This window comes from Chanodichthys erythropterus, chromosome 3, assembly GCF_024489055.1.
Source record: "Chanodichthys erythropterus isolate Z2021 chromosome 3, ASM2448905v1, whole genome shotgun sequence".
In the NCBI taxonomy this organism is placed as follows: domain Eukaryota; kingdom Metazoa; phylum Chordata; class Actinopteri; order Cypriniformes; family Xenocyprididae; genus Chanodichthys; species Chanodichthys erythropterus.
Window position 1 is genome coordinate 30,190,678 of NC_090223.1, and position 67,040 is coordinate 30,257,717.

Sequence of the window (67,040 nt, forward strand, 5' to 3'; positions counted from 1 at the left end):
GTGCACAAAAGTACTATTTTATGACCTCAAAACACTTTGACACTAGTGTATTATTTGTAAACTAATAAATTTTAATGTTTGCATCACATAACCAGCTCGATATGTATGGCTTTTCTGATGCATTAAACTCGCTCGGTAGCTCACCTGGTACAGCACTAATGTGGAGCACTCGGGTATGTTTGGAAGTCAGTTTGAAATTGTTGTGAAATGCGCAAGAAGCAAAGTAATATCGTTTTGCAGAAATCTTAGGTTTTCCACATCACCTAAGAGCTTCCATTTGAGCTACGAAATGAAAGCTGCCTATGTAGGGAGCAGAAAGCAAGACAGCTTACTAGGTTGCAGGGTCATTTGAAATACACAGAGATTAGCACATTTTACTGCAGTTCATGGGCTACTTGTAACTGTATATAGAGCTCAGAACATCACCTCTTGGCCGCCCTGTCAAGCCTTGTTAATATATTAACAGTTCATTAACTTTCTCGCTTCGTTAATGTAGTTCATAAATGCGTGGGTTTGGTCCATGGTTGAAGGGCAGGTCTGACGTTATGTCCAGCTGGGGCTCTTTAGTTTCACAGGCCTGTGTTGTATAGGAGCAGTCCAGGGGGAACAGGGGTGGACGTGCTAAGCTCCAGTAACATGTTAGCAAAACAGCAGCTGAAAATAGATGAGACCTGTAACTCTCACAGACAGATGTGAGGATAGCAAGCCAAAGGGGAAACGTCTCACATAAGACAGACAGAGAGGGGGGGGAGAGTTAACAACAAGGGGGTTTTAAAATCAGTGGATGGAGTCGGGAAAGAAACATAATATAAAAAGATAAAATCAAAGGAAAGCAGAAGTATGGCAACCAAACATAGCAAGTTGGAAATAGCAAACATGGTAATACTGATTACTTTTCATTCCCTCCCCTCTTGCTCTTTCTCACACTTTTGTATTACTGGCTGTCAGACCCCCACCCAGACTGGCGCTGATGGATAACCTCATCAGGGAATTAATGTGACAAACTCTGTGTGAAGTTTTGAAACTTTTCCTCACTTATAGATCTGATGGACAGGTCCCATCTACTTCTTCTTTACTTTTTCCTCACTTCTGTGTCTCCTACTACCCCCACTCACTGTATGTTATCGCATAATGTTTTTCATTATCCTGCCTACTTTTAGGATTGTGTGTGTGTGTTTAATTATTGCATGTTTTCCTTATAAAAATTACAAACACAATTTTCATTCTCATGTGAAAATCTAATAAACTAATCTTAGCCAGTTTGCTTGCAAGACAACCAACTGAAATCCTAACTCAAACCCAAATTTTATTTCAGTTGTGGTGTAGTTTTTTTTAATTAATTAATTAATTTATTTATTTAATGGCAAGATTACAAGTGCATTGTGCATTAATCAAATGGGTCTTGTCCAAGATATTCTTTTCCCACCATATTCCATTTCCTACCACCTGTCTTTCTTTAGTTTTACTCTTTCTCCGAGCACTGCACATGTGGTGTGCAGGTTGTGTGTACCATCACAGAGTACACTAAGAAGAAAAAAAAAAAGATTTACAAATTTCAGTTGTATAGTAAAATTCCATCAAAGTGAATTTAATAATCCTTACATCATATTATAAATTAAGAATTTTAAATGAGTAAAAAAAGAAAAGCTTAATAAAACATTTTGTATAAATCTTAAGGAGCAAGGGAATAAGTGTTTCTTAAAATGTTTCTTGTAAAACGCTGATAAAGTCCCACCTGGAGCTTGTGCTCTTTGGTAAAGCTCACAGAACCTTTTGATCTTTCGAACCTTTGGACTTTTGACTTTTAGCATAAAGTCTGGTCAGCATTAGTGCTTATTCTGGCCAAGAACCGCCAAGGTAACAACCAACTTTATTTTTTAATTGTATGCATTTGGCAAATGGTTTTATCCAAATCAAGTTAAATTGCATTCAATGCTGTCCATATTTTCATTTGTTTGTGCATTCCCTGGAAATTTAACCCATGAGGTTGTTAGCACCATGCTCTTATTATAATCTGACTAAAAGTGATCAATCAGTTTGTTTTGTTTTCCCAGGTGAAAAAAAATTTACACTTCTATAATGTACTTAAAGTGCTCTATTTTCATGCACTAATTTTGTACTTAATATATGTATAAAATAATTGTATTAAAAAAATTATTTAGATGCCACTTATATCATTTGAACCCATAATGTACTACAAGTGGTAGCTAAATACATTTTTTTAATACACAGGTAGTATGCTAAAAGCACATTTTAGTTCATATTTCATTGTTTTGTTTTTTTTAAAATAGCACAGTTGAGTACACTTAGATGTTCTTAAGATTATTATTAAGTACTAAAGAAGAATTTTTAGTATTTTAAGTACAAAATTAGTGCACGAAAATAAGTACATTATAAAAGTGTTCTTTTTTTTCACCTGGGAGTATATGCCATTTCAGGGTGGGTTTTTCATTATTAAACCCAGTACGTTAGCACTTGGCTATTAAATGAAGTTAAATTAAGGTACTGTTAGACGCTCTATAACTGTACTTGGCTGTCTACTGTACACACACACAAAAAAAAATTAAGCCTTTTTTAAGCATTACAAATTTAAATTTTACAGTAAAAAAAATCTAGAGCTTTTGTATAAATCTTAATGGAACAAGAGAATAAACCATTTAGTTTATGTAATTCATATTCATAAATTAAAAAATACTAAAAATATGTTTAAATTTATGAATACGAATCATAAACTAAATGGTCCATTTTGTCTCATCTGTCAAATGATGTTTAGGTTGAATGCAGTCAAACTGGTTGAACTAGTGTTACTCTGACTGTTTTAAAATGTAGTTACAAAGAGTAGACTGACTTGGATTCAACTTTAAAGTTAACCTTAACTAAACTGCCTGTACATTTCTTTTATAACAACAACTTGTTAATGAGACAACATCTTGTGAAATTGCTGCTGTACAGATTGTCATTTTACGAATAATACAAGCTTGTTGTGGTTGGATTGTGATTCTCGTCTATAGGCAGACTTTTGCAGTAAACATATGTGGGTTTAATCAGCAGCAGACTGAGCGGAGCTGAGCCGATGACGGCAGGACAGGGTGGCTATTTAGAGTCTCGATGATGGCTATTAGAAAAGACTGTTGACTATGATGTTTCATTAAAGCTATAATGTTCCATTATCATAATGCATTCCAGTTCCAGTTAACACTTTATATTAAGGTTTAATCTGTTAACATTAGGCATTGCAGTAGGTATCATGAACTATAAATTAACAATAATTTTTAAACCATTTATTAATCTAGGTTAGTATTAATGTCTAATATAAATGTCTTAAACTTTGTTTTGTTTTTGTGGCGAGGGTCAGGTGGGCAATTGGTCTTTTAATTAACTAATAAAATGATTTAAGGGAATATAGAAAAAGAAATAAGAATGGTAAAATCTTTAGGTCTAATAGTGATAAAGTAATCAATTTATAATAATATTTATTTTTTTATTTTAAACATGTACACATTTACTCTTATTCATATAATTTCTTATCGCACAACATTGAGTTGTAAATCGTATAAATGATAGCATATTTTGTATAGTTTGCATCACTGGATATTACTGTCAGTCGCTGAACATTTCTATCATAAAATGGTTGTCAAATATTAAATGTTTAGCTGCTTACATCTTATCATTCACTCTTTTACTGTTAAAACTAAAGCATCACGTTGAAATTTGCTTCTTTGATTTGATTGGCCATCTCAATCTTTTTGACAGTGATGAGCGCTGTTAGACCGCTGAGGCATCCTAGACTGCATCCTAAATTGCAAATTGTCCATTTCTAATTATTGGTGGGGAATATCTTCGGTGGTTATGGCCATGGTACATATATCCGTCCCGAACTGTCACGGTTCGGCATATTCAGTCAGACGCCGAATACAGTCAGTCACAGGTGATCCACACTCCTATCCAGAAGGGGGCGTGCGTGGTAATGCAATTCTGTTTGATAACCGCCACAAGAGGAAAAGGTACAGAAGAAGAAGAACAGATGATCTATGCATAGATGTGTTTACATGTATTCTCTCAACCAGTGTTTCAACTGCGTCAATAAAAGACATCGATAAAACAGCTTGAGAATTATATATCTCACGTAGTATTACATTTACCTCAGGCAAGTCATTTAGTGACCATAGCATGTTAGTTCGCTAGAGAAATGAACTCTAGAGGGGAGCATTTCACTAAATACATGCACTGTATTAGCTTATATAATTCATTATAATTAATTTACCTGTTAATAATGTCTTAATTATTTAATATACGCTTAAGTAAATTTGTCATGAAAACAAGTTATGACAGTAAATGTGTAAATGATTACATTTCAATAATGATTAGTTAATGCAAAACCTGCCTTATGTGCAATGTACATGTTTATTGTTTTGGTTTTTATTTGAGTGTTGGTTGTTATATCTAACAAATAGCAACTGAATTTAATAGTTTGGGCTCTGTTGTTAAATGTAACCTTTACTATCATAGTAATGTGCTCCCTGTATATAGTTTACATTAACCGAGACATTTTTTTTATACTTAAGAAAATTTTAATTATATCTATTTAAAGAGAGGGACACAATTTGTTCAATAAACCACTGTTTAATAAAGAAGAAGAAAAAAGAAGCAATTTTATGTTTAGTTTTCTCCCCCCAGTGGTACCAAACCCGTACCGAACCGTGACTTCAACACATACGTACCGAACTGTCATGTTTGTGTACCCTTACACTTAATGTTACTGTTACTGGTTAATTTATACAGCTTGAAATGGTAAAAATGTATTATTGTATATATCAATTATCATTAATTTAGATTAATAAAGGCTATAAAATATTATATATTTTTCACCATTTCATAATACCTAATGCATTATCAAAAGTTAACAAATTTAACATTATTAGAAAGTGTTGCAAAAAACACCATTTTCAGGGTAGATCAGGATAGTTAACTTCAGAAATTAGCCCCTGCTGGAAGATGTTGTAGCTACACCATTATTGTGGTAGCAAAAAAAACACACAAAAAAAAACAAAAACAAAAAAACAAAAAACAAGAAAAGTCTGAGAGAACATCCGTTGGGCTTTGCTTTGTTGTTTTGTGAGAAAAAAATATCAAAGAATAGCATGTTGGAGCCATATTGTTGTGTTGGAGCCATGGACTGTGTCATATTTTCCTATTTCCCCCTTTCTCTACTGAATAATTTCCTGTCTCTTTTCACTCTCCTGTTATATAAAGCATTAAAAAGCTCATAAATAAAATATTGTGACTGGAAATGTCTGAGAAAAATAACCTAAAATACTAGCATGAAACTGTAACATACAATCATGTTTTGTTCCTGAATCTGATCCTGCTATTTACTGAAAAATTGAATGCACTTTATTCCAATAATATTCAACTGTCCTCGTGGCTCATAAGAAGTGCCACCAATTTGGGCTCAATATGCTGGCTCATAGAGATTTAAATTTGTTTAATGGTACTTGTAAATGTCACAGTTCTTGTATGAGCCCTGTATCATAGACAGTGGAGTAGATGTTTTTGTCTTCTGTGAGAGCTCAAGGACCTGAGGGAGCTCCTTTTTAACTATTCATAAAACAATACACACTGAGCCCACGGCAATTAGAAAGCACTTAATAGACTTCGATAGCACTCACAGGGTCGTGGCCTCACTCTAAAGAGGCTGAATCAGACGGGTACTTTGTGTTTATTGTTCATGTTTCATTTTTTTTCTTAAATGTCATCTATAAATAATGCGGACATTTAAATGAAGGTGCATCATTATAAGTACACCATTATTTTAATTTCAGCTGCGGCTGTGGTTGTGTTCCCTGTGCTCTCCTGCATGTGATATGAGCTTTCATCTCCAAAAACACCAGCACTCAGGAGATACTGAGAGGGATTTGTCATTGACAAAAGAGAACTCATGTCGCTTTTTGTACATAATTTCAGCCTTAGATGTGCTGTGCTCTGTATTTTCAGATTTTGTAGGCATTTTACTCAAGATTAAACCTTTAAGATGTCCTATTTACTTACATTTTTACTTTAGGCCTGTTAGGTTTCAGAATGGGTCAAGGATGATGTCATAATATCTGTTTTCCGGCTATTGTCAGCTGGATCTCTTTGTTTTCCAGGCCTTTTGGATCACTTTACCAAAAACTTGTGAGAGGCTCATTAGAAAACCGTGCTTCTACCTACAATTGTGCAATACTCCAAAAAAAGTACCTATACATACAGTTCCTGCTACAATGAACTAGTGGCAGTAAAACACCAATAACTATTATCCGTTTTCACACAAATTATGATTACGGGGCAGATTATTGATTAATAAAGACTTATTTTCACGTTGTAACTCGCACAATACACTTTTTCCATATGCATTTTGCATAACCAGTTCTGTATGTATGGCTTTTCTGATGTAACTTTGGTAGCACTTTATTTTACAACCTACCCCTAAACCTAATATTAACCCACCTTATATTATTTGGAACTTTCTTGTAAGTACACTGTAAGTTCATTGAAAGTGCACGTACTGTAAAATAAAGTGCACCTAAACTTGCTTGGTAGCTCATCTGGTACAGCATTGTATTTGCAATGCAATGTGCTCAGGTATAAGTCCTGTGAACCCAGAGTTACGATAAAAGATGTCAAAGCTTCAGATTGCTTCAGAAAATGTGTTTTTATATTATAAGTTTTTCTTTTGCTAACACTATCGGTGTAGGTTATCTTTTAGCAACACTCACCGGGCATTTCATTTCCAAACTGCCACAATACGTACAACAATATCATTGCCAGATTATGTTTGGGTAAAACTTTTTGTGGCACTCACTGGAAATTGCACTTTGAAAGTGTCATGAAACATGAAAAAATGTTGCCACAGGCATGTTTTTCCATTGAGCCAGGAGTGGTATCTGTCTATCTATTATCTATCTATTTGGTGTGTGTGTGTGTGTGTGTGTGTGTGTGTGTGTGTGTGTGTGTGTGTGTGTGTGTGTGTGTGTGTGTGTGTGTGTGTGTGTGTGTGTGTGTGTGTGTGTGTGTGTGTGTGTGTGTGTGTGTGTGTGTGTGTGTGTGTGTGTGTGTGTGTGTGTGTGTCCCTGAACGAGGCAATAATTTCAACATCTGTTGTTCCATTTCTCCAGCCAAAGCTATTCATCACAATGGGAGTGAATGGAATTCCTAAAACCTTTAAAATCTAACAAACAAACAAAGCTTAAGAATAAATGATTTGCACCCTTCCATTTTCTTTCGTTTCACTTCAGTGAGCCTCTTCCTCACGCAGCTGCAGCCAATGATAGGAACAACTGAAAGTATTATGAGATGAATAATAACTTACTATAAATTTCCATATCTCATATAAATATTTATTATGTCAGCAGGGATGATGCCTAGATTAACTCCATCTGAATAGAATGGTTTAAGCAAGGCTGGCCATACACAATGAGTGAAATGCAGAACAGGTCCGCAGAGGCCAGACATTATCAATGGGGAGATTGGAAAGAAATGCCTCTGCAGTTTTTCTCCATCTGCTGTTAGTCTCTCACACACAAACACATACAGTGCGACCAGGCTAGTGACTCACTCTCTAGCTGATGGTGTTTTGGTATTCGTGTGGCATGTAGCCAGTAGGAATACTGCAGAGTACACACGCACACATACAGTGTGTACTCATACAAATTGACCTGGTAGCTTCATGTGTGTTTGCTTAGAATAGACTGATCTGTATCTTATGATCACCAAGACTGCATTTGATCAAAAATATAATAATAAAAAAAAAAAAACTAGCAGCCATTACTCCAGTCTTCAGTGTCACATAACCCTTCAGAAATCATTCTAATATGCTGATTTGCTGCTCAGGTGAAATTTACAGTATTTTACAATCGCTAAGACACATTTCTCAATACTTAGGTTAGTTTTTCAAATCTCTTCAGCAGTTAATATCATATTCAAAATGCACTAAAACTACCAGAACACTTCATACATGTCTCAAATCAGTTCATTCTTCCATAACACTAGCATTGTTATGCCTAGCATAGATAAGAGCAAGGAGAGCAGCGATAACCCCCCTTTGGGTAAACAGAACAGAACCAACATATGGTATGCAGATATCATTAATGTTCTTAATGACAGTAATTTAATGTAGCAATATAATTCAAGAAATGAGTCTGATCCTAACAGGAAGAGAGGAGAAGCTGGGGATAGAGGAGGGTAATTAGCTCCTGAGCAATGCAATGAAGCTGCTGAAAATACTGAATGGACCATAGGCATGCGGTGATAGGCATCAGCTGACTCTCAGCTGATCCACGTCTACCTGTACTAAATGTAGGAAATAGACAGTCAGCTGATGCGAGATTGACTAATGTGTCCTGCCAGAAATAATGCACTATATGTTACATGATTCATGTTTACATTACAGTACAAAATTATTCCTAAGTTTTCCCCTTTTGAATGGATGGTAATGAAGACTAACCCCTGTGTAGGTGTTCAGTTACTTCTAATTGCTTTGATAGTATTTGATTCTTTTGTAGATTCAGAATATATTTCAATATGGTATTACTGTAAAAATCAGCCTAGTCTCATTAGAAAAATGTACCTGTGGGAACATTTTTGCAAAATTAAAATATAAGTGTAACAAAAGCAAATGTGACATAAAAAGCATTTGTAATGGTGCTGTTTTAGCTTGTTTTGATCTGTCATCTTTGAGCTCTTTTACCATGACTCATCTTTCACGGGATTCGTACCCAAGCCTTCCGCATAAGTACAACTCCATATCAGCTGAGCTACTGAGCAAACTTGTTGTGTCAGAAAAGCGGAATATGTGGAGCTGGTTAAGCGATGCAAAGTCCAAAATAGATTTGTTTACAAATCGTGCACTTTTCGTGCACACACAGTCATAACATAATATTGTGCAATGAGATGTGAAAAGTTGTCTTATTAATTTTGTTGTACTAGGTTTTGAACTTAAATTTAATAGTTTTGAAAAAAGTATGTAAACATGCAAATTGGCCTGTATAAAGATTTGGTGGTGTTTGTGTCTATAAGTCCGAAACGAATTCATTGAAAGATGTCGTCATTGAATGCATTTTGTGCCAAAGCCATAATAAATGATCCACAGTTTAGCCCACATAGACTGTTGTTGTGCTCACTGTGTGAAGAGTTTTGAAAAAGTGACCTATTGAAAAATGTGTCCTATAGTGTTTGTTAAAAAAAAAAAAAAAAAAAAAAATGTAATTTCAACGTTGAAAACAAATGTGCTGCTTAAAATGTTTATGGAATTTTTTTTTTTTCAGGATTCTTTGGTGAATAGAAAGTTTATAAACTGCATTTATTTAACAATGTTACAATCTACCGTCACCTTTGATCAATTTAATGCATATTATTTTAATAAAAAAAATAAAAATAAAAAAAAATAAAAATAAAAAATATTGTTAAACATAAATATAGGTAAAAATACTGGTTGAGCTACAAAAATCCATTTTGTATTTTCATTATAGGTGTGTTGACTGATACATCAACATACACATTCTTCAATGTCTCTATAGACAGGAAGAGAATCTGTGGGACAGTATGTGTTTGCGTGTGTTCATTATTTGCTGGGTGTTGCTTCCACAAGAACAGATGGTGGAATCATGTCATAGCAGTCACTGTTTAAAGTGTGCCAATGGAATGCTCTGATTGAGACAATGACAGAGTAATAGCCTGCTGTGTGCGTGTGTGTGTGTGTGTGTGTGTGCGCGTGTGTGTGGCCATCTTAGCGTGGGTGGGCAAAGTTACTGTGTAAGCATGCAGGGCTTCATGTCTGAATGTGAAGTTTGTGCACAAGTGTTTTACAGATAGTGGAACAGTGATGCACTTCCTACTGTATTTAAATCTTACCTTCCCTCTGTCTTTCTCTTTTTGTCACTCTCTCTCTCTCTCTCTCTGTCTGTCCCAATTCTGCCTCTTATTCCACTCTCCTTTCTTCCGCTGGTGGTCCTTCCTCATTTCTCTTGAGGGGCAGCAGGTGGTACGTGGTGTGGGGTCTACATATGTGTGAGTGATGGAGGGTATTGATTTGTAGATGTGTTAATGGTTGTGGTGAGGATGTCTTTCCTCTGTCTTAAAGAACTTTTGATATTCCAGTTGGGATAAGAGAAAAAAAAGAGAGTAAATATTGTCATGAAAACATTTAAACCTTTAGAAATCAAACCTTTCTCCTTAGGTAAAAAGACCAGGGGCTGTATTCACAAAACAATTTATCTTACCACTAAGAGATCTCCTAAATAGCAGTAAAAGTTCTTAGCTAAGAGTTTTCTCTTAAAACCTATTCACAAAGCTGCACAGACAAACTTTTACTAAGGAATAGACTGAAGTCTTAAGCTAAGAGTAAGGGCGGGGTTGACCTCTTTGCTATGGAGTAAACACACAGTGATTGGCTGATGGGGGAGGAGTCAGCATTTAATCATAGAAATATTGAAGAATGAGGTGTCATGTTTCCAAATTAAAATAAAGGTTTTAAAATACAAATGTTGACCTATTTAAATAAATATTTTTTTAATAAAAATGTTGCCATTGTCAAAATAAAATGTTGCCATATTGTTGCCATAAAGGTTTTAAAATGTAGGCTAAGTGTCACTAATTAAACTAGTATACACAGTTAATTCTCCGCCTCTTGGATGTCTTCATCTCAAGAATTCAAGTGACAAATTATGTTTTATAAACAAAGTTTAGGAGAAACAAATTTGAACAGTTTTTCTAATCAGCTTGAGAGGAGGAATATATACACAGACGAGAGCCGACTCACCTATAGTTACTTCGAAAGTTTTCTGTATCCCTCCGCCAACCCGTTCCTCACTCTCGGCTGGAGATACGGGGAGAACTCTGGGTTTGGGCTAAATTCCAAGCTCTGCACCCTCGATCCCCTTGGACAGCACACCAAATACACTTATTATATATATATATATATATATATATATATATATATATATAATATATATATATATATATATATATATTTTTTTTTTTTTTTTTTACTTTATTCAATAATTTGTAAGTGTGAACTCAAAAACCATTGCCACAGGTAATCAGACAATATTTATGTATTTGTTAAAGTTTTTTTTTGCGTCTCATCGTAGATTCAAATCTATAAATCAAAATGTATTGCATTTATGAAGAAAAGGTTCAGCACCCAAGGCCCTATCGCTATTGCCTCAATGGTGTTCAGTGTCTTTTAGTGGATTAGGACTGTTTTGTGATTTGGTCTTAGTGACATAGGGGTCTTCTTGACTACTCCTAACGTTTCACAGACTTAGGAGCTAGTTTTAGCGCTAAAATGCTTTGTGAAATACTCTTAGAGCAAAAATTTAGTACTCCTACAATTAGGACTGACACGCCCATTATTTTTAAGAGTTTTTCCTAAATCTGCAAGTTAGGAACTACTTTTAGCCTTAAGATGTTTTGTGAATACGGCCCCAGTTATTGAAAAAATATCCACTTTTCCACCATCGAGCCAGTGCGAGCCAGGGCGGGGCCACTAGCCTCAGACCTCAAGCACACAGGCCAAAATCAAGTTGCTTTTCCACTGTCGAGCCAGTAGCCCCACAGCGCTATCCTAAAACACACCCTTAACATGCCTCCATAGAACAACTTTACACAACCTCATTTCACTAGCTGAAAAAGTATTGCCGTTGCTTCATAACATTAAGGTTGAACCACTGCAGTCACGTGGACTTTTTAACAATGTCTTTAGTACCTTTCTGGACATTGAAAAGTGGTGGTTAAATTGCTATCTATGGGGGATAAAAAAAAAGCTCTCAGATTTCATCAAAAATATCTTAATTTGTGTTCTGAAGATGAACGAAGGTCTTACGGGTGTGGAACGACATGAGGGTGAGTAATTACTGACAGAATTTTCATTTTTGGGTGAACTAATCCTTTAATATTCCAGCATCGATTATTTGACCAATGTTTTACAATAGAAAATGTTACAGTGGCACTAATTTATTAATTTGTGTCAGAAGTGCACATCAATCATGCTGAATCAAACTGCTATTGACCACATAAAAAGAGAACACATACCTATTCAGTTGCACCTGCATCCATTTATGTGCGATCACAAGAATGCACAAAACAACTCCATTAAGACTAAGTCCACAGGCTTACACATTTAGAAAAATACTGATGTTTATACCACATTTCTTCTGCAAACTGAGGATGTTTGAGCAATCTCTCCTCTCTCACTATATGTTATCCTTTCAGCCAGAGCAACAGAGGGAGCTCATTAGAAAAAAAACAGGAGTTATGAGTTATACGAGTTAACTGGAGTGCATGTTTTTTATGACATATATGCGGATGCATTAGTCTGGTATCAACAAAGGTACAGGGAAGAGACAGATAAAACATGAAACCAAATAAATGCACAATTATAAATATATATGATTGATTTGACATTCTTCAAGCATTCTCTGGTATTTTCCATAAACATATGTGTATTTATTATCACAATGATTAGCATAAGTAACCTTTAGCATAAAATTTAAATATATTTCTGCCTCATACAGTGATCCCATTGGACTGCAAGGAAGTTATTTCACTCGTTGGTGTCTGAAAGTGAGTTTTGCCAATGATACAAGCTCAAAAAATGACTTGTTTTGAGAAAGTGTCAATGAAATGTAGACTTTGCAAAGAATGGATGAAGGATGGGTCAGTTTAAAATGATATTGGACTCAACAGTAACAAGACTTTATTTCACAGGTGAAGAGTTGGTTTACATAGACATCTTAAAGGCCCAGCAAAGAAAAAAAAATCCAAGCATCAGAAAGGTGGAATGGGCATCAAAAATAAAGTATGACACATATACATAATTACTAACGTTAAAAGTGGACTTCATTTCCGTGATGCCTTCAGTCTGTCACATGATCCTTCAGAAATCAGTCTAACGCCTGTTTCACACATAATCCGTCTGCAGTGCGTATGCGTTGCGTATTTTTTTACCCACCCATGTTAACGGATTAGAGCGTTCACACTGCACGCGGTTGCGGTCCGTCATTGCGTTCCAGGAGCGGTGCGTCTGCAGCAGTGCAGCGATCGTTTACGTACCGAGTCTATTTTTGCTGTGCTGCAAGTGCAAATGGCAAAATGAACATGGATTGACCTGAAATTGTAAAAAAAAAGGAAATTATGCACATTTAAACTACTTTGTACATTTAGTACATTACATAAAGAATTTTTTTTTTTTTTTTAAGATTTAACGCCATGCCAGCAATAAGCTATATTCATGCCAAAAGGAAACATTTCAATTTCACAGTTCAGTTGTATGATTTCAAAACAATTATTTTATTTAAAAAAAAATGAACAGTGTTTACTTGCATAATGCGATCAAGATATGTTTTTCCCCATCGTTGGAGGGAAACTCGCATCCCAGCAGGCAATGACGTGACAGGCGGACCTAAACCAACCTATTCAAAAACAAGGTGACATGGATGACACTCGTCTCATCGATGAGGTGGAAAAACATAAAATTCTGTATGACCCGCAGAATTTATTGTACAAAGATTTGAATGCGAAGGAAAAGGCATGGGAAGCAGTTTCGTCGGCTGTTGGTGTCGACAGTAAGTTTTCAAATCTTTGTGTCATGTTTACGTGTACCAAACTACTCCAGCAACTGTCAATATATAAACGTAATGAATATAACATTACGCACTGCAAATGTGTGCTGTGTGAAAGCACAATGGCCGCTTCCTGCTTCAGCAACACATACGCACTGCATACGGATTATGTGTGAAACAGGCGTAACATACTGATTTGCTGCTCAAGAAACAATTATTATTATTATCGATGTTGAAAACTATTGTGCTGCTTAATATTTTTGTAGAAATTGTGAAAAAATAGGATTCTTTGATGAATAAAAAGCTTTTTAACATTATAAATGTCCTTTCTGTTACTTTTGATCAATTTAATGCATGCTTGCTAAATAAAAGTTTTAATTTCTTTTTTTCCAAAAACCCCTAACTTTTTAGCAAGAGTGTAGTGTATGTCCCATTTAATGAAATTACTAATGTATTACCCGTAAAAATGGAGAATCCTCTCAAAGCTATGGTCTATGATATCATATGTTCCACAGATAGATAAAAATTGGACAGCGAATAATTCATGGAGCTATTATGGCATCACAGAGCTGGGATCTGAAAATGTAAGTTTAGCCTCTTTACCTCTTTACAATATGACAAGGAATTATTAGAAGTGTGTCGTCACAGAGCGATGACCTCATATCTGTGACTGGACTGAAAGAGAAATAAAAACTAATGCTTGACAAATCTGTGTTAAATCACCTCTCCCCATTTGTTTTACACTCCTCTGCATGTCTTTCTCTCTTTCACTTGTCAGTGATAATGGCTGTGGTTTGTCTGTGTCCTTGACTCTGGCATAAATCTTTTTTTATAGGCAGATGCAGTGACGTCATTCTTCACTTTGTACGTTTTTGCTTGTCAAAAATGAATATAATTCAGCATCAGTAATGTCCCTTTTTATGACAACTTTTAATCTTTTAATCTCAAGTTTTAGCTGACTCATGGTCCTTATTAAGTATATGAGGGTTAAGAAAAAAAATGGATGAATTATTCGATTAGTGACTACATTTTGCTGTGGTAGTTGGTTTGTCTGGCTAATCTAATTGAAAGTGAATGCAGGGACAGTGGAGCTTATCTTTTACACCCTGCTGCTCATCGCTGTCTACAAGCCTGCTGACAACCATCAGCGGGTAAAGGCTCTGATGTACAGGCTTTGTAAAGCGCTGGTTCTCGTGGACGCATTGTTCTGTCAAGCGTTTTTCACGCGCAGCGCTTCTGTGGGTGTGTAGCAGGTGCATGAGCGTGTCTAAATGCTACACTAACAGTCAGAAGATTATGACACACGTGATTGATTTCTCACAAACCTTTAAATCTAAAGGCTTATGCTACTTAAATGCTTCAAATTTGTTTGTAGACAAGAATAAATTGTGCATACTTAGTAAAGTACAAAACTGAAATTTACCTATTATACATTTTCTTCATGACTTGGACCAGTTTATTAATTTAGTTTATTAAATAATTTATTCATTTTATTAATTATTTGTATTAATTTAAGTTTATTTTTTAGCTTTTTAGTATGTTCAAATGAATTGATTAAATTACTTTAAATAATTACATTAACAATATGTTGTTAATAGTGATGGGACGGTTGATACCGGGGCACCGATGCTCCGACGAAGTTTTCAAAGCACCATTGTATCACACACTGTACCGATGCTTGTATCGAAATGACAATACCACGTGATTGATGATGTTTGAAGCTTCGAATGTCATGCAGTATCAGAAAGTCAGGACAGCCGTTTTGAAAAAATTGGTGCTTCATCTGATGCATTAAAGGAATATGCATTTAATCATGTTTTATTGCTGGGGTACTCCAAACAGAACATAAGGGTTAAACAGCTCACCCAAAATATTTTTTCAACTACTCACGTCAAATATGATCACATCATTGTATATTTTAAATTATTGATCAATATGCACATGACATGTGTTCTGGTCTCATTGTCACAAATTAATTTAGATTTTAGATAGAACTGTATTGATCCAAGACAAGAGTGATTCATTATGTCACGGACTTCCGACGCTTTGTTTGGTCACGTGCTTTTTCAAACTGTAGATAAGCTAGATATTTTACTTGGTAAAATATAATTGGTTAAATATGGATATTTTTCTTAAACTAATGCATCGCTTCACTTCAGAAGGCCTTTTTTAACCCCCCGGAGCCGTGTGGATGTATGTTTATGATGGATGGATGTGGATGGAGACACTTTCTTCAGCTCAAACTCGTTGATATCACTCACTGTCATTATAAAGCTCGGATGCGTCAGGATATTTATTAATATATCTCCATTTGTGTTCATCAGAAAGAAGAAAGTCATATACATCTAGGATGGCTTGAGGGTGAGTAAAGCTTGGGCTAATTTTCATTTGAAAGTGAACTAATCCTTTAATTACCTAAACTAAAAAAACAATATTTTTTTCAAAAATTTTAAAAATTTTATCGATTCTCATTTGCTACATAAAATATCAGATCAGATTATCATAGAATCAACTTCACATTGCTGCCCACGATCGCATGATGGATCAGCCAAATTCCCGTGTGCATCTTGAAAAGCGGATGTTTTGGAAAGTGCTCGGGAAAGTTTATGTGCAATCTAGTGGTTTAGAGAGGAAAATAAAATCAAATGCACTTTTTTCTCTGATGCACCTTTAGCCCCATTGTACACTGTATAATGTTACGATGAATAATGCATATACAAACTTTTGGTGCTTCAACATCCATAAGTGTAGATATCCATCAACACACATAACAGTTATTTTGAAATTCCTCGCTTTCTTTGGATTTCAGTGTGAATGCAAGCAGCGTTACATTTGCAGCAACTCAAAGACTGGTTCTAATGAAGCATATGGATGTGCTTTATTCTGTGGTTTGGCAATCACTTGGTCCAAACATATTTTGTGGTCTGTGCTTTTCTGCCCACTTTCAAACCTTTTTTGACAGAATTTAAAACAGTTCTCACTTCCCATAGAGATGAAGTGACATGGCAAACTTTTTTGTCAAAAGGTTTCTTTAGAAAAGTGAAAGATTAGTCAATTATTTACTGATCATACATCTGGACTTGTTTTTCCAGTTTATTTGTTGCCTTCCCACTGAAAGAACAATTCAAAAATGAACTTCAGATATGTTGCTAAAAGGCCAATAATTTTGTGCTGTGCAATTCTTCATGTCTGCATAAACTCCCAGCACAGCAAATTTTACATAGTTTTACAGAAGGAATCTGATGCTCTGTCCATGTTGTTACAGGGTTGCAGATCTTAGGGGCTTTGTTTTGGTTAATGTATATTGGAGAGGTCTGGATTTGGAGCTAATATTAGTTGTGAAGCCTCTGAGGGCCATATAGAGGTTGGAGCACTGAATAACCTCAATCATGGATCATGAGTTTGGAGTTTCCCAGGGTGTTCACATGACAAATCAAAACAGGGTCTCTAAAAGTTTAATTATGGATATTTTTTCTTTCAGAAGATGTCTGTACTCAGAACAATCTGAGTTGTAAGGTTCAGACTAGTGTGACTCCCTGGAGCCATTATCATTTAGATAACAGTGTAAGTGTTTTATAGAAGTCATTGTTGTGTGTAAAACACCTTCTCAAGCATTTTTTAAATTCTGTATTTTGAGAAAATCATGGCTAAATGATGGAAACAGACCTTGTTGTAGCAGTCAATATTTGTTTTTTATTTAATAGAATTATTTCATTTCTTGTTTACATAGGTGTACTGTCATAACTCCAGGAAATGATTTACACAATGCATTGTACAGCATGGATTAGGTACAGAGAACATTCAGGTCTATTGGAGATAGGCCGAACAGGGGAATTGACTTTCTAAAGCATCATGTGGAGGTTCTTCTTGCTAACATCCTATGTTGAGTCTCTTAAATGTGATATAGTCTCTATTTGATCTAATAGTTAATGTACAATCCCTTTTCATATCAACATATTTATGAAACACAAAATTATCAAATATTGCCATGTTTTAGGCTTACGGGTGAAGAGCTAAAAGTTCTGAAAAAATAGGTTGCGCTGAGTTGAGTGCAAAAAGTGGTCTGATGTAAATTAACAGTGACATTTATATGATACTTTCAGTGTTTTTTGAATACGTCACCTATTAGAACAATGGATAAAATTCACCTGGATGTACTGCATTTTACCTGGATAATGATGTACTGTTTTATAATTGTCATCAACATTTTCTTAGAACTAAAGAAGAAAAAAAAAAAGGCAAAAAACTATCACATACAATTAACAGAACACACAAGCAAAATAGATACACAAACATAATACATGAAATCAAGCTTCTTGAACATTGCTCAAAGACACCTGACAGAGTCCACAGGCACTTTCTGGTGATGGACACTCTTGAGTGTTTTAAGTGCTACGAAAGTAAACTGTCTCTATAAAATACTGCTCTCAAAGAATAAATCTATTTAAAATTGAAAAAAAAAAAGTTTTATAAAAAAATAAAATAAAGAATTACTGAAGTAGAAATGAGGAAAAGATGGATACGGATGGATTTTTTTAGCATGTGAATGGCAAATAGGAGTTTTGTTTTCCTCTGACGAACTTTCTGGCTGACAAATGGAGATTAATAACCATTTCAGTGGATATTCTAGTGTGGAGGTGTTTATTTATGACAACTTTGGCACATTCCAGGGAATTGAATCAAGAATCAATTCACTTGTTTACTTCAATTGTTTTAAATGCTTATTGATTGATTGACTGATGCATAGACGGCCTGTAGATGTCATCTGGGTTATATGTGAAACACATGGTAAATGGCTCTCCTTCATATGTAAATTCTCAGAACACATTAGAACAACAAATCACTTTAACAATCTATGAAAATATAGCCATATTTTCATTATAATACATCACACCACCATCCCCCTGAGAAGCATCAATCGCTCAGATCTCTTCACAACTCTCGCTATTTGATATCTGCTAACTTCTCTGCTCTATGTTAAAGGGATAGTTTACCCAAAAATGAACATTTTGTAAATGTTGGTAATCAAACAGTTGACGGTAGCCATTTACTTCCATAGTAGGAAAAAATACTATGGCTACCGTCAACTGTCTGGTTATCAGCATTCTTCAGCAATCTTCTTTTGTTTAACAGAAGAAAGAAACTCATACAGTTTTGGAACAACTTGAGGGTAAGTAAATGCCAAAATTTTTTCTCATTTTTGGGTGAACTAACCCTTTAGGAAACGTGCATGGGATAGCATGGGATAACGCTACCCATTCTGTTGTCAGCCAATTCCCAAAGACAGACTGAGAGATCTTATCTTGATCTCATCAGATTCTCTCAAGTAGGCTAATATCAGAACAAACATCGGTGAGCGTTAAACCCCTGATGTGCATTAAACACTAATATGCGAGCAACTCCAGAAGCCAATGATATCCTTCGCTGCCTGATTTAATGGAAAGCACAGCGCCAGGGGAGATGCACGCTACTGAAGCCGTATAAAAGCTGATGGAGCAGACAACCTGCCTGCCAAAAGAGCAGGAATGCATGACTTCAAGTAGGAACTGAATTAGAGTGTAATAGTTTAAACCAGTCTGTGACTAACATTGAGTACAGGAATAATGCTGGAAAATCCAGCTTAAATGGGTAGCTGGCAGACCACCAAAAAAATAACTACCAGCTAATCATTCCAATTTGAAGTGGTCAAGTTGGCTGTTGAACAATAGTGGCAGGTCAACCAGCTAATGACCAGCTTAGATCAGCTGAAATGATCCAAAATACTGCTACCTGCATAAGATGGATTTTGGGGGGATTCTTGTTGTATAAAAGGTGATTTCCTGTATCACTGATGTAATATTAGTGGAACTGAGAGCAGAAAAGTTCTCAGAGTCTCAGAATGGATAGGCAGAGCTCCAGGGAAGGGAAGCTGAGCTGAGCAGAGTCCCAGGAGAATGAACTGACTGTGGGGAAGAGAAACGGAAAGCTTCAGGGGTAATTACGACCTGCTTGACAGGAATGTCTCACTAATGCCTCTCATGTTTATTCCAGAGCCTGACGGTGAGCGCATTAGAAATGCAATGAAAGACAGTCCATTAGATACTGTGTGTGTGCGCGCTATGGAATATCTGTATTAGGTCCCTAAAATCTGTTTACAAGTGCAATATCCCATTGGATGAGTAGAAAACAGGAATCAAATGTCTATTTTTAGTAGTTCTGGGTTGAGTGTTAACTTGTTTGTTTGGTCAGACCATTCCTTTTTACTTTAAAGGTGAGATGATAATAATGTTAAAGTACTTTCTTTTTTCCCCTTAGTCATGACTGTTTCCAGCACATGACTGCTGGGATGGTTGTATCTTCATCAGCATCTATGGAATGAATCATGCATCCAAGACAGAGAGTGGGAAAGAAAGAGGGAGAAATGTAGTGACAAAGATGAGGAAAACCTAGACAGGATGACTCATCAAGAGCTACAGTCCAATGACTGTGGAATCTGAGCAAGAAAAAGACAAAGAAGAGAAACGAAAGGGCTTTTCACACTTGAAATAGTTAACCCTGGGTCATTGTAAACCCCGGGTAAACAGAATCCTGGGTTTTCTTGCTTTACATTTCACGCTGCTTGTACTTTACCCAGGTAACAATTAATCCTGGGTATTTATAAACTGACATTTCACACTGTACATTCCCAAACCCTGGGTTGATGCCCTTATTTGCATATTTGCGGTGTCAGTGTCACTGATTGGACGAAAGCAGCACGTGACCCGTTTACATAGCCTAGCATTGCGCATCCTGTTTTGCCTACTGTACTATCAAGTTTACACTGAATTGACATTTCGGACTATAAACGGGCTCTTCTTCACTAAAATTGCTGCGTTTTGCAGGGTTAACACCAGAAAAAGAGCGGCGATAACCCGGGGTTAAGTGCTGTGTGAAAAGCCCTAAAGAGAATTTATGAACTTAAAGACAATGAAGTTGAAAATGATAGGGGAATGATATTGGCTTATTTATTTAAGGCTTGTGAGACTCAAGTCAGTGTAGTTACTGACTGTTTATTCATATGACAATATGGAGTTAGTATTCAATTTAACAACTTTAAAATATATTAGCAATATAGGGTTTTAGTTTAGTATTATTGTTTAGTAAATAGTTAAGACAAATTATTGAGGGGGTGGATGAGGTTTCCTCAAAAGTACATAAAGGATCATTAATGGAAACGTTTAAGAACCTGGACTGCTGAATCTGAATCAGAACTAAATTTCCAGACATTGCTATCAAACCTGAAAAATGTTGTGGCTAAAATAATGGTAGGACATAAAGATGGTTATTTCTAAGAGTGCATGATGGCTTTAAAATAGTTCTGTAGCTCTTTTAGTTCTGGTTTCTGTTTGCCTTGTGACTCAGATTTCCAAGGAGGAAAGGCGAGAACATCTAGGCAATGAAACCCCAAATGCAGTGACTAGAGGAAGGCAGGGAATATGACACGCTATGTGTGTGTTTTATAGAGAAAATTCTGTCACAGAGAGTGTGAAAGAGAGAAAAGGAAAGGCGAGCTAAGTATAGATCTGAGTCATTACATTAGTAAAGGTCAACAAATGTCACAGTCGTGCCCATAAACGCTGACCTGCAATCAGCTGCTTTGAAACAAGACGGCGACTGGTATGCACTAACTGCAAACAACCCCCCAAAGTTTTAACACACACCTGGAAATGGCTGAATGAAAATGGATACAATTCTGATTAAATAAAGGGCCTTGATATTATAGACAAAATCTATTAATGCTTCAAAGATAAGGCAAAAACTAAATCCTTATTAGATCAGGCAGAAGGCTCCAGGTGGAGGAACCATGGTGCGGCTGCTAAATTGTGCGATATCCGTGAAGCCTGTGATGGCCATCTCTTTACGTTCTCTTGTGAAGCCAAAGACATCCAGAGTTTGTGTCACAATTTATACATCTGAGAAACCCCGTATATGTTAAACATTCATCAAAGTTTGTGGTGGGTTTCAGTATACATTAAGGTGAACTTTCTTAAGGGTAATAGGCTTGTGTTTTTACAAGTAGCTACTTTAGGCCGCTGAGTCTAATCGTTGATGTGGATCCACTGATGTGGTGCTGCTGAACCAGCTCATCAACGTATCTTCTGTGCTGGCTTCAAAGCATCAAAGATCTGGTATAGGTGTCCCTTGCTGGATGGCTGTCATGGCTTCACTCCATTGTCCTCTTTCTGCTTCCTTGTTTCCTTCTCCAGTCTCTCATCCCCTCTTTATTGTTATATTGATGACATGACTTCCTCTTCTTCACTGGTTAGGCCTGAGGTTGGGGGGAGTCAGGCTGAGCCACCCCCATCCACTCTCACCACTGGAGGAATAAAGAGAAAGACAACGTTAGTAGTTCATGGTTAAATTCTTCTATGTTGGGAGTTAACGACTATACTAATTTAACTACATTGTTCATTAGCTTAACTAATTTGTCCTATCTGGCTTTGACAAGACTGTTTCAATATAATGAGTTAGTTCATTCAAAAGATTAACTTTAATGATGTGGATAAAAGATGATTCACTGATTCATTTGTTTCTTTAAATCAACACTTGTTTCTGGTGCTGTATTTTTAGTTAAATACTGCTGATTTAATAACTTAAGCTACTGCATACCATTTCTCTCTCTCAATAGCCCCTTTCACACAGCAATCCTTGTAAATTACCATAAAATTACCACAATGACTTTACCGGTAAATATACAGATATGCTGTTCACACAAGCCACGGCGTTCTGGCTTTTTACTGGTAAGAGACCATTCACGCATCAGCACCAAAACCAGTAAATTCTGTGATCAGTCATCAGAAATTATCTTTTTTCATTGTCTTCATTCGCATTTTTCACGTCTTTGTGACAGGCATAAGGGGATGTTCAAACAGTAGTGGTTTTTGCTCTTAAAAACACAATTGTTTCCAATTGCAGAGCTGCAGTGCTAATGAATGGAAAAGATGGCAGAGTCTCGAGTGCGACACATTGAAAAAGCTGAGAGATGCGTAATGGTCAAAGATGTCCATTGTGATGGAAATATTTTATGTCAACATGAAATGTACAGAAAATGCAGACTAAGGATGCTCAGGTCAAAGACCAGTCACATGATTAGCTTAGATCATTACAAACCAATCACCAGAACAAATCACAGTGATGAAGGCATTGATTTTTACTCAACTGTAAGACTTAAATGTGCATGTATCTTTCTATTCAATGAGACTCACTCTGTTGTTTTGACAAGTGACCTCCCGGCTGTAAATAAAACTTCATTTCTACAAAGAGCAACTTGGAATTCGTGTCAGGTATATGCTGCGCAGCTAAGAGATAGAAGATCCTACGCTCAAAAGACAACAAAAGTAACAACCGACTGTGATTGAGGTGGTGATAGTAGCTTCTTGACGGGACGCCGTCACCATACTTCAGGGAAGTATTGTATTGTATTGTAAGTATTCAGGAATTCAGGGAATTACCTCGAGATACTGTAGCATTATATTAACAACCAGGAGTTGTTTAAATTGTCAGTGGTGAAGTCAGATTTGTATTGAGAATTTCCACGACACCATCTAGCTCATATTTACATAGAAAAACTATTAAAAACTATTAAAAATGCTTACTGTAAACAGCGCGGAGTAATCACTGCATCTCCATGAGAACTTTATGACTGTCCAAAAGCATACTTCTTACCTCGGCACGTTCGGACTTAGTACATTTATAACGGTAATCTTCATTATGCATTCACACACAGCATCATACCGGTAATGTTACAACTTCCCTTACTGGTAAATTGCCAGAAAATTTACCAGTAAAGACTGTATGTGTGTCTATATATACTGTTTTAGAAAAAAAAGTCTCTTATACTAATCAAGACTGCATTTATTTGCTAGAAATACCGTGAAATATTATTTCAATGTAAAATAATTAAGTTTCTATTTAAATATCAATACAGTGTCAGAGTAACTTCCCTAAAAGTGAACATTGCATTATATTACACTAGAGGCTGTCAATTATATCTACCACTATTTGATACTTATAGGCCCAGTTTCACAGACAGGGCTTAGCCTAAGCTAGGATTAGGCCTTAGTTCAATTAAGGCATTTAAGTAGCTTTTATAAACTTTCACTAGAAAAAAAAAAAACATTACTGGTGTGCATCTTGAGACAAAACAATGACACTGAAAGATTTTAAGATATGTCAGTGCAAGTTGCTTTCAGTTAAAACAGCTCAAACATGCATTTTAGTCTAAGACTAGCTTTAAGCCTTGTCTGTGAAACCGTCTGTGTTGATCACATAACTTTAGTTATGCTTACAGTTGATACAAAAAATGAATATTTGTGCACGAGTAGTACTAACTCTTGCAAAAAGTCTTATGGAAAATAAAACATTACTGGTGTGCACTAAAAAAAATCCTTTAAAGGGCAACATTATGCATTACCTCATGTCATTTGAGACCAAATAAAATGCTTAAGGAAAAGTTTCTCACTAAATAACATGCGGGTTCCATTTTTAGCCAGTTTGAGGCGAGCGGCGAGCGGTCCCCCTGAAGCTCTGAGCATCCCGTTCCCCTCTGCCTGCCCTAACCATTTAACTGCAATCACTACTACATTCAGCCTGAGACACAAATGCCTCATTTTCCCACTAACCCTTCAATCTGTTGTCAATTGTGCGATGCCATGGAAACAGTTCCGGAATGCTGCAAGTAGGCTATTAGTTCTGAGGTCCCGTTTTGTGTCTGAACCAATTCAGAGCTGCGCCATTTATGCAAAACAAAACACTTTTTTCCTGTCTTGTCTATGACATCATAGCAGTCTACGGAGACAAATGTAGCCACACCCACCCATTGGAGAAAACAAAAGTGTACTGCGTAATTAGACTATACATTTTAGGTCACAATTTGGCATATTTGCTTGTAGAGGTGGGAAGTGCAAGGACCAGTCAATAGAAAATCTAGAACTCCATCCAAATGAAGTAAACTGTGCATTCTTACACTATTTGTGTAAAAAGTGCAGAAAAACTTGGTTAAATACAACTTAACCCAAAAACAAGTTTATCAAACTGGAGATTGTTTATCACATTCTGTGCACGCTTTCTATCAAAACCTGGAAATGCTAGTCTTTTGTCCCTTGAGGGGCGTCCTACATTTTAAGTGTCCTCAACGGGGGACGCAGTATTTTGAAATCACATTCTCTCGGCCTACCGAGGGTAGTTCTGACCAAACGTTTCGCTCTAGAGCAACTCTAATAAGCTCTGAGAGAGTGTGAGAAAATGTGCATAGGCAAACATAATATTTCAATGTATCTTATTCTGTCACAGTTAAATATGGTTTAACAATAATATATACACTATATACAAAGGCACATATACAACAGACAACGGGGTGTTATTTTTTTAATGAAAAACTGCCACATACAGAAAAATATTTAGTTGTACCCAAGGTGCAATTTGTGAAAAGGAAAAAAAAAAAAACAGAGGTGGGGATGTTTTGAAAAATTATTTATTTATTTATTTATTTATTTATTTATTTATTTTTATTTGTTATAAACAGTGGAGATAAATACTATTTTTTTGCCAGCTGTTACAGAAACATTTTTACAAAAAAATCTTCTGATTTAACCTTGAGATTTGAAGTATTAGATATTTGCACCACTATTTACAATGACACTAATAATTCTTAATTTCTGATAGGAATGCAAAATCAGTGGGTAGTTATTAATAGAATAACGAGACACAACTCTCTACATTCAATCACTTTTGGTCCCATTTATTTTTGAGTCACAGTGCATACACATACAAACTTTAAGTCCAAAAGTGCGCACATTTGTAGAAATACACGTTAGCCTAGCCGGGCTGTACGCAGGGCTTCATAATTACAGAGGTCAGAAAATGTAGTCTCCTAGGGGAGTACAGGGGCATGCGCGCCGCCGCATTTGCGCGTGTAATTCTTGAGTGCGTGCCGCAAGCACAGCATAACGGCTGATTGGACGGTCATGTTAGTTTTACCGACATAGCCTGACAACATCTCATCTGACCGCAGTTCACTGTTGTTCAACTGAAGCTCACTCGTCGTCATCTACCTTTTCCACGCTTGTTTGACTTAAGCCTGGCGCTGAGACGAAGTCGAAATGCGTGTCTGAAAAGTTTCCCGTTTGTTGTGGTCATAAAGAGACAGTTCTATATAAATGCAGAGTTTTACTTGCCGATTAATTGAAAGAATATTTTTATTTTTGGTATTTTATATGCTCTGTTGGTGGTTTGTGGAGTAGCATCACCCGGGGGGGTGATTTTTTTTTCAGCAGAGGCAGGGATACATAGACCAGAAGGGGGGAAATCCCCCCCCATCCCCCCTACAAATCGCACCTTGGTTGTACCAAAGGGATAGTACAGTCAAAAATGAAGATTGTCATGATTTATTTTGTACTGTGTGACTTTCTTCTGCAAAACACAAAAGATGATTTTTTTTGCTCATACAAAGTCAGTGGGGTTTAATGTTGCTGTGAACCTTTCATTGTATCAGCAAACACATAACAGAAAGATAGCTGAGTGCCTGAAATTTGCTACAGTTTATGCCATATTGCCAGCCTTTGACCAGATGCATGGCCAGATGGGAATTGTCCTGAACCTCATGATCAGCCACTCAGACCCTCGCAGATGGCGTGACTGCTCTTCATGTAGAGCAAAGTGTGGATCCGTCAGATCACAAGTGCCAGAAGCGAAGAAGGCTGAATTCCTTTAAAAAATTAAATACCCTTTCACCTTTATGCACCTCCTCTGATATCCACTCATCCATCCGTTCATTCCCTAGAGTCAAGTGAAAGCTTGGGATTGAGAGCTGCTAGAGAGAGATGGAGAGGGAGGGAGAAAGAAATACTGGTATTCTAGCACTAACTGCTGACTGTTTGCTGGTAACTCCTCCTGAACTACCGACACAGCACATTTACACCAGCTAATCAAGCTATTTGTCACTCCTAATCGACAGCAACATACAACAGAGACTCTAACTAAGAGTAAAATGAAGAGATATGTACAGTCAGAAACTGCTGATTTTGCAGCATATTCACTCGTCTCTTGGGTGCTTTAACAAGTTATACACAAAAAATACACACATTTTTCAACACGCAGTGTGGGTTTCTGAATGTTTTAATGATTCCACAGAAGCAGCGGCAAACATTTGAAACTGATGCTTATTAGCAGCTTGTTGGTAGATAAAAAAAGCAGCCACTGACGCACCAGTAGGTCCAAAGTCAGCCTGCGATTTGTCATACAACAGCTGCTAATGAGCCAGTTTTACTGTCAGACTGTCTTCCCAGTGCATGTTTCTCTAGCCTTAAAATGACCGCCCATGTTCCATGACCATCTAAAGTGTATTGCGCATAAAACTGCAAGCACTATCTGAAAATCAGCAGTTTCAATCTGATTGGATGACTTCTATTGAATGTCCAGCAGTTTTGACCATTTTTGACAACACGTAAAAACTGCACGAATTGTAAGAGGTGGTTTTATTTGTTATTCAGACAGACCCTTTCAGTTCTTGGACAGAATAAGCTGCAGTGGGGTCTGACTATACAAGATGAAATTGACAAATGAAATAAAAATTAATAAATAAATGTTTATTACATACTTTATTAGGAGACAGTTTCTGTAATGGAAGATCGAAGCGTAAAGCATTGATCGGCATGTGTGGGCACTGAGGACTAAAGCTACAGACAGAGAGATCCTTGGCACTAATGTGTTTACAACTGGCGCCTGTGTTTTTACAGTAGCCATGTGTGAGAAATAAAGGAGGGAAGCCACTGCCAGAAAGACCTGATGAAACAATCACACCTGTTCTGGCTGACATTGTTGCATTATGTGTGCGTGTGTGTCTGTGTCTGGTGCGTGTGTGCATGTGCGTGTGCGTGTGTGTGTGTGTGTGTGTGTGTGTGCGTGCATGAGTGTTTGGACTGACAGCATCTGCCACTGTGATCCTGTGGGACTCAAGGCAGACAGAGAATTGAAGGGGTGCTTGAGGAGAGCAAGCTAATGTTGATGAGAAGATAAATTGCAGAGAAATGTAGAATAAAGAAAGAAAGACAGGGCATGTGGATGAGTCACATAAAACAAGGGTTACTATAGTAAACTAAAACCATGAAAAAAAAAAAAAAACATTTTTTGTTACTTGAAATAAAATAAACATTAACTTAAATAATAAATATATACAGTGCTGCTTGAAAGTTTGTGAACCCTTTGCAGAATCTGTGAAAAAAATAAGAGATCATACAAAATACATGTTATTTTTTATTTAGTACTGTCCTGAGTAAGATATTTTACATAAAAGATGTTTACATATAATCAAAAAAAAATAGCTGAATTTATTAAAATGACCCCGTTCATACGTTTGTGAACCACTGATTCTTCATACTGTGTGTGGTTACCTGATGATCTACAACTGTTTTTTTTTTTTGTTTTGTTTTGTGATGGTTGTTCATGAGTCCCTTGTTTGTCCTGAGCAGTTAAACGGAGTTCTGTTCTTCAGAAAAATCCCCCAGGTCTTGTAGATTCTAAAGTTTTCCAGAATTTGTTGCATATTTGAACCCTTTCCAGCAGTGACTGAATGATTTTGAGATCTGTGTTTTCATACTGAGGACAACTGAGTGAACCTTTTTTAATAGTTGTGTTTGAGTCCAACATTCACTGATGCTCCAGAAGGAAACACAATGAATTAAGAGCCGGGGTTGAAAACTTTATAATCACGAGAATCAGTGTCAGAATCAACTTTTGAACGGGGTCATTTTAATAAATTCCGCTAATTTTTTGTCTTGTGAATTATATATAAACATCTTTTATGTAAAATATCTTACTCAGGGCAGTACTAAATAAAAAACAACATGCATTTTGCATTATATCTCTTATTTTGTAAAAAGTGCAAGTGGTTCACAAACTTTCAAGCAGCACTGTATATATAAAATCATTTTATTTCAGCTCGCTACCTAGGAAAAAAATCTCATTTTAGTTTATTAGTTTAGTTGTTGTACTACTATTGTAAAGTATTACCAATAATAATAATAATAATAAAAACTATAGACATAAAAACCAAAAACAATAAAAATGCAAAAAATAACAAAATTACAAACATTTATATGATACTGTAATAACACTGCACAAAACCATAACACAAACGTGTCCAGCTCATATTTCAAACCAAAATCAAAGCAAAGAATAAATAAATGCTGTTTTACCCAAAAATTAAAACAATTCTCTCATGTATTCCCCCTGAATCATTCCAAACAGTTCTGGTTACCATTGACTCCCAATATATGGACAAAACAAAGATATTTCTGAAAATATCTTCTATCTTCCATAGAAGAAAGAAAGTTATATCAGTTTGGAAAGATATGAAGGTGAAGATGACAACAAAGTTTTCATTTTGGTGTGAAATGTCCCTTCAAGTACCCCATTTTCATTATTGTAGCATAGAAAAAACTACTTTCCCATTCCATTAAATGTCAAAAATAATATATTATTTAAATAAAGCATTCATTCATCATGCTAGTATTTGTTGTACTGCATTTAAATTGCTGATTTGAATGTACATAATTTTTTACTTTATTTTGGACTTTTTACTGCATTCAGTATATTACAGTAAACAATTACTTTAATTAGAAACACCATTAAGAATATTAATTAGTAACAGATGCATTGCAGTAATGAGAAATTGGGGAGATGTCACAATGCAAACAATTGATGATTTCAAATATAGTCTTCATTATCTCTATACAAATGTGACCTGGACATGTTTTGGTGTATCCTGGGCCTCTATGATAATGTTGTGTCAAGGGTCTGCTTCACATTCCCAACACTCTTGTTTTTGTTTTTTTGTTTCTTTGCAAAGGTTGCATCCACCACCCCACAAACCCATCACTATTCACGACCCAGCTCCCATAATGCACTGCTACACCCTCTCAAGAACGTGATAAGTCTCATCTCTAAAACCCAAGACTGTCTGTTGTTCTCCTTCATCTGAATCTCTGACCATCTCTTTCATAAAATCCTGGGCTGATTTCTTTCTTTCTCTTCTTTCTCTTTCTCTTTCTTTCTTTCTTTCAGTGTGGACTGATGTACAGAATATATATATGACAGTGAGGTTAACATAATGCCATTGGCTCATAGAACCGTTTACAATAAATGCAAATGAAAATACTGCTATTTATTTATTCATTAAGAAGGTGCTTTTATCTGGAGTGATTCACTCAGGCCAGTACTCACTCTCTCACATTCACACAAACTATGCTTGTGCCCCTGTTGTGATCTTTCATTTCCCTGTACTGTGAGATTTGAAAGCCTTAGTCACAATAATAAACTGGCAAAGAAAAGCCTGGTTTATTTTGTGTGCGTGTGTGTGTGTTTAAAGATTTTGTCTGATTAGACAACTTATCCCAAACAGTTTTAGACTATAAAGGAATTTCTTGCATTGGCGTATATTCAGTTTTCCATTTCAAAGTTGAAATGTGTAACTTCTGCACCAAATGGAATTTAAATGTTTTCGTTGTTGTTTCTTTTTATGCAATCTAACATGAGTTTGTGTTGGCACTGTAACTTTTTTCCAAACAGTGTTTGGGAAATTTCTTTATTATTTTCTGTAATTTCGTTTGGATCCACTAGGTGCGCAAAAGTTACACTGCACCTTTAAATGCATTCTCTGTGTTGAATCGATTGCATCAAGTCATATGCATATATTTAATGCTCTTTAACCAAAGACTGTTTGTCCCCAGTGAAGATGTTTGACATCCATCCCTGCACTTAGCAGTAGGTTGAATCAACATGGCCACTTTATTGTTGACTTTAATCCCTCCCTGTCTCATCCTATGGCGTCAGTCTCGTCCTGTGTGATCGTACTATCGGACTGTAATCACCTCCGTCTCGTGGTCTTTTAAATATTATTGAGCAGCACATGAGCGATTTAGAGATTTCTCTGGAATGTATGAAAGCATTCTTTGCTTTATTTTCAGGGATTATAAGTGTACATGTGCGCAGTTCTCGACTTGTGTGTCCCTTTTAAGATCTGCATGATAAACGTGTCAGTCAGCTATGTCATCCACACCCAGCCTTGCATGGAAATGCCAAGTGTATAAGGAGGGTAAATGGAAGATATGAGAGATAACAGGGAGATGGGACCGGGAGAGAGACACTAAAGATAAACACAAGAGGAGTGACAAGTATGGGAGTATATTTGTAAAGTATACAGTACATAGGGATGTTGGCTCAACCAGTGGTGCAAAATTTGAGGCAATGGCAGAAGGGGGTTTGAAATTGTTTGAAACTAACTTTAATAATTCAGAATGTGCTATTACTGCTGCAGAAATTACAACAATTCTCTCCATGTCTGTAGCTCGTGATCTTACCGATCTGCGTCTGTGTCTGTGTCTGTGTCTGCGTCTGCGCTTGCTGCTCCTGCAGACTCTGGCTGTCCACTGAGATGCCGCTGTCACTGTGCAGCTTCTCTCCCTCTGGAGATGGTGTCTGATTGGCTGTGGCTGCGCGATTATTAGCTGCCTGTTTATTCTGCTTGCAGCTGTTCCACCTGGAAGAAACAGATGCACATGTAGAGTACAAATGAAGGTGATGAGTGAGAGGAAAGCATTGGCAGCATTCAATTTCAACAACAAACAGTTATGTTTGGATAGTTGTGGAACTATTTTCGACATTTTTAAATGTCATTTTTTAAAGTTAATATGAATCATTACATGCAACATAATATATATATATATATATATATATATATATATATATATATATATATATATATATATATATATATATATATATATATATATATATATATATATATATAATTTTTAAGTCCTTAGGTTATAATAACACAATCACTGATATGCTTGAGGTCAGGATTTTAAATAAAAATGTAAACACTGATAATAATAAGAAATGTTTCTTGAAATCCTCATATTAGAATGATTTCTGAAGGATCATGTGACACTGAAGACTGAAGTAATGATGCTGAAAATTCAGCTTTGATCACAGGAATAAATAAAATTTTAATTAATTGTAAAACAGAAAACAGTTATTTAAAATTTTAATAAAATGTCACAATATTAGTAATTTACTATATTTTTGATCAAATAAATGCAGCCTTTGTGAGCATGAGAGACTTTTTACCTACTTTAAACTTAGTGTAGCGTCATCTAAAAGCAATTAAAATCTATGATATATCCAAATTGAGACAAGGCCTGAATGTTTCACCACCTCACTGTCCTCAATCATTTTCTATCTGTGTCATTCTATGTTTTAAGGATTTTTTCCCCCTCTTTTGCTCACCTCTTGAAGATGATGTAAGCCAGGAGGCCAACTACGACCGCTGCCAGGATGGAGCAGTAGATGGGAATCAGGTTCTCGTTTAGCCTTTTACTAATGAAGTGAGGAGATCTGGGTTTGGGTGTTGTGTCGTCATCTCCGGGGCTGGGGCTCCACAAATGGTTCGGATCAGTGACAAATGAACTAGAATCACTAGTGGAAGGGGTATAGGTAGGATTCAATGGATCTAGGATAGAGAGAAAGACAGTCACATATACATTAGGTACAATCTGAGAATGACTGGGAACCTACATAGACATAAACCGATGGTGAAATCCACTGCAGTCTGCTGCTGTATCTAAACAGAATTCACACTCTATTATTACTTATGTAATTTGGGATAATGCAATGCAATAATGCAAATAGGATATTGAACTGAACCTGAGGAGACTGTTAGTGGAAGCTGTGAAATTGACCAATAGCTGTCTGGATGGTGTTATATGATATATAGCCTTTTTCACCCACTAAAGGCACTATTTGTCTTTTATCTGTCTTCCTCTCTTTATTGATTAGATGCATAATTTATAGAAAGGCAACCCCCCAATAAACTCTTTCCAGGTCCCAACAGACAGAGCACAACCGTGGCTGCCCACGTTTTTAGAAGTCTTTGGGCCAGAAGTATTTTTCCCATTCATTTTCTCCATTTTCTCATTTTTTAAGAGCCATAAACCAAATAAACCAGTTTTGAGATTAATCACATTACATTACAACCTTTTGGTTTAAGTTTAAGTACTTAATAACTATTAATAATAAATTATACTCATCGAATGAGGCTTTGCAAATAATGGTGCAATATAAAGCTTTCGCACCGGAGGAACCTATTCACAGCTCCTAGAACCATTGGCTGAAGTACCCTGATTTTGCCGTGCTCGCACCGCAGGAACTAGGAACGATTTTAGTTCTAGGAACTTCTTTTGGGGGAACTAAATTAGCTCCTACTTCAGAGTAGGGTCTAAACCAGCACTATATGACCTATAGTGATTGGTCAAACGCATGTCAAACACCGGCACCCGGCATTTTTAAAAAGCTTTGTGAACATATTTACTTCATGAACATGGAAAACAGCGCTAACGGTATTCATCTGTTGTCTGCAGGGTTGTGGTCTTTTCTCTCAGCCTCAATGATATGTAACACTGAAAGTTGTCATAGGAGATTTCATCTCTTAGCCCCTCTTTTTGCTCTTTCATTCGTGTAAATTATGCGTTTACATTCCATCTCCGTTTTCACGAAACCCACGACACACAACAAACACAGCTCCTATCACGGCATACTCCATCCACCGATTGTTAGCGTTAGTAAAGACGCTGCTGTCGGCCGCTTCACAGTTCCATTTCCAGGTGCGAATGCAACCTGGAACATACCCGGGGGAGAAATTCTCGGGGAACTATCCTAGTGGCTAGTTCCTGTAACTGAGTTCCTAGAACTATTCAGTGCAAAAGCCCCTATTGACTTTAAGCCATAAATTTAGTGTTCATTTGAACTTTTAATACAAAACAAAATCAATTTCTGTATGGAAAAAAGGAAATGAATAGCATTATGGAACCCAACTGTTGCACTTCACACACACACACACACACACACACACACACACACACACAACTTCCCCTTGTTTTGTTGTCGAACTCTTCACTCTTTCTCAAGAAAAGATTTCAGAATCGAGTGGAGATTGTTATGGTTCACATCTTTCATGGCTGTAAAATTGGTGGTGACAGGGTTCGATCTGGGTCCACAGGAGGTCTTAACGTTACCATGACTCTCTAGAATATTCTCATCTGAACTATTCCAGAGCAGCCATATGCGTGACTGATTGAGCAATGCTGAAACTGAGAACCTTTTATGCAAGAACATTGGATTGATTTATAAGAAACTACAGCTAATGAAGGATCTACAGTAAAAGGTGGCATGTATTAAAAACAAGAACTCGTGATTTACACGGATGACATTTTTAGGCTTTGAAAAGTGCTGTAGATCTCAACTAAAAGCCAGCTTAAACACTTTAAATTGGTAGGACCAGTTTGTTGAATATCCCAGAAGGTTTACCAGCTTGAACCTGGTAGAATGACCTTATTAGACCGGATAGAAACCAGCTACTCTGTTCCTAAACAGAGCTAATATTTCTATTGCTTGTATTTTTAGTCTATGAAGTGTCTGTAAAATATGAGTCATGTTTGAATAGTCAAGCAGTAATGAAAGTGACTTAGTCATTAGCTGTTTAACAATTAATTAAAGAACATTGTTTTCGAGGTTGGTTTGCAGACGCGCACACACAGGCTTCTTATCTTCGGCACACCTTTCAAACTTGTGGGCATCTGAAGACTTGTGTAGGCAGCCCTCTTTGTTTTCTTTATCAGTCTCTTTCACTTGCTGTCTCTCCCTCAGTAGCTGTCAGTCTTCTCAAGACCGTCTCCTCCCTCTTTAGCAAAGGAAACATTAATTCGTTTCCAAGTATGCACTAAAAGTTAAACGATTTCTGAAAGCTCTCTTTTTCTTTCTCTGTCTCTCTGATTGAAAAAGGGGTATGTGAAATTGCGATATGTGGATGTGTTTTCAGCCTGACTGAGCTTGAAACCTGAGTGAAAACGAGTCGTCGCTTTTATTGGACTGAGGCGGTAAAACTCAGCCAAGCCAAAGGTTAACAATTTCAAATTCTTCTCTTTTTGTTTTAATGGTTTTCATTCTTAACTGGGCGTTTTCGGGACGAGGTGCCAAGTGTGAAGTGCTTGTTAACCCTCAGCTGGGCGCCGCCTTTAATGAGAGAAGTCTTTATTCTCATCCTCTCACAGTGCTGTTTTTTGGAAGGGATTTTAATGCTTATCTGGCAACCCTTTTCAAGTTTTTTATAATGGTTCTCTTTATCTAACTGAAAACACACTCGAAAGACTGTCACACACACAGCAACCCTTATTCTCTTCTTGTGTGTGTGTGTGTGTGTGTGTGTGTGTGTGTGTGTGTGTGTGTGTGTGTGTGTGTGTGTGTGTGTGTGTGTGTGTGTGTGTGTGTGTGTGTGTGTGTGTGTGTGTGTGTGTGTGTGTGTGCGTGTGCGTGTGTGAGAGATAGAGAGAGAGAGTGAGTGTGTGATAGACAGGAGGGGGAGCGATAAGAGCCTGATGGGTGTGTGTGTAGTATGTGTGTGTGAACAAATGGATGGCTAAATGAACAGAAGCTTTGCTGTTAAGTGCTCTGATTAGCTGCAGTAATTACACTAGCAGAAGGCATTAACACACACACACACACACACACACACACAGACTTAATAATCTGTCTTAAACAAGGATTTGTTATTTAAAAGGTATATAAAAAGTTCTTGAATTTGAGGCTATTTGTTTATATACATGCTTGTGTTTATATACATGTCTTTTCAGTTAGCTTAACTTTTGTTCAGTTTAAAGTTTTCAATTTATGTTTTTAATTAAAGGTTTTTAAATGTTCAAAAAAAAATAAATAAATAAATAAATCAATTAACACTGCTTTTGTCATTTTCTTACAATATGGACAAAATTGTCACCAAAAAAGTCATTCGGTTTAACCAAAATTTTTGTTTTACCGAATGAAACTTTCAGTTATACCAGATGATGATATTTTCAAACAGTGCTAACAGGCTGATATCTAGCAAGCTAGCTAAAGGACAATCAAACATTTTATATTTAGTACAAGTTTTTAAAATATTACAACATTTTCCATGTTTTATAGCGGTTGTACCGAATGATCTGATGTTTCGGGACATGCGTATGAGCACATAGCTAAGAGAGAGTTAATCACTTTGCTTCATGACCATGTGGTCCTTTGCAGGTGTCTGAATGATGTCACATCCTGTTACATGATACTGACCGTATGACTTGATCCAAAATGGTCCCTTTATATTGGTTACTCCGAATGACATCAATGAAATTAATTTTTCCGGACATTCTTTCTCATAACAAAGCAAAGATTTCTACACATGTTGTAATTTTAATACCATTTTGCACTATGTTGATATATGATGTTACGAACCCGATTCCAAAAAAGTTGGGACACTGTACAAATTGTGAATAAAAAAGGAATGCAATAATTTACAAATCTCATAAACTTATGTTATCTATATTCTATTGTGAATAAAAAAAATCAAATGTTGAATGTGAGACATTTTGAAATGTCATGCCAAATATTGGCTCATTTTGGATTTCATGAGAGCTACACATTCCAAAAAAGTTGGGACAGGTAGCAATAAGAGGCCGGAAAAGTTAAATGTACATAAGGAACAGCTGGAGGACCAATTTATTAGGTCAACTGTCAACATGATTGGGTATAAAAAGAGCCTCTCAGAGTGGCAGTGTCTCTCAAAAGTCAGAGGATCACCAATTCCCCCAATGCTGCGGCGAAAAATAGTGGAGCAATATCAGAAAGGAGTTTCTCAGAGAAAAATAGCAAAGAGTTTGAAGTTATCATCATCTACAGTGCATAATATCATCCAAAGATTCAGAGAATCTCGAACAATCTCTGTGCGTAAATGTCAAGGCCGGAAAACCATACTGGATGCCCGCGATCTTCGGGCCCTTAGACGGCACTGCATCACATACAGGAATGCTTCTGTAATGGAAATCAAAACATGGGCTCAGGAATACTTCCAGAAAACATTGTCGGTGAACACAATCCACCGTGCCATTCGCCGCTGCCGGCTAAAACTCTATAGGTCAAAAAAGAAGCCATATCTAAACATGATCCAGAAGCGCAGGCGTTTTCTCTGGGCCAAGGCTCATTTAAAATGGACTGTGGCAAAGTGGAAAACTGTTCTGTGGTCAGACGAATCAAAATTTGAAGTTCTTTTTGGAAAAATGGGACGCCATGTCATCCGGACTAAAGAGGACAAGGACAACCCAAGTTGTTATCAGCGCTCAGTTCAGAAGCCTGCATCTCTGATGGTATGGGGTTGCATGAATGCGTGTGGCATGGGCAGCTTACACATCTGGAAAGGCACCATCAATGCTGAAAGGTATATCCAAGTTCTAGAACAACATATGCTCCCATCCAGACGTCGTCTCTTTCAGGGAAGACCTTGCATTTTCCAACATGACAATGCCAGACCACATACTGCATCATTTACAACATCATGGCTGCGTAGAAGAAGGATCCGGGTACTGAAATGGCCAGCCTGCAGTCCAGATCTTTCACCCATAGAAAACATTTGGCGCATCATAAAGAGGAAGATGCGACAAAGAAGACCTAAGACAGTTGAGCAACTAGAAGCCTGTATTAGACAAGAATGGGACAACATTCCTATTCCTAAACTTGAGCAACTTGTCTCCTCAGTCCCCAGTCGTTTGCAGACTGTTATAAAAAGAAGAGGGGGTGCCATGAAATAAGTAAACTTATTTTTCCATTAAAATGATACATTTTCTCAGTTTAAACATTTGATTTGTCATCTATGTTGTATTCTGAATAAAATATTGAAATTTGAAACTTCCACATCATTGCATTCTGTTCTTATTCACAATTTGTACAGTGTCCCAACTTTTTTGGAATCGGGTTTGTATAAAATCATGCCAGAATAAAAAATATATACATTTATTACAAGATATTTATTATTACTTAAGATATTTCAATTACAAATGAAATAGCTGTGTTGGCCTTTGGATGGTTAAACAGAATAATTTTTTAACACTTCAAAATCTTACCTACAAAATACCTTTATATGTAGCAAAATATAATTAAAATCTTTTGGATTCAATAAAAGAGATCTAGTTATACTACCTTACATACTTTGATGACATATCTTTGTTTTTTATTATTATTATTAAGGCCTTTGGACAAAAAAAAAATGACCCGTCACATCATTGACCCATATATATATATATATATATATATATATATATATATATATATATATATATATATATATATATATATATAAAACGGTACATAAAAGTGTTGTTATTGTTAACTCAAAGTATAACTGTAAAAAGTTTTCAGTAATTGAAATAATGCTGAAATAAAATAAAATGTAAATATTAAATGAAAAATCTAAATGAAAATTACAAAAATAAATATATTCTGTAGAATGTATCTATAGAAATACAAAAAAATTAAGAAAAATGACAACAAATTTCTAAAACTTAAACTAAAATTAAAATAAAAACTAAAAATATAAAAATGAAAGCTAAAAGATATTGAAATACTATAATATTAATAAACACAAAATATTAATAAATACAATAATCATATTATATAAATAATACTAAAATAACACTGGTGCATATTGCATCATAGCACAAATGAACATGAATTAACGCATGTTCTTTGTCACTGCAGCTCTATCTGAGCAACTGAGTGATGATGATGGGACAAAACTAGAACGCTTGGAGTGAGAAATGAAACCTGGAGAGGAGTTGGAACAGAACAACTACAAAATGCTTTAGAACAGAGTGGAAATTTCTGTCGCTCCAATCCACTCACATTCTCCAGCATGTATCTGTATTCTGTATGTGTGTGTATCAGTGTGTGTGTGTGTGTGTAGCTGCGATAGAGGTCACAGATTGAAACCCGAGTGTAATAAAGTCCAACGGCCTTATCGATCCAACAAAGGAAAGAGCTCAGCACATCTCTCTCTCTGTCACATACACACACAGACACATGCCACTTAAGTCCGAATGAGCTGAAGGAAGTGAATCACCATACATCATGGACCACCAGCGTCGAGACAGACTGGTCATTTAGGCATGTGTGCCTTTGACTCTGACTGTGGTTATTTTCATGAAAGAGCTTGTTTTTAATACGCTACCCTCATCAAAGGGCATATAATTTGCTGACCCACCAGAGAGATAGACATGAAAGGGTCAGAGATACACAGACAGAAAGTAAGATGGATAGAGAGAGCCAGTAAAGGTCACGTAAAAGGTCATTTTAAGGAAGATAATGTGGCACTCGCAGAGGGTGGTCATCTGTACAGGCTACACAAGGACCTCTATAATTGTGTGTGTGTGTGTGTGTGTGTGTGTGTGTGTGTGTGTGTGTGTGTGTGTGTGTGTGTGTGTGTGTGTGTGTGTGTGTGTGTGTGTGTGTGTGTGTGTGTGTGTGTGATATGGCAGAACAAGGCTGCTCTGTGGTGTAACCGTACACAAAGGATGAACACATTATCGTCAGGACAGTGTTGGGGGGATATTTTGTAATTGTAGATTCCAGAGATACAAGCTAGTAATAAAGTAGTTGAATTACAGTCATGTTGAACTTTTGAAAAAGTAGCTTAGTTTTTCTACTCTGCGAGTTAATAAGAAAAAATTGTTTGCAACCTTAAATATGTATTTTTAAAGATGTTTTTGAAAGAAGTCTGAAGTTATGCTGCATTTATTTTATCAAAAATACAGTAAAAACAGCTAATATTGTGAAACATTATTACAATTAAAATAACTGTTTTCTATTATATATATATTAAAAAGTAATTTATTCCTGTGTGGGCCCAAACACTGCTAACGGAAGTACAAAACAACCCATAACATTTTTTTTTTCTTTTTCCCCTCATTTTTTTCCTCTATTTGTGTCTCTTTTCTCTTCTCCTCTCCCTCTCCTCACTGGAACGAGGCTGATGAGAGGCACATGAGAGCAGGAGCTGAGGCCAGTGAAGCTGAACAAACGTGTATGTGAATGCAACAGACAGCACTTGCAGATGCTTCATGATTTACAGGTTCCATCTGCAGATATATCTCTCATCTCCTTATGCTACACTACAGCACACACACAAAGCAGAGTGCTTCAAGTCACGCATCTGAAACACCACTTGAGCAAATGTTCACCAGGTAAATCAGCTAAAAGTGTGTCTTTTATTTTAATACTTAAATATTAATCGCAATTTGTCACATTGCTGTTTTTTGAGGTTGAGTCAGTGTTGCTGTACTAAACTGCTCAAAGTTTGAGTTTAGGACTGGTGTATCTGTTTGCCTGTGGGAGAACATTCAGGAAACCCTTTTGGAAACAATCACTTTTGTGCCAAACTAGCGTTTACACTATAAATTTCATGTGATCACATGCATTTTTCAGCTGCCTCCAAATGTGGTTTGAGTGATCCAAGCACAAAGCAGTTGTTACACCTGTCTAAAACATTGTCCATTTGTGATCAGATTACCTGAGACAGATGTTAATACCGGGTGTAACACACACACCAAAGAGCTACAGCTGACACCAAACCCCAAACGGACACATCCAGCCTAATCCTACTCAGCAGCAAAAGCCATAATGACCCTCACACACATATAGCCCCAGGCTTCAGACATCTGACAGTCCCACCGACCAAGCGCTAGCAAACTAATGCAATGACACGCCACATTACATGCCCTCTCCAACCATGGAAACTGAGCTTTCTCTGTCTGTTTGGTTAAAGAGGTAGAAAAAAGGGCCATCACTTCACTTGCTGGCCACAGCCACCGCGTTTCTTAGGGAACCATGGGTCGTGCTGGACTGTTAACTAAGTCCTAAAAGAAGCAAACATTCACCTGGGTGTTTGTTTAGTTTGTTTGTGGAATATAAAGGACTTTGGGGAGGAAAAGAAAGTATTTTGATTATATTATTTTATAATTATATTACTCCATACAGTAAACTAAATAGGTATATTCATTTGCACATCATTGTGAATTGTTAATAGCAATAGTTTACATTACATGTTATGTTTTTTAAGGTTGTTTATTTTGTAATTGAATGTAATTTTTCTAATGTTTATATCTACATAGCTATAAAGTCTACACCAAATTAAAGTATGCTTAAATTATATTATACACTTTATTTTAAGGTGATATAGGTACATTGTACTTATTCAAATAAGTATTGAGTAATATTAATTAATTACATGTACTTAATATAGCATTACAGTTAGTGTTAGATTTAGGGTAGGTTACTTGTAATTATGTATAATTTACTTATATTATATTATGTTATATTGTTAATTTTAAAGGCAAAGCCTGAAATTTCAGCATCACTTGTGGGACCACAATTACAGGTGGTTTGAACACAGTCTTTTATTTATTTATTTATTTATTTGGGAACACTGTCTTTGTATAAAATGAGCCACATGAGGATAATGTGATGTTTTCCCCTGTTAAAGAGGTTTTAAGAACATCTATTACCTGTTGTAAAATCACTGTGATGCACATGTTTGCTTTTATACGTCTTGTAACCCCCAAACTGTGTATGTGTGTGTTTGCATGTGTCACTGTTTGACCTTTTGGACTGTTGTGACCTCTATAACTACAGGGCTTTGCACAGAATATCCGCACTTTGACCTTTTCAACTGCAGGGCCACAAGCAGACACACGCGGAAATGACCCAGATTGATCCTTAAACACATGGAGGCAAGCAAACATTATGACTGAGACAGAGAAACTGGCTGTTGGAAAGAGTGTGAGAGAGATCAGGCACAATCAACTCTTATACAGCCAAACAAGACGGTTGTGGTGTTAGTGGCGTTGCCCTTAGTGACTGACCACAGGCTACAAGTACGCATTGGTTTTCTCTTTGTGTGCAACTCAAACATGCAGGAAAAAAGTCAATAAACTGGAAAAGGAAGCAGAAATAGTTTGATAAACATGGGGAAAATATATTTTTTTCCCATGTTTGTAACACAAAAAAATCATAAACTATATTTATATATATATATATTTTTTAGATATTTATGTATTTCTTTTAATTAATAATTTCATTATTTAATTTCAGTTTAGATTGTTTGCACATATAATATTCTTGAGTGTATTATTCTCTCACCATGACAATATGCATCTTCATAAGGTGTGCAGTTCCTGATGAGAATCTCTATCCCCTCTTCGCAGATGGTGCAAGGCAGGCAGGGGTCCAGCGAGCTCTCCCGATCAGAGTAGGTGTCTTCCAGACACTCCTCACAGGCCGTGTCGTGGAAGTGCTCGCAGCGAAACATCACTCCCTCACCGCGGGGACACACAGTGCATGGCTCGCACTGACCTGTCAGGTCGTTCATGAAGTAGCCGTAGTTGCACACGCACACTGCGTCGTTCGAGTCGGTGCAGGGGGTCTGCATACGCATGAGACCTGTGCACTCTCTACACGTCTGACATCTCTCTGTGTGACTGAACGTTTCAGAGAATGTCTCGCCTGGAGAGAGAAAAAGAGAAATAATCAGAATGACGAAATAATTACAGTATAATCTACCTTTCTGCTGCTAATTATGAACCCTCAGGTTAAATCATTACGTGCTTAGTGATTTAATTATAATTAATCAGTGATCATAATAATAATAATACACTACGGACAAGGAAAAACTGTGAGGAGGCGAGGCCCGTGAAAACAGACAAAGAGGAAAAAATTGGTAATCAAGGAAAGTAACAATGTGCTACATTGCGTTATAGAGATCTGTGTGTTCAGTCCTGTTCATTTCAATATGGCAATGATTTCTGCAGTCAAAACAGCATTACTATATACATAATGCATCTGAATTTAGTTTATACTACTCTCGACATAAAACAGACCCTCAAAATCTTTCAGATAACAGTAAGATCAAGGTTTGTCCGGTTTACTACATAAATATTGGCTGCGAAGAGCATCTTTTTTTTTTTCAATGAAGGCCATTCAAAGTAGCTATTTTCTGAATACATTTTTTGCAAAGAGAATATAAATGATATTATGTTTCATTAGATTATAGATGTTTTGCCGGTGACAGTCACAACTCATGATGAAGGTTTTGGGACTGTATGTTTCTCAGTTCTGTTCTGTCATTGGTTCTTTTGTCTCATTGTTCTCAGGTGTGTCTTGTTAGCTCATTAGTCTGTTAGTACACTGTAAAAAAAAAAAAAAAAAAATCCCGTAAAATTTACGGTAAAAAAACTGCAGCTGTGGTTGTAAAAAAATGTTTAAAAAATAAAAATAAAAAAATACGGTAAAAAATGTATTTCATTAACTGATATAATGTTAATTTACCAACCTATATAAGTACTAATATATGTTTTGTACTGTTGTAATACATTGACAACCACCAAACACAGTGGTTACATGATGAATCAAAGTTGATCACAAGCAGCTTTTCCACAAGCTGAGAAGGACAACACTAATATATAGAAGGTGCACACAGTGTCATTCACAAACACTAAACACCACCATGGTAAACAGATTTTAAATTTTAAAAATGCAATAAACGTTAATTTAACAACATTAGATGTAACATAAAACCCTAATGCACATAATTGATTAGAAAAAACTAAAATAAAACTAAGAAGAAACAGATTTATTTAAAAAAAAATACATCAAATGTGATGTACCATTACACCACCAGCAGCAGCCTGAACCGTTGATGAAAGGCAAGATGGATCCATGCTTTCATGTTGTATATGCCAAATTCTGACCCTGCCATCTGAATGTCACAGCTGAAATCAAGACTCATCAGACCAGGCAACGTTTTTCTAATCTTCTATTGTTAAATTTTGGTGAGCCCATGTGAAATGTAGGCTCAGTTTCCTGTTCTTAGCTTACAGGAGTGGCACCAGTGTGATCTTCTGCTGCTGTGGCCCATCTGCTTTAAGGTTTGATGTTTTGTGCATTCAGAGAGGCTCTTCTGCAGACCTCGGTTGTAACAAGTGGATATTTGAGTTACTGCTGCCTTTCTATCAGTTCAAACCAGTCTGGCCATTCTCCTCTGGCATCAACAAGGTATTTTCCCCCATAGAACTGCCACTCACTAGAGATGGTTGTGTGTGAAAATTCCAGATCACCAGTTTCTGAAATACTTTCCCAGCCCGTCTGACCGCCACCAACAACCATGCAACCATTCAAAGTGACTTAAATCACATTTCTTTCCCATTCTCAAGATCAGTTTGAACTTCAGCAGATCATCTCGAACATGTCTACATGCCTAAATGCATTGAGTTGCTGCAATGTGATTGACTGATTAGATATTTCCATTATTGAGCAGTTGAACAGGTGTACCTAATAAAGTGGCCAGTGAGTGTATTGCTGCGTCCCAATTTGCATACAATCCATCCGAATTAGTATTCGAAATCATAATTAGTGTGTCTCAAATCCTAGTATGTTGAAATGAGAATTCCAAAGATATCCGGATGGTCTACTTTTTCCAGTTAGAATCTGAAGTGCAGATCCGTGCACACGGCTAATATTGCCCACAACCCATTGCACGTTGGGGCGAGGATTCAATTTGAACTATAAACACAAATAAAAGGTGTGAAAACTACAAATAGGGTGGATGTGCGAGTCCGTAGAGGTTTAGATGACGGGGTTTGAGTGATTAATAATCATATCTAACCTGACAAAAAGATAATTATTCAATGTTATCCATATTATACTTCATCTATAACAGCATTGTGAATTTTTGGTCATTAACTTTTAAATGCATCATTGTGGAAATTGCAAACAAGGAGAGTTTTCCAAATGAAACACCCACGACTGACAGATCACCGTGTCACTACATTTCTCTCCGAAACTATAGGAAATTAAATTAAATTGAATGTGGAGGATTTTAACTGTAACAAAATGATTGACAGGCCAGTTTAAAAGGTGACATGATGCACATTACTAAGTGACAGAGCGACAGACGCAATTATGACAAAGTAGTATGTCCCAAACCTTGCCTATACTCTTCTGCTACTCACTCAAAAGTATGTACTTTTTCCTTCACAAAAACAGCAGGGCATAGTATACGTAGGTGAATTGGGATGCATCATCAGTGTCGTCTTTGCTTTTTGCTTTATCTTTTTCCATCATTCCAAGAACTTCAGGTTTTTGAGTTTCTTGACTTGCTTGACACCATTATTAGTGCCTAAATTCAGCCATGAAATAATGTGTTTACCTTTATTAAACACTATAGGAGCTTTTCTCAAGAAGAGTTTTTCCCCTATGCCATATATGAAAATAAAACACGGAAATGGAAAATTATTGCGAAAGCTGTAAATTATTCAAAGGGTTTGTGTGTGGTGAGGCTTCGAGTGAAACCGGGTAGGACAAAGAATGTGTGACAGGCATTTTAGATGACATGACCTTTGAAGGGTTTGTAATTTAAACCCAGCCAATTTAGGATTTAAATATCTTTCCCTAGATCCCGTGTCACTCTGTTAACAGGAGAGGACAGAGCAAGGAGGAGCGGACAATAAGAATGTGTTTGTTTGTTTGTTTGGTTTTGTTTTAACAGGAAAGAGAAAGCAGTTTATGCTTGATGTGCTTCTATAAACCAGGTTGTTTTAAATGCCTGGTCACTGCCATGGCAGCTCTTGCTTGTGTATATGGGGGTCTCCGGCTGTCTCTCTCCCCACACCAAAGACAACTTTCTCTCTCTTAACAGTCCTCCTTTTAAAAGAAAAATGACAAATGAGAACTCTAGATAGCAATCAAATTAAATTGAGACTTTTGTCTCTGAGCTTAGATTCGCTAATATACAGTATTGTGTAATCAAAAGTCTGAGATTTCAGCATGAACATTTCTCATTAAATTTTTCCAAAAGCAAACGATCTCCTAAGGAATTTTAGAAGAAAACATCTGAGACAAAGTTGAAAATTAAATTAAACAACTGACAAGCCTTTCTGAGCAAAACATTTTCCTCTGGGCTATCTTATGGGAAATGACTTGGGTCAAGTATTCATTCCCCATGTTACACACAGCAATACAATTTGAAACCTGTTCAGACTAATTTATGTTAGATAATCTGTCAAAACCATAAAAGGATCTGACAGATAAATCTTGACTATTATATTAGACTATCAGCTCCTCATTTATACTACAGTCAAGATCTTTCAACAGAAATCAAAGGAATGTGAACAGGATGAAAAAGCAAAAACATCATTTTTGTTTCAGTACAGCAAAAATGAAACACTTTTTTAAGTCTACATAAACATTTAAGGTGGAGTCTACAAGTTAGAACCATTAACACCAAATAAACCAGACGTATTTGTCTGAGGATGAAGATAATATTTCATAACGAAAACCTCTAACACAGCGAGCACCAGATACACATCCGCACATTTACAATAAATGTCATCACCAGCACACTAATCTGATGGTTCTCCAAAAGGCAGTTTTTTCTTCTTTAGACTGGTCCAACATGGAGTAAGGCTAAGATATTATCAAGATGAGGTATTCAAATGAATTTTAAATCGTGTGTGTTTCTCATCTGTGTGTTCCTGTTGTTTCATTCTCATGGTGCTAAATAAACAAACAAACAAACAAACAGAGATAGGCAGAAAAAACATTCAGATAGATCTCTGCTGGAAAACGTCTTGTATTCCTGGAACACAGGACAGCTTTTCATCAAACACCACAAACATGAAACAAAAACAGCCACACAGCTGTGTTCCACACTGATCCAGAGGAACACTTGCTCAGATGTTGCTCTTTCATAGCTTTGCAAAATTTTCATTAAAATTCTGTGATTTTCCTCATGTTGTTTCAAATTGTCGTTGATAATTGTGCCCTGCCATTGACTGTTAAACTCGCATCAGTGAACTTGGTCAGTAAGCAAATCTTTCTTTTCAATCAGTTCTTTTCAGAAAAATCTCAACATAAGTGTTAATAACTATTGCTTTGATTCGAACTTTTGATTTTAGTGTTAACTTTGTTTGAGATGTTTGTCCTAAGTTTCTAACAATTGTTGGAACAGTAAGAGCTCAGCTGTAATATTAATAGATAGCATAGCCCAGATAATTTGCACTTGGAAGAATTTGATGAGAGAAATCCTGCTCTCTTAGTTCATACTGAAATCCCTGAGTTGTGTTTGCAGATTGATAAGAACACACTCTCAAAAATAAAGGCACCAAAAGAGGGTTTTCACAGCATACGCCATATACAGTACGAACAATTTTTTTCCCCCCAAAGAACCCCAAGAAGTTAAAGTTTTCCACTATAAAGATCCTTTTGTGCAATGGAAATGTTCTACAGTCTTGAAAATAAAGTTCTTTATTGGCATTGACAGTTCCATAAAGAACCTTTAACATCACTGCACAAAAATGGTCCTTACTTTATATGGCATTTGCGGTGAAAACCCCCTTTTGATGCCTTTATTTTTGAGAGTGTGTACTGCAGAGTGTATCTGCAATCACAATTCAGGGATTTTAGTATGATTTCAGAAGGACCATTTCTAGTCAAATTCTTCTAAGAGTAAATTAACTAGGCTATGCTATCAAGTGATATTACAGCTGAGCTCTTACTGTACGTCAACAATTTCCTGGGGAACCAAAAAAAAAAAAAACTCTTTTGAACCTTTGAGTGCATGGATGTTAAAAGTTCTTCACTGAACCATATTTATCTTTATTTTTAAGAGTGCAGTTTGGGATATAGATAAGATCTCTTAAAGCATGTGAGATTACAGGGATCCCTTTCTTAGGAGAAGAATGTGAGCAGCCTGAGACTGAAGCAAAAACGATTTAATTTAATCTCCTTGCTGTCAATTTAAAAATATTCAGACGAGATCGAGATTACATTTTTCATTTTCTTGTTCTACGAGGGGAAAACAGTTTGCATTTGACCAACAGGATGTAAACAAGGAAGAAGAGCGGTCTCCGTCTCTGCAGACTGTTGATGCTTGTTTTACCAACAGATCAGGTCTATTTAAAGATGGGAAGATTTGATGTTGGGCAGGCAGATGTGTTTACACCTAAGTTTGGCCTGAGGGTGAGGTGTTCACCTCTCTGCCATACTTTATACGGAAGATTTCCTTCTTGTCGTGTTTGCTCTTGTTGTGCAGGTGATGTTAAGGCTAATGACTTGGTTACCTTAATCAGGGCATCTAAGACAAGCAAAAACAACTGCTCAAACATGTTGTACTGACAAATATGAGATCGCTGATGCAGTGATAACACTCTTTTTTATTTACTTAATCAGTTGTATTCATCAGATTATAGGATGATAAATTATTCCTAATCGTCGTTAATTACCTTTTGATGTTGTAGTTATAAAATGCTCCTTAACACACACACACACTATAGTTAATAATGTTCTTAAGAGCAATAAGGTCTCCAGTACTCTAAGGGAGGAGAGAGGGATGATGGGTAAACATATGGGTCATGTGATGCAGGCCATGGTGAGCTGTGAAAAAGTCAATTCAGCTGGACAAGCCTTTTAGCCCATCTGTTTGTTCTCTCGCTCTCTCTTTCGTTTCTCCTTCATTAATTATTAATGGATAGATATGACCTCGTTCTGCAGTGGAGAATTCAAAGATCAGTCCATTTGTCACTCAACTAAGGCTGGCCTAGCAAAATAGCTAAATATTCGGTCTATCTGTCTGTCTGTCTTAAAGGTAGAGTTGGCCATTTCGGAGAGGCTAGCAATAGCAAGCTAGCTTTGAAAGCATGAGATCCCACCCTGTGCTCTCTCCAAAGCCACGCCTCCTCCAAAACAATGAACTCACACAGCAGATTCTGCAAAGCGCCACAAGATGAGAGACGACGTTAAATTACCTCAGGCGTTTCTCAATACCAAGTTGCGAAGTTTGGATTTGTGTCCTTGGTAGTTCGAACTTGGCAAGTTCGACTCAAGAGAACGGACTTCCGAGGACGTGAGGACGCAAGTCCGGTGATTCTGCAAATGGTACAGCAGCATACTTGATTGCGTTACTCAGCCAGCTCTGGCTACTCCGGTTATCTCTGTATGTATATTACAATAAAATGAAATAAGTGATAAAACATCACTCTGCCTCTTTTTGTTTTCATTTAAAAAAAACTTAAACATATTAATAGCCTCACAAATGTGGTTTAGGCAATGCATTCATGATTATCTTCACTGCATGTATAGTATTTATAACAAAACGAAATATAAAACACTGCAACCCTGCCTGTTTACATTTTATAAAATATTAAACATATTAATATGTGGTTCAGGCAATATGTGCATAATCTTCACTGTAATAAAATGAAATGTAACATAAAACACAACGCTGTCTCTTTTTGTTAAATGTCAGTTTTAATGATAATAGCCATTATAAAAGTATAAGTAAAAGGTATTACGAAGCAAATAAAGCAAACAATTCAGTAAAACATACAAGTCAGCGCTTTAGTAGGTTACAACGGTAAATTTAAATAGCTTAAATATATAAAGTTATGAAACGTCACTTTGCCCTCAGCCAAAACAATTTGCCAGGGAACAAATTATAGATTCATGAGACCAAAGATCGCCCGTTAGATATACACAAGACAAATTATGTCATGTTTAACCGCTACAGAGACATCAGAGCCAGTGGCAAACATCAGAAGGACTAGCTGAGGTAAAGCTGTTCTTGGCTGGGTACATGAGCACTGAGCATCCGGCGATCACCTGGATCTCATAACTCCAAAAATGTTAGATCTTTATCAGTACACCACAGATTTGAGCTTTAAACCAGTATATTCTCGCCTGAAAAACTACACATCATGACATAAAAACAGTAATATGTTTAAATTAGGTTTTCTCCTTTACTATAACACTTGCTGGGTAGTGCACGATGAATTCTGGGATACCTGGTGTCCACACAAGTCACCTCTTGATGCATCCTCGATAAAAGGGACGGATCAAGAACACGTCCGGGGATTTTAACTGTACTTGGCTAGATGTGAACTTTGAATTGGAACAGTACTTGGACAGCGACTGATGACGTTTCACAAGTCCACAAGAACACAAGTACAGACAAGAACGCAATTCTACTGTCAATCAGCGGATCCTGAGCAGACCCATGTCGGATCCACGGACGCGGACGCGCACGTGCCTTTACTGTAACGGTTGTATCAATTTGTGGGTCCGCCTTCGTTGCGGATCCGTCACTGCGTGCAAGTGGACGCCGATACGGGTCCATTCGCGGATACGTTCCAGAAACCGCAATACCTTTTGCTGTGTGGGTATGTTTCAACCAGAATAACAAAAAGTGTTTATAAAAAAATTGCCTACCTTACCTTTAAATGACATTATTTGGGGTAAAAAAATAAAAAAAAATCATGAATTATGAGCATCTGACATGCTCAGGATAACGGTTGTCTCATGGGGACAGTTTGAGTCCAACTTGAGTTAATCCCTTTCCCATTCCCCATTTTCCATTTACTCTCTCCTACTTTCTTGTCTATAGTCCACTGAAATATATATATATTTTATATATATAAATTATATATATATATAAATTATATATATAATTTATATATAATTTATTTTTTTGTCTGTTTTGTGTTTACTGTAATATCCCTGCCCTTGAGAAAGGAATACATGACAATGCCCACATGCTGCCTGATCTCCATCTTACTTTCATTACTTCTATAGCTTGACTTTAGTGTTTACTTTTTCCTTCTTGTTTGAGTTTACGTTAAACATATCATCTTTATAGTGAGTAAAGACTATTGTGACATTCCTATGGAGTGTGCACATACAACCGTGAACAGATGAACAGAGCACCAGCTGGGTGTTTGCAGGGATACACCTGAATGCAGCCATCCCTGCACTGATTATAAACACATATCACAAAACTAACAAAAACAACAGAGCGCCCACCCACCAACACACACACACATGCTCTGCTGATGACTGTTTACATGCATAATAAATAGCTTCCTCACACACAACTGTCTCTGTCAGGAGAGCAAACGGAAAAAGACTCGAGCTGCCTCATGCGGCGTGTCTTCCTGTTACGTCATCAGCTGAAGTCTGTGCGTTTTTATCCCTTTACAATTACAGACAAATCAGCCAGGTGCATGAGATCTTTTTACGCTTTCTTTCGGAGCTGGTTTTCTGCTTGGCTGTCATTTGCTGGAGGAGAACTGTAACTAGAGATGTTTGCCAATATTTTGCTGGCACATTTTAAAAGATTTTGTAAAGTAACTTAATACTGAACGGGCTTAGAAAAAAACGTCCATTGCGTAATGCACTGTATTCTGATCTATAATCACAACCATATTGGTTTATCAGAACAAACTTGAAAGTGTTTCTCTGTCTCTTGCTCTGTTTTCACAATTCAGTTGTTCTTTATTGGTATGACTGTTTCTTTTATAATACAGTTAATGTAATAAATCAAAGCTGCGTGGAACGGTAGAACGGCTGCATAGGCCAATAAAAACAGCGATGGCTCCAGTCCTGTGTTCTGCTTAAATGTTCAGTAGCATTAACCTTTCTTTCTTTCTCTCTCTCTCTCTCTCTCTCTCTTTCAGATGATTAAGGGCTGTATTAATCTCAGTCTGAAAAAGTAAGCGCATATGATGTTGCCTGTATGTAAATGCATCATTATCTAATGCTGTTATTTTCCCAAATCCCAATCAATCATTAGTCAGCTGTCTAAATTGATACACTGACTGATTCCAGTTCAGCACTGCTCCTACAGTACCATTAACAAACAGAATATATAATAGACTCCCAATCATTCACATTTCACTTCAAACGACAAAGTGCATTTAAATTATGCATTGCAGAAAAATATGGGTAAAGGTCATGAAAACATGACCAGGTCACATTCACCTCATATTTTTCATGATAATTTAGACAATTTTTATTATTTTTTGTTTTTATTTATTATCAGTGGTAATTCACATTAGATTAGACAGTTTATTACATTACAATAAAAGTTGTATTTTTTTATTTAAAGCAGCATAAATAAGTACAAATACTATCATAACACAAATATAAATAATATTATGTATTATAAATTAAAATATAATCAAATATATTTATAATAAAATAAAAACAAAAATATAAATTCAATATATTATAATTTTAATTATATATGAGAATTAAAAATGAGAATTTTGAGAATAAGTGCTTCATTGTCATAAAAATGTAATGCAAAAAAATGTTAATTGTACTAAAATATGCTTAATTTTTAAAGCAAAATGTACATTTCTGTATAATTTTCTTGATTATGTGGTGAAATATGATGCAAACAGGATTTGTGGGATTCACCCACATTAATCAAACCAGTGACCTTGGGGGACAAGTGGAGCAATTTCATACTGAATATTTACAAAACATTAATAACTACATTAGGTATCATTTTATTACAGATTTGAGCTACAAGATCATTTTTGAGCTCTTTGGCTTTATTAATAAATCAAAGTAACCTATGGAAAGTAATATCAGTCTGCTATTAAAGGGTTAGTTCATCCAAAAAATGTCATTTATTATTCACCCTCATGTCGTTCCACGCCCGTGAGACCGTTGTTCATCTTCGGAACACAAATTAAGATATTTTTGATGAAATCCGAGGGTATCTGATCCACACAAAGGCAACAACAACGTCGCAAATTTTGAGGTCCAGAAAGATACTAAAGACATCATTAAAACTGTCAACGTGACTACACTGGTTCAACCTTAATATTATGAAGCGACGAGAATACTTTTTGTGTGCAAAAACAAAACAAAAATAACGATTTTAGCAGCATAGCAGTATGACAGGGGACAGATGAATTTGTTGAATAAAGTCGTTATTTTTTTGTTTTGTCTTTAGTACCTTTCTGGACCTCAAAAGGTGTGATGTTGTTGCTGCCTATGTGTGGATCAGATACTCTCGGATTTCATAAAAAATATCTTAATTTGTGTTCTGAAGATAAATGAAGGTCTTGTAGGTATGGAACGACATGAGGGTGAGTAATTAATGACAGAAATTTCATTTTTGGGTGAACTAACCCTTTATGTGTGTGTGTCTGAGTCAAAGATGTTGGCCTGATTTGTGATGAAATGGCGGCTATGACAGTAGCTGCGATGCTGAGAGGTTTGTGTCAATCAGTTTTTGAACACACTGCGATGTGAGGGAGGGCGAAAAGAGAAAATGGACAGCTAAATATTTCAGTAGTTGCTGATGTGTGCTTGTGTCTAGACTGAGTAGGGGATGAGGGGGCGAGGATGCATGAAAGAGGTGTGTGTGTGTTTGTGTGTCTTTGCCAACACTGGGAGAAAGGGGACAGGAGACTAACGCAAAGGTCACAAAATGTGTTTTTGTCTATCAGTAAACAGGAAGCCTGTTTTGTTACACTAAAAATTAATGCAGATGCTTTTCTAAAATAACATCCACCATCTTTATTTATATCCCACACAGATAGAAAAAAACAAAAAGCACCCAGTTGGGATATTGATGTAAAGTGTCCTGTCCTGAAACATAAGACCTCCTCTATTTCAGGCCTGTCGTCCTAAGTGCTTCTCAACGCTCACGGAGGACTGTTCATTTCTCTTATGAGAGCAGAAAGTAGGATAGAGCCTCTTTAGGAAACATTCACTACAAAAGAATTAGACATGCTGTAAAACGGGTGAAAAATGTGTCTTGTCATTTCCAAATGTGCCAGTGCCTTTTCTAAATGTTTCTGTGAATGGGAAGAACTTACACTACCATTCAAAAGTTTGGGGTCTTTTTTTAAGAACTTAATACTTTTATTCAACAAGGACACATTAAATCGATCAAAAGTGACAGTAAAGATTTATGTATCAAACAAATGCTTTTCTTCTCAACTTTCTATACATCAAAGAATTCTGAAAAGAATGTATCATGTTTCCCCCCCAAAAAACAATACACAGCACAACTGTTTTTAACAATAATAATAAGAAGAAATGATTTTTGATCATCAAATCCTCATATTAGAATGATTTCTGAAGGATCATGTGACACTGAAGACTGGAGTAATGATGCTGAAAATTCATCACATGAATGGTTTTAAAATATATTAAAATTGTTATGTTATTGTAATATTGTAACATTGTAGTTTAAAATTGTATTACTATACAATATTACTGTTTTTACTGTATTTTTATCACACAAATGCAGCCTTTGTGAGCATAAGAGACTTCTTTCAAAAACAAAAAATTAGCTACCCCCAAATATTTGAACGATATATAATACTACACAATTAAAAACCCCTTTAATGTACAATTCAAGTACCAGTTTCATGTTCAGAAAATAGTTAATCAATTGACATCCCAGATTTCTCACTTTAAGGTTTGGTTATCCTCTTTCTGGTTTTCCTCACAAACTGTAAAGCTGAACATTTGGCTTTAATTACAGCATCAAACACACGTATACAAACAGCAGCTCATATACCGTAACCAGCTAATTGCATAATTATTCTCAGCTTTCTGTCTGTTCTTTGAGTTTATATGTGCACGTTTGTGAGGGAGAGAAAGACAGAGGGAGCAAGAAAGCATAATTATGTGTTAATAAGTATACGTGTGTACGTGAGAGAGACTAATTATGTGTTAATAAATTTATGTGCGTGAAAGTAAGTGTTTGTGACGGTGTGAATGTTTGTGAAGATTATGAGTACGTGCATGTGCATGAACACTTCTGTCTTTGTCATGGCCCTCATGTGTATGAGTTCCGTATGCGTATATGAGAAGTTGTACTCACTGTCTAAGCACTGACTGCACTCGGTCTGGGTGGCCCCGCACTCCTTGACCACTCCCTCTCCTGGAGGACACTGCAAACAACACTCCCCGCTGTGTGTGTAACTCCCCGACTCACACTCCTCGTCTACGGCTCGCTCCAGCTTAGACCCAAACACCAGCCCCAGCTACAGAAAAAAAAAGAAATGACATTAATATTCCATCTCTCTAGGGATTCACAGGTTCCTTGTCTCCAATTACACATAAACCCTTGAGATATTTTAATGTTAATACTTTAATTAATGTTTTTGCAAGGCAATATAGTCATATTGATATTCCTCAAATGTTGTTTTCCGTAATCTTCTCCACAAACTCCATTCAAACATTGTTTTGTAGATAATTTCACCCTTATTGTTTGTAGCATCTACACGATCCCAGACAAGGAATAAGAGTCTTATCTAGTGAAATGATCAGTCATTTTCTAAAAAAAAAAAAAGTTTATACTTTTTAACCACAAATGCTTGTCTTGCACTTCTCCATGAACCACTACACATGACAGAAAGGTCACACATGGCGTAGGCGGAAGTACCGCGGTAGTGCGAAAAACTCCATCTAATTTTCTCCTCCAACTTCAAATTCGTCTGACATTGTTGCTATACCTTTTTTTGTAAAGGGCGTTTGACTTAGTCTTTGCATGTTCGCTTTGTAGACACTGGATCGGTACGTTCGCCTACATCACGAGTGACCTTTCCAACGTGATTACGTAACGAGGGGTGCATCCCAGAGCTAATGCAAGACTAGCATTTGTGGATAAAAATAATATTTTTTTAGAAAATAACTGATCGTTTCACTAGATAAGACCCTTATTCCTCGTCTGGGATCGTGTTGAGCCCTTTGAAGCTGCACTGAAACTGTAATTTTGACATTGCACCCGTTGAACCCCAATGAAGTCCACTATAAAGAGAATAATCCTGGAATGTATTCATCAAAAACCTTAATTTCTTTTCCACTGAAGAAAGAAAGACATGAACATCTTGGATGACATGGGGGCGAGTAAATTATCAGGAAATTTTAACTGAAGTGAATCCTTTAAGGTTTGAATCTCCCATTGATTTGGTTAGTTTATTGCATATTGCTTATTCAATTTTGACAGCTTGACAGACGACAAGATGTGTTATGAAAACAGTGATTCTGATGTGAAAAGTTTACCTAAAACTTGTATTTCTAATTTAAAGCAAAACTAATCTCTGATGTTTCCAGTTAATCCCTCTCATTGTCAGTAAACTCCTTCATATTTGCTGCGTATGTCTGGTAACAGCTGCATCACAGCATATTGTGCTGATTGCATTTCTGTGTCCAAAAGCTGGGGCGTGTTGCGCAAGATGAGACAGGCATTTGGAGTTATGCATATGTCTATTGCATGTCCAGCTGTTTCTCTCGTATTGTCACGGGTACGATTACACATACTTTACACGTAGAGGTCTCACAGATCACGGTCCGCAGACCCTCTCTACCCAAGACATCGATTAGCCCTACCCTTCCGCTTTTACAGGTCCTGATCTGTTTGTTGAGTATTGTCAATAACCCAAGGGGTCATAAACTTCTGGTCACACAGGCACTATAAGAGGTGTTTATGGGCTCATTTTGTCTCAGACGACAGATGTGTGTGTGCGATGTGTGTTAGAGGACTTTGGAGGCTCATTAGTGTGGATGCAGACTTCACTTTGAACTAATTTACTACTCCAGCGCTGCACTCTTCCTCTCTCAATAGGTTGGGTCTGGTCATGTGATCACGCTCAGTGATGATGTGTGCTGTATTTTATGTGTATAGAGTGCCACCAACAACAGCCTTGGTTCCGGAAGTGTTTTTCTTATTCATTTTCTACATAGGAATTCTTCAATTTCTTCAATAAAGTGCCCTAAGCCATGAACCAAACCAACCAGAGATTAAATCACATTACAAACCATGATTTGAATGGCAAAATTATACAAAATTTGATTAAAATACAAAAAAAAGGGTTTGCCTCAAATGAATTAATGAGGGAAAGAACTACTCAATCCATTAAGTGTTGTGAATGTACAATAGTTGAATCCTCAACAGCAGTGTGTATGTATATATTCCAATGTGCAGGTCGAATGGTTACAGTGAGACCTCAGTGAGACTATTAAATAAGGAATTTAACCATTTGTATTTTTAGTAGTGCCGTCAAATCAATTACATAAAAGTAACAAAAGTTTTAAACCCTAATGCTCAAAATACTTAATTGGTTTGAGTAGGACAAACTTTAATTTAACTGAAATTTATCTTAAGTTTAACTGAAACTGGGCTGGGATTTCTATTTCCCAGCATGCCTTGTCCATGGCACTCGAAATGGAGTGTAAATGCAAAAATTAAGTGTTATATAATGTTTTTTGTGCAAGATTAATGGTAAGGGAGATTTAGTAGTGATTAATGTTTCAGTAATTTAGAAGAGTTTCTAATGTGGCTTTTTGAAGAGTTACCATCATGGTGACAAGTGGCACATGCTGCTTGATTTGAGAGCAAGTCAGTTACACGTTTTTAATTTTCTGTACTTATTCAGTTAGAGCTATACTGTGCTATTGATAATATGTTAGCAAATTAACAAGTTGGCTTTTTTTAAATTAGTTTGTTAAAGCTAGCAAAATATTTACGTTGAGATAATCTGATAATTTTAAGTTAAATGTATAAATTAGTGTACTCAAATATTTCAAGTTAAGAGCAATACAAAATAACAAAATAAAAATCTTTAACTTCAAAAAATTCACATTCAACTTTTTTGAGTTTTGGCAATTTATTAGGGTTTACAGTAAATAACTCAAAATAAAAAAAAGTTAACTAAATATGTAATGCCAGTTGCTATCAAAATGTATGATTTAGCTAACTCAGTATTTCAAGTTAGGAGCAATTAACTTGCATGGGTACTACAAACTCAAAACTTGATAGTTCTGCTTAAAATTGGAAACATAACTGAAAAAATGTATGTAACTGATTACCTCAATTTTTTTGAGTCAGCCCAACTTATTCAGGTTCACAGTGTATTTGTGTGTAATATATATAGTGGGTAGTGAAGACTTATGACTGCAATCTCTGAGCTCATGGTAGCTTTGTTTTAAAAGGTTTCAAATATCATTTGCAGTATCATTAAATCTATTTCTCTGTGGTGTAAATGAATGGCATTTTTACTTCTGGAACCCCACCGTTGTGCTCTATTGAGGAATAAGTGGGCCTTGTAGAAGCATTTCTTTCTAATATAGCTGTGAAAAGATTCATTCATTAACCTGTGGATTCCAGAGTGTTTCAAACACACTCACAAACAAGCATGTGAACACACACACACACACATATAAAGGGTAATTGAACTCACAGCACATTTTTCTCCTTGCATTCATTAATGAATTAGCATACTCTCACTCTCTCACACGCAAACGTTCTTTAATGGAAACCACAGCACATTACAAGCTGTAACAATTACACACAATTTAGACAGGTCAACATCATCTAAACCTCCCACAATCAAAGTAAAGAGGGAAAACCTCTCTGATCTTCTGCACGTTTTCATTAAAACATCACCTCTTGTTCCTAATCTTATCTACCTTCCTAGCCTCTCTCTCACACACTCTCTTTGCCCTTTAAGACTTCTCTTTCTACCCTCCTCCTCCTCCCCTCATCCACATCCTCTCTCGCTCTCATTCAGAAACAGATGCACTGGTACAGCAGCCAACTCACCCCCTCATTTACTCTCTCTCTCCCTCTCTCTCTCTTCGTCAAACCCTGGCTGTCTTCCTTTCTTTTTTCTCTCAATTTGCATTCGCTTGAGTAAGCGTGCCGATGAGTTAACTTGGCAGGCTTTAATGGACTCCCCAGTATGGAGCATGCCCAATGCTTAACACATCTGACCAAAGAGTATGTGGCTTTACTATAGTTTGGGGACTAAAGTAATCTGCTAAATCTAACAAAATCTCCCTGAGGTCAAATCCAGTAATGTTCTCAATTGGAAAATTAAAAATAATGCATTAAAGAACGTCAATGGTTTTAGCCTCATTTACATACTGTAGCTAAGTAAATGTATTAGCAAGTGCCTCCTATCATTACTGTGCAATTCAGTGATCCACACCTGTCTGTAAAACACCGCTCTGCAGCAGCCAGGAAATGCTACTGAGCTTTAAAACAGTGAAACATCAAGCCTCAATAAGCCATCGCCTTGTTCACCACCAATTAGGCCGTTTCTGTCCCTGCCAGATCTTTTGTAAAGTGCACTAAGAGCGTAGTGCCTTCACACAGCTGTAAGATGGCCCTCCAGACGGAGCGCTGCTGGCTCATGTGTCGGTGGAGATTCTTCACTGACTCTGTGCACCTAGATCAAACTCAATTGCCAGCTCCGTTTGCCATTTTGCAAATCAGATCACTGAAAAGAGGTCACGGTCTAATTGTGTTTAGTCAAGAGCGTGTGCATGTTTAAATTGATTTAGACTGTGTTACAAGAGACTGGAGGTGCTGGGGGTCACGTAGGGTGCTCGGTAGGGGACCATGAGGGTCGCATGCTTGCGCACTTTGAGTTTTTTCTCCCTGAGCATCAGGCGTATCTCTTACAGAAATGTACCAAATTAAGTTCACACCAAAAATACCACAGGTTTTGCCAGCACCATCATCGTCATAAAACTTCTTATGTTGATAATTATTATACTATTTGGTTGAAGTCATGGTTACATTGTTCGTTTTTATTTTTGAGGGATTGATTTTAATTTGCATACTGTTGCTCATATGATGTCTAAACACGCAAGGTATGAATTATGGGGGATATATTTTTTAAATGTAGCTATATAAATTAATAAATCATTTTAAAAGGTAGCCTGCTTTTAAGTATGTTGTTCAACTGTTTTTTCATACGTTTAAGTATCCAAAAGTTGAATAACAAGTTAGACATGGAATGTACATTATTTTCACCTGGCGCTCGCGAAAAGAAATCGTTTGCCCTGAGGACGAAACCACGCCAACTGCAGCAATTTCCAATCACTATCATACCAAACATTTACAAAAAAAAAACAAAAAAACAACAACATTAGGTATCATTTATTACAGATTTCATTACTGTTAATAGGCTATCACACAAAAACCTAAGGTTTTCAAAAAGTCTTCAAGCCGAGCTAAAGTGCCAGAGGCGCCAAAATTCGGGTTGCGGAAGATGCATTTCATTGAACATGACCTGCAGGAATTTCTTTAAAAATGTTGAAAGTCATTACAATACGCACATTGTAAATACAAACGCATACTAAAACTCCATAACAAAAGCTACTAAAATAAGCTATTATGTGGCAAAAATTTAATAAATGAAGCCAGTCAAACTGTCATATTTAACTGAGGCAACTTGGCTTGAAAGTTTGTTTACAGTTGGGGTCACATTTCTTCTCTGCACTGATTGTAGCCTGTTTTTCTGGCACCTAATAAACATACTAACATGCAGATTCGTTTTAGAAGGCTAAAATAGTAAAGGAAAAGGACTCTGACACCTGTTCTCCAGAAACCGGGCTGCTGAGATTAGTCATCATCACTACCACAGACCGAAAACAAGTTCCGCCGAATCCGCATCACGATAAACGCTCAGCATAACGCGAGCTGAAGCGGCTCACCTGATGTCAATTAACCTACATATTCACAGCAATCCAGCGGCGGATCCCTGCGCGCACTTGTGCTCGTGCGGTCTGATCTAAACTAATGCGAACACTTACCGCTCCACAAATCAAGATCCACACCAAGGTGTCCATGTCTGATTCGTCCCTTCCCTCTCAAATTGTAAATCTGTAAGTGTGAGTCGTAAAGTGAAGATCAGCCCTCCGACAGCTCATTTTAGCTCCATGTGGCTGCTGCTCTCGTGCATGGATGTTGTTTGGGACTTTAGGACTGTACGGAAGCGCGTGCCCTCGCTGATGCGCGCTGACTGTCCTGTACTGTCCTGTAATCTGCACTCAGCGCTGTCCAGCAGTGCACTGCGGAGGAGAGAGTCGTGCACGCAGATATGAGGGGGGCACGAGTGCTTGCCAACTCCCCCCATCAGCACCTCTCTCTCTTTCTCTCTCTCTCTCTCTCTCTCTCTCTCTCTCTCTCTTTCTAGTAGGATATATTTCTCTTTATCACCAACAGAAACGCATATGCAGAAGACTGGGCAAGCTGCTTTGATCTGATCTTTAGACTCATTACATTTACATATTGCCGTCATCTACATATGCATGCATATATATATATATATATATATATATATATATATATATATATATATATATATATATATATATATATATATATATATATATATATATATGCATGCATAAATCCCCGAATAAATCCACATTAACATAATTTCTGTATACTCTCTGCACGCTGCCCCAGTTCCACACATAATGTATTTTATTTATTGACTAGGCCTACTGTTTGAAACATAAAATCACATTTATCAGCAAGCCAAGCTCTTTTTAGAAATAAAATCTAAACGAAAAGAAAAAATACTTTGAGTGAATGAGTGTAATGGGTGTGACGTCACGGGACTGGTGTAATCAAACAGACGCCACAGGAGGGCGACTGCAGCCAGTGAGTCACCGATGTGACATATGAAGCGTGGTAAGGCCATAGACGGTTAAGTGCCAGGGATGAGAGGTTTTTACGATTTTTTCCTTTTCACCTCCATTCTTCCGATATTTTTTCCACCTGTTCGATGTTTATGAGAAAATACACGTGTTGTAAATATGGCTCGAAAATTTCTGCACTGAAGGTGACTGGGTGCTTTCATAGAAGCAGGTTGGTGCACTGCAAAAATCGTTTTCTTAATAATTAGCCAATCTGCTTTTTTAATAGGCTAATAATAAGACTTCTTTATAGTTTTAATTAAATAATTGTTTCTTACCATATTAGCAATATATATATATATATATATATATATATATACATATTATATATATATATATATATATATATATATATACATATATATGCTTAAAGGGTTAGTTCACCCAAAAATTAAATTTCTGTCATTTAATTACCCACTCTCATGTCGTTCCACATTTGTAAGACCTTCGTTCATCTTCGGAACATATCTCTTCTCTTCCCTGTCATTATCCATATGCAGGTGACGCAGTAAACACAGTAAAAACCTCAGTGTTTACGTCCGAATGCCGGCTCTGTATTGGCCAAAGCTGATCACGTGAGCAACACGAGGCATGCGTGTGATGCTTACGCAGGAACCGGCCAATAATTAGTCGGCGTTCTGACGCAGAACCTGGAATTGCTGAACATAAACAGCGTATGAGAATGACACAGAAGAGAAAAAATTGTTGAATAAAGTCATTATTTTGTTTTGTTTTTGCGCACAAAAAGTATTCTTGACGATTCGTAACATTAAGGTTGAACCATTGCAGTCACGTTGACTGTTTTAACAATATCTTTAGTAGCTTTCTGAACCTTGAAAGTGGTGGTTATATTGCTGTCTATGGATGAGTCAGATACCTCTCGGATTTCATCAAAAATATCTTAATTTATGTTCTGAAGATGAATGAAGGTGTTACAGGTGTGGAACGACATGAGGGTGAGTAATTAATGACAGAAATTTCATTTTTGGGTGAACTAACCTTTTTAAACGAGATTTGCAACAATACACTTAATTAAAGATATATTCTCTGAAAAAAAAAAATGTAATTTTGTTTCTCAAATTAATTTTGAGATGTTTCTACACATTTATCAAATGTGTGCATTTTCCTACTGTACTTAGACCTGATTTTATCCCAAATTAGCAAACCTGCTCCTGCTCGTCCATCTACTTTCTCTGAGACCTATGTCATTCTGGTCTGTGAAAATATCTATGCATTAATAATGTCAAGTCTGTGATTTTTTTTTTCTTCCCTGATAGAAAGTGCTGAGATTGAGGAGTGATGATCTTTTGTGCTGATATAAGCTTTAAGAGTAACCTAGAACTGTAACCTCAGCTTACCAATCCATTAAAGCCGAGCAGGACCTTTCTTAAAGTGGTCTTCCAATAGTCAGACTCACAGAGACTGCTGACTGGCATCAACTGACATCTTAAGATCAAATGACACTGGGATGGGGGTTCAGGAACTGACCATGTATTTTATTGTTAAGGAGGACTCTGAATATCTGTTTATCACTGGCAGTGATAGGAAAACTACTTTCTATCAGTCGGAGCAAGTTTTTTTGCTGGCACAAAAACAATGAGTGTCTCAATTAGTGTGGTATAATGTATATATTCATTTAAATATATTTATATATTTGAACAGATCCATTTATAATACCTCTATAGAAAACATCATAAAGTATATAGCTAAACATAATAAAACAGTGATGAACTTAGGAGTTTGCATTCGCTTATATAGCCTGGTGCTTTATAAATTGAACATTAGGACATGACATGAATTATTAATAATCACATAATGAAAACAGAATTATACTAATTGCAATAATTCATCTTTAAGTTGCGAAATATAATCGCATGTCTTTAGCTAAGAAGTTTGGATTCAAGTCCAACATCATCCTCACTTTTCCAATCTGGATAGAGGGATAGTAGATGTTTTGAAGTCTTAAGTGTAAGTTACAATAGATCTGATATCACTGAGATCATATAGCAAGTCGGAAGCTGTTCTTTATCGATCTGTTAATTTATCAATAAATCCACATCCTACATTGTCGAAGGCGACCACCCCTTTAACCACACACATGCACACACTTGAATTAACTCACTCTCTGAAATTAAGACATCACAGAAAGAGCTTTGTGATCGATGGATAACAAGCGAGCAGTCAGGAAGACAGCAAGATCAGCCTCTTTCATTCTGCCAGTGGAATTAATTCAGCTTGGCTAATTAATCCAGTCAGGATCAAATTAAATCTGCCAGGATATATTGATGTTCCTTAGAGTCAGAGACATAAAGTAACAATGTAATCCTGATAATGCACAGTTTTTATTTGAACCATTTTTATTGATTGTAATTGTCTTGGTATCGTTTGGCTCTTTTATCTATTCTCTTTTAACAATAGCATATGGGTCTGCTATTATCCCTGATGAATTATTGCAAACAGAATAGACAATATGTGTATATAGTGCTTTATATTTAATGATGTAGCTATTATCTATGAATACACTCCATTACTGTCTTGTATCTTCAAAAAAAAAACTCTCTCCCCTGAGAAAGGACAAGTGTGTCCAGATGGAGACCTATTACTCTCATTACAGCAGATTACATGCACCGAATGCCTAAACTGAAAATAGTACACGGCCGTTACATTTGATCTCAGTCAGTAAATATAGATAAACGGCGACACACACGCGTATATATATATATACATACATGAATATAGGAGTCTGCCATCTGTCACGGCTCCAGTATCAATTTACCTGCTTCATCATGAGTCAGCGAAAAAAAAGGAAAATTCACAACCCATTTAGCCAACATATTTGTGTTAAATTTGGCATGAAAAAAATAGGATTCTTTCAAATCAGAATGGTCCACTAATTGATCAACGACCATAGTGTGAAACATCAGACTGGAAATCATACATTTATTAATATTATTCAAACAGTCATTGTTTCATGCTGGAAGCACAGAGTTAATTGATGCAATAAAATATAAGATTTTAATTGGCATCATATGAGGGAACTCAAGAAAACTTGAGGGAGTGTTAGCAGATTGGCAATTACTTGATGGACTGTCTTGCGAATATAAAAAGACGTTTTTCATTGTTGTTATTCACATATTGATTTTGTAAATGGGTGCACGCAGTTCTTTTCAGGCCGACAGTCTGTTCTCATGACAGATATGGATTACAAACGTTTAAAGTGTCAAAGCTCAAAAAAGTTGTGAATATGGGAGCGTTGCCCAAATGAATGCAGCTCATGCACACTTGTGGTGTCATCTACTATCATGTGCATCTTCAGTTCATAAAATGCAGTTTGTGAGTCCCGCAGGTTGAGCCTAATGAATCTGCCGAGTGTTTCGTTGCTATATTTAGACGGGGGAAAGAGCGGGTTATATTAAACAATCAGCTGACACTACTGTCTATAAGCAACATTAAGACTGTTATTGCAATATGTACAACAGAATTTCCTAATGTTTAACACTCCCAACTCAAATAGCTAAAGATGAATACTCTCCAGGCTGGACAAAAATGCTTCCAGTGTTCTCATTGCTGCCTGTTACAGATAATCCACACTACAGATGTGGAGTTTTCTCACCCGGAAAGCTATGCCTTCTTTGATTCCATCCATATGACAGACTGATCTAAAGCATGCCGACTACATGATGCCAGTTATTGCAAACCTGCAACAGAAAGGGGTCACCAGCAGCAAAATATAGTGGTCGTGTCCCATCCTACATTGTGGCTCAGTGCCAATGCGATGAGTGAGAGCAGTAAATCACTGGAGCTTGTCCTTTTGGTTGCTCATAGACATTCCTACTCCACTGCACTATCTAACTCTTTTGGGGTACGTTTATAGGACAACGATGTACTAAGTTTTTTCTTTGTACAGATGACGATGTTATCAAAACTATCCCCATTCACACGGATCCGGGCAAATGACTAAACTCAGAGAAAAATGTGCATGTGAGTGTTTATACCCACCACATAAGAGAGAACATCACCTGTGACTGGTTACTGAAAAAGAAAAGGATTCAAACTTGATGAATATACTTTCTTTCACAAACTACATGTGTGTGTCTGAGTGGAGTCCAGCCAAGCTGTAGGAGAGTGAGAGAGTACCTTAAAAGCACATGCATTACCAGCTCTTTTATTCTAGCTGTTTTTCATGCTGTCATTTTCTAGGCTCACACCATATCTGAAAAAAGAGAAGGAAAGAAGAAAAAGAGAGATCGAAAGGTACAGGGGAGGAATTTGGTAAGTGATGAACCCATCAAAGTCTCATCATTGCTTTCCTATGTGTTTTTCAGCACTTCTAAATCTTTATAACTGTCCCAATTTCAGCTTTCTCTTTCTCTCTCACACACACACAAACACAAGTTCATCCAGTCACTGCAATTGATTACACGCAGTCTGATGAAACTCTGTGTCTCTTTTGCTTTGCCATGCAAAATAAAGTGGTTTACACAGATGGTACAATAATGAAAATCAGTGCAGCAGTGGTATTTTTAGCTGTACATGTGGTTTGCTCTTATTTATGCTGATGAAGCCACATTTCTCCAGTTGAGATTTATTGCGTTCTCATCCTAAAAACATGGTGTGAGGGGGGGTAATGGCAGAATACAGGCAAAAATTGTGATCAGGCAAAAAGTGATTGGCTGTGATTGGCTGATCATGCTGCCAACAGGATAACACCCATCTATCAGTGTGATGTTCACAACAGGTGCTCAAATTTTCCTGAATGCTTCAAATGGGTGAAAATTAACTGACTAATTGCAAAGCAAACAACTCACCCACTTAGACATCACTTTTCATTATGTCTAAATCCATATTAACTTGAAATGACATGAAACACAAAATGATCTGTTAGTAAAACATTTTTAACAAATAAAATATAGTTACACATCCATTTCTGCGACCATCAGTGTAAGGTTTTGACAAACAAAAAGTGATTATTAATAGTAATAGCAGCCGGACAATAGTTTTGTTATGAAATATTCGATAACACTGTATTTTATGGTGATGCAGTTACACATGTACTTACTATAGTAATAACTGTAAATTATGCATAATTACAAATAACTAAACCAAACCTTAACCAGTACATTAATATTACTCCGTTCTTATTTAAGTAAGTATGTAACTATGCCATCTTATAACCAAATATTCTTATTAGTTATTGTTGATTATTGTTGCAATATAAAAGTTGTTTAAAGATGCATAAACTTGATGACACTTTGTTTTAACTTGGTTTTAATACAAAAAAAAAATATATATATATATGTATGTTATGATCCCAGTACTACCTCTTTATGCACACCATGAAAAATACAGTCACATTTACTTTTGCTTAGATCACCATGTGATATCCAGTGTAAAAATCCTGAATCAAAACCAGTTGAGAACCTCTGTAGGAGAAGATAACAGTCATAAATATTAGTAACAGATAGCAGAGCTTTTGAGTTTCAGTCAGGCAAATGATTATACTGCCTCTTCTAGGGTTATATCAGTTCAGCATATTGCTACAATCCATTATCCTAAACTTCTCTTCCATTGTGTATGACTAATTATTCAGCCTCTGTTTGATGACTGGATAAAGGTTTTTATTACAGAGCTCATGATATCTTATTCCTGAAAGTTCACGCATGACATGTAGCCTAGTAATTCTTCGAATCGGTCATTTCTATTGCGTTCCGGACCATTTAATCCCAATCTGAGCCATAAGGAGAATACACACACACATATATATTTTTGCAGTCCCTCCAGGTCATCATTTTCGATTGAAGCCAGACATGCATTAAGATGCAACATCAAACAGGCTGACCCCTTTACAATGAAGCATAAACCTTTCAACTGCATTATTTATGATTAGTCTTACAGAGAATCAGCACTGTGAACATATAACGCAAATATGTCAGGATAATATACAGGATGGGATTTTATTTACCATCTGTGGAAGGTGTGTGTATCTGACTGTTTATGGACAGGAAAGGTGAGAAGTTTGAAACTGGTATCTCACACTGAGAATGGCTTTGTGGTCTAGCATATTATCAGTGAAAAGATTATTAACATAAAATCAATTTATAAAGCAAATTAATGAACTACTGTGTGTTTGTGTTTATGTGTCTAAAGGGACATTTGTCTTTATAAACCTCATGACCCCTGTGACACATGTAATACGAAAGGTGAGAGGTCAGGTGAAAGGCGTAGTGG

The 67,040-nt window shown here is 36.6% G+C and overlaps 1 protein-coding gene across 1 annotated transcript; it reads right to left on the minus strand.

Moving 5' to 3' along the window:
* Positions 1–29,523: 29,523 nt before the first annotated feature.
* Positions 29,524–59,957, minus strand: ngfra (nerve growth factor receptor a (TNFR superfamily, member 16)). The gene is made up of 6 exons (XM_067364581.1): positions 59,922–59,957; positions 54,199–54,361; positions 41,661–42,023; positions 31,905–32,127; positions 30,974–31,152; positions 29,524–29,684 (listed from the first exon to the last, which is right to left on the minus strand). The coding sequence occupies exons 1-6, from the start codon at positions 59,955–59,957 to the stop codon at positions 29,524–29,526; spliced, it is 1,125 nt and encodes a 374-aa protein (XP_067220682.1).
* Positions 59,958–67,040: the final 7,083 nt, after the last annotated feature.

Excerpts from the sequence above, each read along its gene's own strand:
- ngfra (XM_067364581.1), bottom strand. The coding sequence starts at position 59,957 with ATGGACACCTTGGTGTGGATCTTGATTTGTGGAGCG. Across the intron at positions 54,362-59,921 it reads GGATCTTGATTTGTGGAGCG|CTGGGGCTGGTGTTTGGGTC; the intron begins GTAAGTGTTCGC and ends TTTTTTCTGTAG. Across the intron at positions 42,024-54,198 it reads GTGCAGTCAGTGCTTAGACA|GCGAGACATTCTCTGAAACG; the intron begins GTGAGTACAACT and ends TTCTCTCTCCAG.